Source organism: Pituophis catenifer, unplaced genomic scaffold, assembly GCF_029215685.1.
Source record: "Pituophis catenifer annectens isolate HBS135680 unplaced genomic scaffold, rPitCat1.0.hap2 SCAF_9, whole genome shotgun sequence".
Taxonomy (NCBI): Eukaryota; Metazoa; Chordata; class Lepidosauria; order Squamata; family Colubridae; genus Pituophis; species Pituophis catenifer.
In genome coordinates, this window is record NW_027256889.1 from 17,436,497 (window position 1) to 17,508,585 (window position 72,089).

The 72,089-nt window shown below is 41.7% G+C and overlaps 1 protein-coding gene across 1 annotated transcript; it reads left to right on the forward strand.

The window, feature by feature from the left end:
* The first annotated feature begins 6,385 nt into the window (after positions 1-6,385).
* On the forward strand, positions 6,386-44,946 carry LIN28A (lin-28 homolog A). Its single transcript, XM_070949811.1, has 4 exons — positions 6,386-6,416; positions 7,592-7,782; positions 40,044-40,228; positions 44,733-44,946. Exons 1-4 carry the CDS (start codon positions 6,386-6,388, stop codon positions 44,944-44,946), a joined length of 621 nt encoding a protein of 206 aa, XP_070805912.1.
* Positions 44,947-72,089: the final 27,143 nt, after the last annotated feature.

Sequence of the window (72,089 nt, forward strand, 5' to 3'; positions counted from 1 at the left end):
TAGTTTCTTTTTGCATGAAGACTGATGCAAAAAAATGAGTTAAGCAGCTCTGCTTTTTTTCTATTACTTGTTACTTCCTTGCCATATTCTCTCTTTAGTGGACTGACTGTTTCCTTCACTTTTTACTTGTTATTTATATGTTGAAAGATTTTTTATTATTATTATCTTTGACTTTTGTTGGAAGTCTTTGTTCATTCTGAGCCTTTGTTTTCTGACTTCATCTTTGCAGCTTCAGGCTATCTGCTGATATTCTGCCTTAGTTATGTGCCCTCATTCCATTTTTTGTCCTTGTCCTTCTTGTCTTTCAGTTTATCAGAGAGATGTTTGTGAAACCATGCTGGTTTCTTCTTGGATTTCTTGTTTTTCTTTTTCAGCAGTATTGTGTGGCCTGGGTTTTTATGATCATATTTTTCAGTTTCCCAGACTTATTGTTTTCCTCTTTAGGATTTTCATCCATGGAATCTTTCATAGGTTCTCTCTGAGTTTTTAAAATCAATTCTTTTAAAGTTTTAAGACAGTGGTTGGATTATGTTCTATTGCTTGTGTTTGCATTATATTTAATTCCAATATGATGTAGTCACTCTCATCCAAAATTCTGGCAACTTCAATTTCCTATATCACTTTTTCTCTGTTAGAAAGAATCGGGTCCAGTATAGCCTTTCCTCTACCTCCCTCCTCTACCTCTGGGATGACAAAATTGTCAACTAGGTTGGTTAGGAATCTGTTTGATCTCCCACTTGCTGCACAGTTAATCTCCCAGTTGATATCAGGGTAGTTAAAATCTCCCATTACTACTGTGGTATGTTTCCTACATACATTTTTTTAACTGATTAGCAAAAATTTTACCTATTTCTTCTGCTTGGTTGGGTGGCCTGTAGTATACAGCAATAGCAATATCATTCTTTTCTCCTTTTATATTGACCCATGTGCATTCTATGAGGTTTTCTTCAATTTCCCAGCCAGCCATGCTGCCTTGGGAATTCTGGGCGTTGAAGTCAAGTCTTAAAATTTGCAAGGTTGAACACCCCTGATCTAGACCTTAGATCTTGAGCTCTCCTTTTCCCTTAAAAATATTATCATATAGTGTCTATAAATGTCATATTTTACTCATGCTTTATATTAATCAATTGAAGCTTAAAAACAAAAGCAATGCATTCCATATAGAACTTTATGCACAGAAACCAAGGATTTTGGGTGGATTAACTTCTTGTAGATAATACATTCTTTTTTGAGCCTTTGCAAGATGTACCATGTATACATTTCCCATACACTTCATTGCATCACAAGCGAAAAGAACATGTACAGTTTATTTCAGAAAGCTGAAATTGTGCCGGAGATTGTTCCTTTCCATTTTCCAGAGCTAAATAATTTTACTAGTGTGGATGCAGGAATATTGAAAACAAAAGTCATGACTAAAGAAAAAAGCGAGTCTTAACAGAGTTTGTTGTGATTTCATTTTATTGTTCCAATTCCCCTCTCAGAACCCTGGACAGTGTGTAACCATGGTATATTTCAGCACCCTGGAGAGCACAAGAACATAATCGAGCGAGCAGATCAGCACCTTGGACAGAGCGTGAGATTTCAAGTGACTCCTTCATCTATTTTTCCCCCCATCCTTACTCAAAATGTAACACTGTTCGTTTTCTCACATACACACTCACACAAGCCAAGCTACAGAAAATATAGAAACTGGAATATAGAAACTGTGATTCTCTCTACATTGTTCACTGACCGTATTTAATGAAGTAGGATTTTTGAGTAGTGCATTACATTGTCAATCCCATTTAACACTGATTTTCTTAACTGCCAGCACTTGTATTATGTGAATTGCTTTTCAAAGAGAATGTCTTTCCCTTTAAATTCCCACAGCATCTTTTCTATTTTCAGAGTGAGCCCCAGTAAGAAAAAGTGAAGATTAAATAAACTCAAGCAAATAAGAATAAAATGTGAATGCAGAAACTTCCACATTGGGCAATGGCCCTTTTGGGTCCTTTGTTTAACTTTAACCATTAGTTATTGGTAGAGATGAGTAGCTTAGTCTAGCTTTTATCAAGCTCACCAGCACCTCTACTAACCAGCACTTCCAAAAGACTGGAGTCTATATGATGATTATTGAAACTGATAATAATCTGTGAGCTTTAATGAGAACAGAAGTAGGATGGTGCTAGAGAGCAAGCCATTTTAACTGTAATCTTCCTTATGTACAATGCTAATAGAAAAAAACAATTTTTCTTTAATAATGTCACCAGGTAGGCCAGTTCCATGTACATTCTTTGGGATGTAAATTCCACTGAGTTCAGTCAACATTTAGTGTTGACTGAGTTTAGTCAACATTGATGCCTACACAGACATTTAAATAGCTACAAGAAAGTCTAACATGAGGTTCTTTGTTAATAAGATAGCAAATAGAGTATGTGATTATAATAGAAGTCCATAAGTTTCTGTGTCCATATATATTATGTGAGAAGGAAGTCTCTCATAAGCTTCATTAAATGCAATGGCTATGTTAATGTTCGCTTGCATGTGATCAAATTTCTTCTGACCCATCTTGCAAATTTCTACAATTCTAACTGCAAGTATGCGTGTCCTTTTAAAAAAAGTGCTCTTCAAATTATTTAATATATGAATGTTACTCATATCAAGTTTCTAATAACATTAAATTCAGAAAAAAATTCTGAATGGAAATATATGTAATTGTGAGCAAGAGAGAGAGCAAAGAAAGGTTTTTATTTAAAAAATAAAAATGAAGTAAGAGCAGCATATATTTAGGCAGACTTCCAAGCAGTTGATTGATAAAGCATTTTGTAGAAATCAGCTCTAAAAATTATGCCGTCATTTTCAGAAACATAGTGAAAGATTAAAGAATGTTTCTGAAATAGATGCAACTGTATTATTTTGCTGAACAACAACACACATGTATGAAAACTTTATATACACACCCCTTAATCAATTTGCTTTTCCAAAAGCTCTGTTCTTTTGAGTACCGTGATGTATATAAACCGCAGATTTGTACTGGATTTGTAAACCAGCTGTGATTGGAATAGATGTTGAGTATTCTTTCTCTGAGTGCCTCTTCTTCAACTATCTTATGCAAATACCTAGATTTTGGGTGCCCGTACTAACATTATAAGAGTTTTATATTATAAGTTTATAGTCAGTATATCCAAGTCAATAATGGTCCTTCATTTCTTTGGCAAACACCAGTCTCTTTGCATGATGCTTTGTGTGCCCACTTAAGCACCCCCTCCCTAGGCTTGCTTTAGGCATCCAACATGCAAAGGGACTTATGCATATTGATAAATTATTTTTACCTCCAGTTCCGCTACCAGTATACGAGTAAAATTTAAAGAGAAGAGATGGGAGAGTGAATGGGAAAGTTTCTCAAGACGAAGCTGCTGTCCCTTTAAAGAGTTCAGCCTTGCTTCAGGGAAATAGCTGGCTGTTATTGTCCAGTTTGAACTGAGCACCGGAAATGGAGAGGCTATTTGCCCTCCCGAGTTCGTACTGGTCACTCCGGCCATTGTCCTCGGCCAGCCGTGAAATCTCCCCCAATCCCCCAAAAAGGAGGGGGAGGGGTTGAGAGGGAGGGAGGCGAAGTGGGAAGCTCCCCTTCCTTCTCCTTCTGCCCCCAGACCACAAGATGCCTCACAAAAATCAGGCATGACCTCTCCCCGCCCCATCTGCAACCCCTCCGCTGGCAGAGTCAAGATGGGGGGGGAGGGAAAGGCGGGGAAGATGATGAGGAAGAAGGAACTTTAGACCTTTGGCTCTTTTCCCCTCCAGGATCATCAAATGGGCCATTTCCGCTCAAAATATGTAACCCCAAATGTACATCAGTTGGGAAGGGGATAGGAGAGCGCAAATAGCTCCAGAGTTTTGGTGGGCTAAAGACAGAATCCCCTTCCTCAATTTGCGGCGGGGTGGTGGTGTTGGAAGGCAAGAAACCAAATCGTTTCAGATAAGAGCTACTCTAGGAGGAGAGACGTGAATTCCCCCCCCCCCCCAAATTCCCCAAGAATGTGTCCGCGCTTCTCTCCCGTCCCCCGTGCAGGCTTTTTCCTCTTCCTTCCCTTCCCTTTCATCGATCATCGCCTTTTGGTGCTCTGATCGCCTTTCTCATTTTAGCCGATTGTCTTTTAAGCAGCCACCGGGGGCCCCGCCCACTCCAGCCCATCAATCCTGCAGCTGCGGCGAGATAATATAGACATCAGGATACATCCACCAGCGCCCCTGCCTGCAAAGGAGCCTCAGTCCAGGAGGCTGCTCCGATCGCTTTGGCCACCTCTCCCCTCCCGCCCCAGGATTTGATTAAAACCGGATTGTGCCCTGCAAAGCCAAGATCTGTAATGAACGTAAACAAACTTGGTTAGCCCCGCCAAGGATTTTATTGAAGGGGGGGGGGGGAGCAAATACTGTGTCTTCTTTCGATAACTTTTCAAGTATTATTTTATAATCCCAGTTGATTTTTTTTTAAAAAAAAATAAAGACCAGCCTCTTCCTTGTAAAGCAGGAGTCTTTGCGATTACACCGCTTCAGAGTGCATATTAAAATGTAATTAATAATTTCAAAGTTTTCACTGAAGACCTTAGACCTTTCATTCGCTCGATCTAAATTATTTAAAAACGTTCTCCCATGGAGAGTAAAAGCTTAGGGGGGGAAAAATAATGGATCGGTTTCCCAATTACAGCCTTAAATCGCATCATATCCGACTTTTTCAGTTTCTGTTGTAGAGATTTTACGAAGTATATTCATAGTAAAAATATGTCTTGCTTACACATTTACACCTCGTCTTTATAGCACGAGGCAGAGAGAATTCATCTAATTTTTTAAATGATCGTTCTATTTGCAAAGAAAAAAAAATTGGGAGATTATTTTTCCTAAATGACCAAAGTAGGACTTTCAAGTTTTCAACCACAGCCTGGATTTACTTGGGATTCTCATCAATGAGCCCTTTGAAATATCTATCAATCATATATTCACATATAAAATATAAAATGCATGCATGCATACTCCCAAATTACTCTGTCTTCCCTCTGCCCCGGGAATACATCGGGATAAATCAGGGATCATTCTAATTTACCTACTAAAGAAAATATAGGGAATTTTATTTTTTTTAAAAAGCACCCGCGATCTTATTTCTCTCCCGAAATAATGGAGGATGACAAAATAGGGAAATTGGGGGACAAGCCTGCCCTTCTTCCTCCTCCTCCTTCCATTCCCAAAACCAACCAGAAGAGATTCCCAAAAAAGAATGGCGGGCCCGGCAATCAAGCCCACTCATCTAAAGAAAGAGGCTTAACTTGCTCTAAAAGTAGAAAGGAATGGAGAAAGAAGGAAGGAAGGAGGGGCTTCTCTTTTTAAACAGGTCGTTTAGGATCAAGCTGATTCGATCCTAACCCAACGGGCTAGGCGAGGGCAATGGGCGCCTGTGTCTCTCTGGATGTCAATCATGAGAAGCTCCCGGTCTCTTGGCAATAGCAGAAAGTAGTCCGGATAGGATAGGATAGGGAGAAGGCGCTCCTTACCTCCCACGGCAGGTAAACCCGCCCCTCTCCTCCAATTCCCCAAAATCGGGGTGGCGGTGGTAAAAATACCGCCCCCAACTTGGAATGGCCAAAATTGATGGGTGCGATCGTCACGTAGGAAAAGTGTGTGTGTAAGAGTGTGTGTGTGCGCGCGCCCACCCGCTACGCACGGCCAGCTTCCCCCCCTCCCCCCGTGAACCCGAACCCAACAGAACCCCCGATCGTGACCGCCCGGGGGGCTCCAGGGACCTCCCATTCCTGTTCCCCAAAGGCAGCAAGATGGATAACGTGTGAAAACGAAAGTTGAGGGGATGCGGGGGGAGGGGGGGAAAGAATGTTGGGTTAGTGTGCGTTTTGGTTTTTTTAAAAAAAGTTTTGACACTAACCAGGATTCTTCTCTTCTCCCCCCCCCCCCCTTTTCCCGGCTCCAGCCTGCCGGATGGGAGGCAGAAGGTTACATTTTTTGGTTTCCAGAGAGAGAGAGACAAGAGCGCAGAGATTGGGGGAGGGGGGGAGAGGAGGCGGGCAGGGGGGAGATCTCGCAAGGTTTGGCGTTGGGGGAGTTCTATTGTCTCTCCGAAATTTGGGAAGCCATAGGAGGCCTCGCGCCCTCCCACCGCTATTGTTGCCGCGAAGATGTAGCAAACCTTGGGGCTGGCTCTTTTTTTTGTTTTTTTCGTCCCTCCTCTTGTTTAGAATCTTCCCCCACCCCTTCCCTGTCCTCTTCCCCCCCTCCCCTCCCCTCCCTCTATTTTTTGGGGGCTGGGGAACTGCGGTGACACCCTCTCCGAAGCAAGGCTGGCAGAGAGGAGGGGAAGCGGCTCCTGCTAAGAGTCCACCATTTCCATCAGGGGTGCAGAATGGGGTCTGTTTCTAACCAGCAGTTTGCAGGTTAAGTGAAATTTTTCCTATCCCATTTTTTTTCTCCTCTTGTATAAAATGTAGGCCTTTCTCCCTCGCCTTCTCTTTCGGCTTCTTTCACTTTTCCTTCACCTCTGTCCATCCTAGCTTGGATAAAAAAAAATAATAATTCTGCGCCCAAGAGAGATTTCTGGTTTCTTCTAATATTGAACCTGCCCCTTTCGCGTTTTTAAAAGACTTACCCTTTTCTACCTCGGCTCCTTACTTTAATTTTCTTTTTGTGACTTTTTATTTTTTTGAGGGGGGGGGCAGTACATCCTCTTCCTTGGCTCTTGCCATGTGCTTTTTCTTTTAGGTGGTGGATGAGAGAGCTTGAAAACTTTTTGCCGCATTTGGCAACTGAAGATTTATTATTATTATTTTTTTAAAAAAGAGAGGGATTGGGTTATTATTTTGTTTTTGTTTTTTTTAAAAAAGGCGCACGTAGAGATTTCCAAATGGTTTCGGGAGGAAAAACGTTGCCCTTTCTGGCTTGCATTGTTTTTTTCCCCTTGCATTTTGCATTCTGGCATTTGACTTCTTCAACAAGCCTTTCCAAACTTTTCAAAAGGAGAATTTCCAAACGCCCCAGGACAAGAGCATTCTGGGGTTTTTTGTTTTTTCCTCCTTTCCATCCCCTAAAAATATCCACTTCTCTCTCCTCCACCCCCCACCCCCAATCTCTAATGTTGCAAAGTTCGGAAGGAAAATGCAACAAATATATATTTAATATGTTGCCACCTTCTGGAATTTGGACCACCGAAGGGAGTTGCCGATATTTCCGTTCCCCCCCCCCCGGCAGCCCAAATTCCCGGGATTGTATCTTGTTTAGGGATTCCCCCCCCATTCCACGCCCCCGGGTCTACCATGCAGGGACGATGAAAGGGTGGGCTCTCCCCCTGCGCGTATCCTCAAAAGAACCCGAGTCAGGATGCCTCGGCTGGGCTGGGAATTCCAAGCTGCTCTCCGGGCAATCGCGGAATGGCGGGGGCGAAGGTGTTGTGGGGCTAACCAAAAGACAAGCCGGTCTCTTTCCCCCCCCCCCAAACCCCCCCACACACCCCAGGGCGTCTCGTGGCTGGGCGCCCCCACCTCGCCCGCCCCGGCAATCGGAAAGCCAGGGGCGCAGACTCGCCTCGACTGATGAACCGCGTGTATGCTTCTAGGTGGCTGCGCCAAGGCGGGCGAGGAAGAGCCCAGCGGCGACTCGCCCAGGCCGGACGAGGAAAGCCAACCGCTGTTGCATGGCGCCGGGATCTGTAAATGGTTCAACGTGCGGATGGGCTTCGGCTTCCTCTCCATGACCACCAAGGAAGGCATCGCCCTCGATTCCCCCGTGGACGTTTTCGTGCATCAGGTAAGCGGGGTTGAAGGGGGGGTGGAATCCGGGAGCGGGGTCGGAAAGCTCGGCTCGGCAAGGTGGAAGGTGGTTGGTGGGAGCTCGGGAGACAGCTTGGGGCCTAAGCACCCGGCCAGCGTGGGGCCTTCGGGGCTGGGCGCAGCCTGGGAGAGAGTTGGCCGTCTAAGGCGCAAAGTTTTGGGAATTGCGCCTTGGGGGCGGATCGGTAAAAACAGCGCGGGAGGCTTTTGCAGAAAGCGAGGCTCCGCGCGGAGCTCTGTCGGTTTGCCCCCCTTCCTCATTATAGAAGGAAAGTCTCTGCCTTTCTCTCCTTTGCCCCCCACAACCCCCCAAAAGAAAAAAGCAAAAAAAAAAAAAAAAGCCTCCGCGGACCACGCTTTGGTGCCTGCGCGAATTCGGCTCCCACGCGCGGTTTTTGCTTTTTAAGGTGCACGTGTGGGCCTTTTGCGCTCTTCCCCTCTCTCTCTCTCCGCACCCTGCCCGGGCTTCTTGTCCTCTCCCGAAGGCAGGAAGGAAGGACCAGTTCCTGGGCTCCTTTGCTTTCCCCGTCACGGTTTTAGGGTTCAAGGGTTAGGTTGCTGTAAAGCGATAGCGGCTTAATTTCAATTTGTAAAAAAAACTCCCACCCTCCCTTCCCCCATCCCCACCCCAAAAAATGGCCCGCTTGGGACTTTGCCTTTAAAAATGGGAAGGGGAGCCGGAAGAGCTGTGGCGTTAAAAGTAAGCCAGCGTGGTCACTAATCACGATTGCAGTGATGGGAGGGCGGAAGAAGCCGTTGTAAAAAAAAAAAAAATCTCCACAGGGAAACTACAGAGTGTAAAATCTTCCTTTCGCAAATGAAGAGGGAAAAACATAGGAAGAAAAGGCTTTGATTCGCCTTGGAAATCAAGGAAATCATTCGCCTTGATTTCCATGGGGTAGAGAGAGACAAGGAAGAGGGTTCCATGTTGGCAGCACAGAACTAAAGTGTCATCACTAAATATATAATAATCAGATAGCTTGTTAACTTGTTAGAGTGGTATATTTGCTTTAGCATGGCAATTCAAACCACATTAGGTTGGCTTGTACCACAGCCATATATGTCACAAATCATGGTTTAAAAGAACAAATGCTGTGCTCACACAATCCACTAAGCTAAAAGCAAACTAACTGGGTTTATGTAACATTACTTTACACACTCTCCAAAACAGAGTTGGTGAAGCTGCCTAAAGGAGCTAAGTATGGGACCTCAAAGTGGGTAGAAGACTACTGGTCCTTCAAATGTTGCTGGACTGAACCTCCCAGGAGTCCCAGCCAGCATGATGGGGGAATGCTGGGAATTGTAGTTCAGCATCTGGAAGGCCATCCTTTCCTCACTCGTGAAAGGAATAGCATTAAAGCTTTTGTGCAATGTTATAATAATACATTTTACTAAGAAAGGCCTTGCTGGCACAATATTTCTTGGCTTTGCAATCATCCAGTAAGGCTTAACAGTTCCTATGCCACTGATGTCAGGATGATCTGTCTCTGATTAATAAGAGGTGATTGACATGCTTCCAAATGTTGTTTGAAGCCATAGCAGTGTAGTCTATTTCACTATTTGGGAGCAATTGCTTTCCAGATGTGTGTGTGTGTGTGAGCATCCTGTACATATCTAAGATTCAGGTACCTCTGTAATTTTGACATTAATAGATCAGTACCAAGAATCTTTGGATAAGCAGGTAGTACATTTTTGTGGGTGAAAGCTTAATAACCAACATTATCAGGCTGAATACTCTCAGGTACTGTGTTATCATCTCCTAAATTCTGAGAATTCAGGGAAAGCCTGCCCTAGGCCTAGGGGATTATTTAAAACCGTAGGAGTTACCAAAATTAAGGTGGCCTTTAATTAGATCCTGCAAGGCTGTTATGTTATTAATACAATTTTATTAACAACTTCCAGAGGAAACAGTGACCCAAAATGGGTATCGTATGGATGGTACAAGGGAAATTGAGTGTCAATAGGTACAGGATTTTTTTGTTTTACAACAGAAGTGTAACAAAATTGTGGATTTAAAACCAGAAGTTGCAATGGGGAGAATTTCACAGATGATTTTAAGGATAAGGGAATTTCATGGGAGACAGGCATAACTGATTAGAATCCATTTCAAGTTGATCACCTTCCCTGCTTAGGTTTTTGATATCACCAAGATGGTTTTTAGGTATCAGAATGAAATGGAACTTCCTGTTCAAAGATAGTCTTCTAGAATCTAGATCCTTGTAGGAATGCCACACAATATACTAACTATGTCCATGAGTGTCAGAGGGGTTGGCCACAGTTGGGAATGGAGAGGAGATAGGTAAATGTTATTAAATGAGTGAAATAAATATTTGTGTCCCATAGGCGAGGAAAGAGAAATTTACATTAACAAAATTCCTTCATGTTGAATTTGAAATACAAGGTACTTTTGTTTTCTTTACCCAAAGTTCATATCAGCTGACAATAAAATGGCTGCATTTTATATTTCACCCCAAAAGGGAGGGAACATTGTTTCTTTGCCCCACTTGCAGCCCAAATTTTTATAGTACAGTACTTAATAGAGCCTTCCTGGATGATGCTGGCTTTGAATACAGGGGGTCTTCTCTTGGAGTATTTCTGTACTGTAAGCCTTTCCTCTTTCCCCACATTTTAACACTGACCAACTGGTTTTTTTAGTCTCAAAAATCAAGCTTCCCATTTTCTCATTCCTGTTTTCCAAATCCCCCTCCCCATTCAGCCTAATGAATAATCCTAGTGAACTCAAAAGCTTGCTCATTATTTTGGCTGATCCTGTTAAGAGCTATCAGCCAGCTGTGGATTTTACTTTTTCTCTCACTGTACCACATGTCTTCTTTTGCTTCTCAAAGGTAAATAATTAATCTGAAAAGTAGCACCTTTTGAATTAATTTCCTTGTAAGGACAGGATAGCCACATTCCTCATTAGGCAGTTTTCTTCACTTTAATCATGTTTGTTCTTACCAGATCAGATAAAATAGTGCCGCAGTTTCTGGCTGGTACTTATTTTCTTTGGGGCCATGCCATTCTTGATGGTATTATGCTATCATCCACGTGAAACCTCTTGCTGTTTACAGAGGAAAGATAAGCAAAAAGAAGTTCTGATTGCAGATGGTCTTGTTTATACGGGTTAAGAAACGATGGTAAAACTCCAATTCTGTAATAGTAGATTTGAATTTAGTGCTACAAGGTCCAAATTACAATAAATGTGAATGCATGCTCCTTCTGATTCAGATGGAGAACCGAATATTGAGATTTGATCATGAGTAAACTTTTTGAAACAAAACAGCTGTTCAGAAGAAAGCCTAATTTAAGACAAAATAATTACACTGTAACAACTAATTGGAAGAAGCTTCAAGATTAATCTTTGCTTGGAAACACCTTTCCTGGTCCTAATTTACTTGAGCAGTACTGAAGTGTGTATAATGCTATCTTTGGGTAGAGATGCAGCCTTTGTGCAACAATCCTCAAATATATAGACTCAGAAGAAAAGCCCCATTAATTTTATTGAGGAATAGTTGGGTGGCCAAACTACAGACAAGATTATTCAGAAGAAGAGGTATAGGTGTTGACTTAGAAGCAAACCACTGTCCTCAATAGATTGGAATTCATAGCAGATATCGCAAGGCTGTAATCTTACACATATTTACCTTGCTAAATTGAAAGCACTTTACTTTGAGGAATGCATATAGGGTTGCCTTTTCAATGGTGCTAGTTTGTATGGCTAAATGCAGACACTCCTATTTTTTTATGGGAAACACAGAAATGATGAGTGTGGGTTTGATAAGGCTGTGGGGTTTTGAATGGAGGCTTGTGTGTTCATGATTTCATGATTCACATTTGCTGGCTTTTTGATATGAATTGTATTTTATAATGTCTCTTCATTATTGAACAAGAGAGGTAAAAGGGAACTCCAAACCACTTATTTTCAATTCTTACATTAAGTTGGTTGACCCATGTACAATTCATACACACACACACACACACACACACACACACACACACACACACACATTAACACACATAGCTGTTTTGGATAATTCTTTGGAATTTTCAGGAAGTTTCATTCACACCCAGGCACACAATAAATCTACAAAATGCATGGATGCAACTCCCAATTTCTGTATTTTATTGACCCTCCACTGCTTCTCTGGGAATGATTTCCCTAGGTAAAGGCCTAGATGAGTTGATGGAAAAGCCTGAAGGGAATAAACCTGGAATGCTGATTCCCCTGTTTTCTTTGGAGAGAGATGCATGGAGGGACATTGGCTTTGTTTTAACTACCTTGTCTGTTGCTTGGAATGTGGCTGAAATTTAGAGCTTTGGGAGATCTTTGAAACCCATCCCCATCACTTGGAAGGCAAAACAAACATTTTGGATTGATTTTGCATCTGATTTCAAGCACTGATAATAGTCTGCTACAAAAAAAATTGAAGGATTCTGGATATTTTTGTAATGATTTTGCTATACTCCCACCTATTATAGAAAAATGAACACAACTGTTTATAATTTGTTTGAAATATGCATGTTTGGGGCACCCTTAACATCAAGCTACTATTTCCTTCTTAAGATTGACTTTAATCTGCAAAACTCCAGGCTGGTTGTTTTTTAAACTTTCACTGTTCTTCCTTTCCCCATTTTGTTGTTGTTGTAAGAATTGCCTGGAAGAATTCTGGAGATCTTAAAAGCTTAACATCCTATTGTACCTTTCTTGTTGGCCCTAATAAGGGAATAGCCCAGCTGTTGATTCTGATTCTTCTTAGATCAACACCCTCTTCCTTGTTTCTATATTCTTTAATATCCAGACATGCTTTTCTGGACACTGTGTTCTACTGTGCTGTCAAAATCTTGGGGAGCTTCTTAAGACTTATGCATTCTTTTATTTCAGTGCCTAGTATTTTAGATTTCACAAATGTATGGCATAATGATTATAAGGACAGGTAGACCCAGATGATACATCTGATGAATGCTGATTAGACTGAGTTCAGATATAAGGGACCAGCTTTTCCTTCAGTTAAAGAATCACAATCTTAGGTCCCAGGGCCACAGAAGGTCTTTAAAAAGCTTTGAATGTTTCTCCCCCAAAACTGACTACCAAAGTTTAGTGTGACAGAAGGGGAAACCATGAACAATGTGTATGAGGGTGCTATTTAATATTTTACCAGCTTACTTTTAGGAAGGCTGCCTCTAGCATATTATTGTACATATCATTATCAAAATCAGTCATAGCATGTTGCCAAAATCAACTATGACTTTTGGCCCAGAGAAGTTGCATCCCTTGAGGTATGAAAAAAAACCTAAAGTTTTTTTGCCTTTGGTGGCAGGTGCTGTGGAATAGGCAGTAAAAACAAAGGGAATTGCTTTATTTCCCCCTCAAGTTGACAAAGTTACACATCTCCGCTTTAGGTGATGGAAAGTACCCAAATGGCTGAAGGATTTTTAAGGATGTTTAAGGTTTCCTGGAAAGTTGCAGATGATCTAAACAACGTTGAACGAAGTATTTTAGTATAAAGTGTCATTTGAATTTCACATTCATAACCCATACTTCTAGGATGATACATTTTCAATAATTCTGTAAAGAAAATGTAAGTTAGGTTATTATAGCTCCATCAACAACAAATGAGCTTCACAGTTGATCATGGATATTCCCAGCTTTAGAACAATAGAGGAAATTATTCCTAACATCAGTTTGTTTTTAAGCAACTTTTATGACACTAGGGAAGATGAAAATTACAGCGAAGCCTCATTCCAAAATCACCAGAAAAGATGGTGATGCAGACTTTTTTTTTTAACCTGGTCTTTATAGAGATTTCCAGATCCTACGGCATTAATTCTATATCAAGATGCAGGAAGAAGCATCTGAAAAAGGAAGTAGAAATGGCTGATGTTGGAGAGGATGGAATTGTCTTTGTTCCTGATGGGGAAATCCATAAAGTCTTGAGAATAAGCATTCTGTAGCTTGTTGGACTAGAGATTAATCTATGGCAGTCCACACTGGTGATTGATAGCATTGTCATTACTCTGTTGATACATCGCTGACATGGGCAGGCTTCGGAAGGAAATGGTTGGAAACTGTTATGAACTGTAATTGTGGATATCCTGTACCTGTAGAAGAAAACATATAATTGATCAAAAGTGATTCCTTTTTCCTTAGCCAACACAAGAAAATAATACAACTTGAGCAACATTGGTTCTTGCTCTGTTTTCAGTTTGTGCTTTGGTTGAGAGCAAATGACCAAAAGCTGTTTCTTCTGAGTTTTTAAAAATATTACCATCTTGAATCTTTGAGTGGTGGCAGATTGGTTGACATATATCAGTTTTCTCAAGTGCTATTCAACAATTGCAAATATAAAACTTTAGAGGGCATGCCTTACCTCTAATTTCCCTTTGCTGATGGGGAAAAAATGAGGCACAATTATAGTTCTAATTATACTTTTTAACCTAATTTTCATTAAAACTAATACCCAAACCAGAAGAAAATAAAACCTATAAAACCATATGAATTTATTAAAATCTAATACACACAAAATCACAAACGTTAAAGCTGTGGCATCATTCATGACAACATGAGCAGAACAAATCTAAAATATGACACAGCGTAAGTTCAGTCAGCCTGGACAAGCAGGTAGGTCTAAAATTGATTCTGAAAGCTCAGCATCATTTTATGCAGATGTTTTCTGACAGAATGCCATAATCCGAGCACCTATTTAAATCATGGTACCTATTAAAATCATGGTATTCTACTGGATGGTATTCTACTGGATGGTATTAGTTCCCTAGTCATAGTGATCTGCAGAAAGCAGTGTGAACTTATTTATCAACTTATTTATCAACAGTATGAACTTATTTATCAATCAGCAAATTTATCAACTAGGCCACAAAAATCCAAATGGCCATTAGATGGCAGCAAAGAAGAGCATATTCTGTGCCGTCACCTATTGGTCATCTGAATTTTTTTAGAGCCCAGATATGCTAGTCTACTCCGTATAATTAATTAGCTTTGTTAAGGAATGGGGTAAGTAATGAGTAGCAAAAGGGAGCTTTATATCTCTTTTCAGAGGATCAATAGGTAACTTTAAGATTGGAAGCAGAAGAACTTCCATTTCAGACGTTACTGTAAGTATGACCTATGATATTTGGCAGACTGCAGGATGGAGCCACTAAATTGGAGCATTTATGTGTCCTTGGGATTGAGAAATTCCAGCTCAAATAAATTCCTAGAAGTATTAAAGAGAAAGATATTGGAAGTGCTTTGACCTCTACACTGCGGTGTCAAATGCATTTTAACATGTCACTATTTTATTTTTGTTACTTCCCAAATTGTTTGCCCATATTGCATGGTGTAGGAAGGCATTGATGGGCCAGAATGGGAACTGGACATGAGTTAACAGATGACCACTGTTCAGAAACCATCACAGGAAAAGAACACAAATCTGGCTTCTTTATCTATGCATTGTGTCCTCAAAAAAACAGATGGGGGAATTTCTTTAATTGCATGAGGGTCAGAGATAACCTTCTTCTGGTCATTTACATATGTGAATGATAACCCACAGGAAGTAACTGTGGAAGAAAGAAGGGAATTGGCCTCTTTAGATCTATTAAATCACTTTATTACAGGAACCAGCTTTGAATAGCCTGTCCCAGCAGGGGGTTAGTTTCCATCTCTCTTTTTCCCCCCCTCCTCTTTCCAACCATCCGTTCCCAGTTGACTCATCTGATAACAAAGCAATCAAAATTTCGGGCAAAATGGAGAACATATTGACTTGTCTTTTGTTTCCTCACCTGGCTTTGCAATCTGAACAGATAACATCCAATGGTCATGTATGTGAAAGGCCGCTTTTAGATCATCACCAGAGCTTCCATTATGCTATTGGCAGCCATTTTGCTTCGTGTGGTTTGCATTCCTGCTAAATCTGGTTTACTTGGTGTTTTGGTTAACAGTTGTGTTGAATTGTTTTTGGAGTTTCTGTTTGGGGGGAAATCTTTTTTGCTTGCATATTTTTTTTTTTTTTTTTTTTTGCTGATCAATGGATCCATGAGGCTCAGGAGCAAAGAGATAACAGCCTCAGGCAATGATTTCTCCCTTCCCCCAGCCTAATTCAAGCAATTAGCAATGTGTGTGGGGGTGGAATTTCTCCGTCTTCCCCTGTAACTGGAAAGGCCCTTTTGTTGCACTGAAGAAATTGATCTGATCCGGGTGTGCTTGTTTGCTCTCCAACTTAGTAGATCTAATCAAGACATTTTTTTTTGTGCTCATTCCTCTTATGAATTGAGAAAAGGATGAAAATAATTCAGGGGTTTCTTTTTCCTTTATTAGTTAATGTACAATATATTCACATTGGGAACCACTCAATCACGAAAACTGGTAACACAGAGAAACCCCTCCTGCCTGTATGAATCAGCTTTTGCACATTAATTTTGACAGCACTAAACCAATCAGGTGGAACAAGTATAGTTCATTTCACACATCCTGTCCAACTCCCATGTTTCAGTCAAGTAAGGACAATTATCTCGGTCAGCTTGTCTCGAGGTCTCCCTTCTTCCAACTGCAGTCAGACCTCAGATTTGCAGGATTTGAGATTGTTTATTAGAATTACGAAACCTGAATGAACATTATACAGGAACTTAATTCTGCTTTACTTAACATGTCAGGCTAAACCATTATGTAAGGTTTTTGTTGGCCAAGTATGCAAATCTAGTTATTGTTTATTCAACATACCTCAGTTAAAATAAACTTAGAATACTATAATTACTTATATGCGATGCAGGCAGCCCAAGTTGAATCCAAGTAAGGGTATGGCTAGCTGATGAGAGCTAAATAGCTTGAAATAGATCTATACTAGTCTCCCTTTATTTCTTTATCAGCGAAATATAAATTTGGTATAAAATGGTTTGTCGTGAATGCGACTGCTTGAGGGCTCCTGGATTGGAGCTGAAAGGTGAAAGGGATGCAGTATGCTCCCTCCCACATGCTGGGGTAGACCAGGTGTCTCAATAGAAAAACACTTTATGTATGTATGTATGTATGTATGTATGTATCATCTTTTTTTGAGCTCAAGGAAGCTTATATGGGACCTCCCTTTATTTAATCCCCAGAACAACAATCTTGTGAGGTAGGTTGGGCTGAATGAAAGTGATTGGCCCAATTCATTTCTGTGGCTGAGAATAGACTTGTACCTAAATTTCCCCTATCCTAATCCAGCAACTGCTACACACTGGTGTCTGAATGCATACAACCTACCCTTTGCTAAAAGACAAACAATATTTTGGGTGAAAAAGAATCAGAAGAGCTACCCCTCCTTTCCAAAATCCTTTAAGGACTAAGAATGAGTAGTACATATGAAATATGGAATAATGTTTGGGAAGGAAATGGGGAATTGAAAAGAGTTGGAGGCAAGGGGAAGTGAGAGAGGAAAATGCTGTACTTGAAAGGAGGGTCTCTAGCAGTGTTTCTCTACCTCAAAACCTTAAGATGTGTGGGCTTCAATTCCCAGAATTTTGGAAACCGGCTGGAGAATTCTGGGAGTTGAAATTCAGATATTTTGAAATGACTGAGGTTGAGAAACGTTGTTCTACAGCATTTTGACTTCAATCTAGCATCCTAGAGATAATCCCCCTATACCAGGGGTCTCCAACCTTAGCAACTTTAAGCCTGGAGGACTTCAATTCCCAGAATTCCTCAGCCAGCTTTGCTTTGCTGGCTGAGGAATTCTGGGAGTTGAAGTCCTCCAGGTTTAAAGTTGCCAAGGTTGGAGACCCCTGCCCTACGTCACCTTTAAATCTTCATAACAATACTGTGAAATAAGTTAGGGTAAATTATGGTAGCTGGCTTTTGATGACTTAAGGACAAGCTTCACCCATCACTATTATTTTTGTTACCAGATTCAGCCCTCCTTTTTTTTGGGACACTCATGATCCCACCAAGTCATAAACGAAATAAAGTACCGTATTTGTCGGAGTAAAAGACGCACCTTTTTCCTCCAAAAAAGAGGGTGAAAATCTGGGTGCGTTTTATACTCCGAATGTAGCCCCGCCCAGCTTCTCAGAGGTTTCAGTGGCTGAAAAAAGCATCAGAAACGAAGCTTCAGAAAAAAAGCCTCCAAACAGAGCTTCAGAAAAGAAGCTCCCAAACAGCTTCAGAGGCTTTTTTTCTGAAGCTCTGTTTCAGAGACTTTCAGAGGCAGAAAAGAAAGTTTTTTCTGAAATGGAGTTTCAGAAGTTTCAGAGGCAGGAAAAAAAAAAGCAAGGCACAGAGCTCAGAACCAAGGAACCTGTTGCTAAAATTCACCTCTGGGAACAGCTGATTGGGGGTATTCCGGGAGGCCGATCCACCTGCCAATCAGCCTTTTTCTTATTTTCCTCCCCAAAAACTAAGGTGCGTCTTATACTCCACTGTATCTTATACTCCGAAAAATACAGTAGACCTAAGACCCCAGACCCTCCCCTAGCCCTGGTTGCAGTTTTAAATAGTTAGTATGCTGTGTGAATCTTAACAGTAGAGACTTCGAATTCAAAAATCACCATGGAGTTCATTTAAGATTTCATCTCAATTGAAATCTTTCATCTCAATTGTCTCTTTAAAAACTCTTAATCTCCCACCCCTTTATGGAACTTTTCTGTCTGATTGGTGTTGCAGCCCAGCACCTCCAAATGATGGCAAACCGGACAGGGCTGCTTTAATAATTAGGCCCCACCATCTAGGACTTCTTAAAGGATGACTGAGGCACTCGCAAGTTAAACGTCTTGCATTAGGAATGAAGCTACACATCAGATGAAAAAGAGGCAGTCAATCGGAGAGAAAGGTCTTCTTTGCTGGCCAGCCTTTGCCTTCAGGGTGAATGTGTGCACTCAGGTCTCTTAAGGGCAAATGGAGCCAGGCGGCACCTTTTCTTGAAAGGGCACTGCGGGAAGAAAATGCTGAGATAATCAGGCCATTGTCTGCAAGCCACTTCTCTCTCTGGGATTGCTAAATTCCTGGGAAAGGCCACCGTCTTACTTGGGAAGAATTCATTTGAGGATGGATTTGCCTTGGAGACATTCGGTTGCTTGGGTGTTTTTTTTCTTCTTCTTCCTTTTTTCTTGATCTGGAACTGCTTCCAGTTCAAAAGAGCAAAAGTTTAACCAATCCTACAGAAACCCAAAAATCCAGAAATGAATTGTCGGTAGATGCCACAGAATTCAATATTAAGAAACCTAGAACTGGGTAGTTTAAATGAATAGGAGACGTCTAAAATGCAGTCTTCTCATCCAGCCCTGTCAAAATCGATGTCCTTCTTTTCACTGGGGATGATTGGAGTTGCTGTTCCATCTGGACAGTCCCAAGTTAAAAGAGGATAGTTATTAATTTCTCGAGAACGTTTCTTGCTTTCTTTAAGGCTTCATTCCTTTTTCATTCAGCTAGGATGGAGCATTACAAAAAGTAATTTGGGAAGTGCAGGTGAATTCTTGGATCCTGGCTAAATGTTGGGGAGAACGCTTGAAAAATAGCTAAGAGCACTGTGCTGAATTAAGGTACTGTTGTTGTGGTTATTTTGAAAACCAGGCACACAAGTAAAGAGTTTGGAAGTAGGCCTAGTCAATCTGGCCCAGTCAACTTCTCCCACCAGAACCTCCAGATCTATAAATGGCATCTTCCAGAATGCTCAGTAATGGTCAAGCGATTTGGAGAATTCTGGAAGTTGAAGTTATTGGAATTTTACAACATAATCCCAAACTCATCTTGGAAACCTCTAGGAAGAAAATATCACCAGCTCAAATGCTGGTGAAATCCAGCAGGTTCTGACAGGTTCTGGAGAATGAGTAGCGGAAATGTTGAGTAGTTCAGAGAACTGGCAAATGCCACCTTTGGCTGGCCCCAGAATAGGGTGGGAATGGAGATTTTTCCATGCCCACCAAGCCATGCCCACAGAACCGGTAGTAAAAAATTTTGGATTTCACCACTGCACCAGCTCAATAGTAATTTCATATTGAACAATTCTTGCTTGCTGATAATGTTAAGCTGAAATCTATAGTATCTTGTCTTTTTGTTCAGATTGGGTAGCAATAGTCCAAAAGATAAATAAAATAATATGAACACATAAAATACAATCAAAATATACACATGCTTCTTTCCTAGAGCTTCCCAGAGGAGAAATGGAAGCATTATTAAACTTGGGGAGATTCCTATGCTGATTCCTCTGAAATTTTTTCCAGCTATGTATACAATCGGTATCTTCCAGTCTGTTGGTCTTTATGCATTTAAATAGCATATCATATCAATAGAGCTATCCTTCAATGAAACTTGTGTGCAGCAAAACATGGCTGTCAAAATCTGGATTGGCATTTTTCAGATGTGAGCATATCATGCAGATTTTAAAAGGAATTTCTTGGCTGCTTATTAGTTCTAAACCTGGTTAAACCCCCTAAATGGTTCAGGAGCCAATCCTAATATATTGTGCTGCTTTTGCTTTTGAGATCCTTGCTGAAAGCCTTCAGTCATTTCAAAGAGGAGGAAAGGGTGCTGTAGAATCTTTGAAAACCAATCATTCTCTTTGAACTATCATTCCTACTGCAACTTCTAGCCTTAACTGCCATATAATGAGTGTACATGACTCCCTGTGAAACATGGAATAGTAACTGTACTCTCCTTGAACCAAATCGTGGCTACAGAGTTATATGCTGCAATGGATTAGCCAGATTTTTCCATCACAAAGATTTCCCATAGCTAAAATTACTGGCGGATATTGTTTAATAATGAGACAAGAGCCACATCTCTACCTGATCTGATCCTTTGGTGTATGTACATGTTTTACATTCCATCTGGGAAACACTTGATTCAATAGAAAAGAATATTTGTAACTCAGGGTTACACTGTGAGGTCCTTGGGGCCAGTGGTGAAATCCAAAAATTTTTACTACTGGTTCTGTAGGCATGGCTTGGTGGGCATGGCAGGGGAAGGATACTGCAAAATCTGTATTCCCACCCCACTCCAGGGGAAGGATATTGCAAAATCCCCATTCCCTCCCCACTCCTGGGGCCAGCCAGAGGCGGCATTTGCTGGTTCTCCAAACTGCTCAAAATTTCCGCCACTGGTTCTCCAGAACCTGTCAGAACCTATTGGATTTCACCCCTGCTTGGTGCTCTCTGGGTTTGCTGAGTTTGGTTTAAGTAAACCGTACTCCCTTCTAGCACTGATGATGTTACCAAGTTGGGTAATGAAATGTCTGCAAGAAAACCAAACTTTTGAGAGCACCAGGGACCTCACAAAGCTTGATTTAGTTTACTTGTGTGAACCTAGCTTAGGCTGCAATTGTATATTTAATGAAGCTTACTCCTATGTAAGTATATGTAGCACTCTACATTATCAGTGTATCAGTCTGGTGAACAAAGATACTATGTAAATTTCTTTAACTATGCAAGAATGTCCCTGTCACCTTGAACAATTCTGTGAATGCCCCCCCCCCCCAAATGAAGGGGCAATTAACAATGTCAGATATTTGTCCTGCCATCTTAAATCCACCTACAAGACAACGGATACAGACTTTGGTAAAAACTAAAACTGGCTCTGTCACAAATTGCTTGTGTTTTGATCTGATAGATGGAAAAATGCCACATCGGATCTGCTTAGCCTATTATTTATTCATTTTTTACTACAATAGAGTTTTACATGAATGTCTCTATAAAATAACTACGCTCTAATGATCTGCAAGAAAATGTGAGGATTAGCCCTGTCTGCCTCTTACATTTTATTTCATTCTGACCTCATTTAATATAGATAAACTTCTCCTGTAGGATAAAGTTGTATACATCTGAAGAAGGGGGTAGTAATCTTCCAAATAAAATCCAATTTAACATTTACAGCAGTTCTTGGCGGATTTGTGACCTGCATTTTTTTTTAAAACGAGATAAAAGAGCTAGCAACTAAAGCCATTTTAAACCATTAACAAATTCTTAAAATTTTGAAATATCTAGGTCAAATCTTAAATTGTAACAGAAGAGGACCAGATGGACCTCCAGCCATATTATTTTATATTATAAGGCCCTGTTATGGAAAAAGTGTTAGGCTAGAATCCATTTAAGTCTTTAGGTGCTGCAAGGAACATGATTGATTTTTTAAAAAATTGTGATAGGGTCTGCTAGGAACTAGAAAAACTTCAGTTCATTTTCAGAAATACAGGAAGCTGACTTGGTTATTTGCTTGATGACATTAGCATTTCACATCTTTTGCTCTTAATAACATTGGCATCCCATGCTGTTTTAAAATACTTTGCACCCTGTAGCAATTGCGGGATCTATGGCTAAAAGCAATGTTTGGGATGTTCTCAATTGGTTTATCAATCTTATGATAGACATCTCACCACCAAATAGTTACTTTCTGGTTTTACATCTGGACTGTGTGAGTATCTTAAAGGTTATTGGGGAAGGCAGGTTTCCCAAACATGGGGTGGAGAGATGGTGAGATAAAGATGGCTATAGACTTCTTGACACAAGTCTTAAAAATTATGGCCTTGGAACTGAAGAACTAGTACAATCTAGATCAGGGGTCACCAACCTTTTGGACCTCAGGGACCACTAAATTCATAATTTTAAATCCCTTGGACTACTAATATGATCTGCCTAATGACCAGCTGGGTGGGTGTGGCTAGGTGGACATGTGACTGGGTGGGTGTGGCCAACTTGATGTCACTCACATCAAGGGGCGCCTCGCCGGCCTCTACTCACCGCTCCCCTTCCAGCCACTCCTCCCCTCCCCGCCCGGCCTCCTTAGGGCCCCAACAGGAATCAGTTGTTGGAGCTAAGCAGCCACCACGAGAAAGAGTTGGCAAAACAGCTGGCTCAGTTCAAATTGGATCTGACCGAGAAGGAAGCTCAGCAGAAGCACCTCACTGAGGACTGCGAGCATAGGCTTTCCAAACAGAGGGAAGACCTGTGGGAGTGCAAGGCCAGGTACTGGCGCCTGGATGCTCAGCTGGCTGAGATGGTCACCCAGTTCCAGGCCATGATGCAGTCCCACTGGAACGAGGCCCTCCGGCGTTTCGCCACCAGCGGCACTTCCCTCCAGCCCCACACCAGGAGGCTGAAGCAGACCCTAAGTCGGAATTTCTGCCCCCCCCCAATCCTCACAAAAAGACCCCGGAGGGGAAGACTCCATGCAGCAACACAAACATTCATTGCATGTATCTGGCCCAGGAGTCGTAGATTGAGGACCCCTGATTTAGTGCAATATAAAAAATGCAAATAATTTTTCTGTGGACCACCAAAATTTTCTTGCGGACCACCAGTGGTCCATGGACCACCAGTTGGTGACCGCTGATCTAGATAATAAAGTCCAATTAAGCCTTGGTTTTGTGAAATGGGCTTGTTTTCTGGAAAAATAATGTTTTATTTTTGAATTATGACACAATGGTATGTCTTTTGTGGCTATGGTGAGATCCCCTGGCTTTGACAGCCCAGTCTGTTAAATAAGGCTGACATAGTTTGTATAACATTATTTGTTTACTAAGCACAGTTATTTGGATTTGCACATTGCATTAAAATGGAATATGGTGGAATCTATGTTTCCTTAATAGCTTGTTAGAAATTTGAAATAGAGACAATAGAACAAAGGCAGTTGTAGATCTGAATGATCATTCTACATCAAATCCTCTTTTGAGAAACATGTTTATGTGATGAAAGTTAAATATCAGATCCAACATTTTGTGAGCAATTCTGTAATTTGAGCCTGTCCCTGACAGTCTGTGAAAGGATGGCTCTAAAAGTTAATAAATTGTACAAGACTATGACTTGTTTCCAGCTTACTGTATTTGTGAAGGAAAGTATAATGACTGGATTCACACAATCAAATCCAAACTAACCCAGTGTTTCTCAACCTTGGAAACTTGAAGATGGGTGGACTTCAACTCCCAGAATCCCCCAGCCAGCGCTGCTGGCTGGGGGATTCTGGGAGTTGAAGTCCACCCATCTTCAAGCTACCAAGGTTGAGAAACACTGAACTAACCACATTATACTTTAACCTGCGATAAGTACTGAGCAGTAGCACATATGCTGCTTCGGACTTTTCAAGGGTGGAATGCAAATTTCGTTTAATTAATTGATATAAAGTTTGGGCTTGCTGATTAAATAGGTTTGCTGTAGAAATGCCTACGATATAGTACTATGTAAAAGTAAAAACTATATCTTGTTTCTACTATGCTAAAAAGAGTTGGGAGTCAATGTTTTTCTGCCCCCTACACTTTCCTTTCTTCCCTTTTCCTGCCTCTACTTTCCCACTATTTTCATTTTTCCTTTGTATTTTATATTCTAATCAACTACTGAAATTCTTGGGAAAAAAGAGAATGACAACTATAGAAATTAAACAAACAAACAAGCTTTCATCAGAACAATAAAACTTTATTCCCATTCAGTAATATATTTGGGAGGGAAGGAGGGAGAGGGAGAGAATGGGAATGATACTCACCATTCAGGAATATAAATTACATCTTTGGTATAACATTTGTATGCATGATTTATTCTGGATTCTGATTCCTAGCCCATTTCTATGAATTTAAAGAATATGTAAAAAGAGATGCTGTTTTCCCTCTGTCTACTGAAAGAACCAAAAATCATTTCATGCCAGGCTAGCTAGAATAAAAACAAAGATATTGCCATTTTGCTCCTATGGGTTAAAACAAATTCTACCTTAGAAAAGGTGATAGAGGAAATGCAGTGAAAAATGTTCAGTCCAAATTACAAATCAATCAATCAAATTTGGCACTCTGCCCAACCTTGATATTCCTAATAAATAGGAAACTCTTGAGAACAGAGAAAGAAATTAACTATTAAATCAAGAATGTGTCCTATGGTTTCACCCCTGTGTTACAACAGAACCTTTTAGCTGGCCCAGGAATTAGCAGCCCATCACTATCACTCATCGGTGTCCTTAGGCCAAAACAGTAACCTGGGTTGATAATTAATGGTTATTAATCCATTTTCTGACTATGTAGGATACACTGAACCATAAACAAAGTAAACAAGCTGAGTTTGCATATCAGGCCAAGGCATTAAAAATGCAAAAACTGAAAACAGCTAGCTAAGTATATGGTGTGAGCACAGCATTTTCAGAATCTAGTTGTTTTCCTAAAAGGAGGATCTATATGCCAATCCCCGCTTCTATATTTACTCTAGTGTTGATGTGGACATTTTGGACAAAGAACAATAGCAGAGAGTTGGGTAATTATTTAGGTAACCAGTGGGCAACTGTCTCTGAAAGCAACTTCTTAGGCGCTTATTAAACATTATTTTTTCCAATAAAGTACTGTACTTTGAACGTGGCAGATAGAATGGCCAAGATTTGCAGGCATGTTTACTACCTGCTTGTAAGTTAGCCAGGCTAATTTATAGGCAAGAAAGAAATTAGAATCTGGAATATATCCGAAATTTACATGACTGTTTGGCTTGAAATAGAGGCGGTTGTGACTGTCTTGTGGGTGAAGACTGCATTTAACACTTAGGTGATGCTGAAGGACGACAGCAGAATACTACCATTGTGCAAAACGAATTGAATTTTACTTGCGGGATTTTTTTAAGGGGAGTTTGGTTGGCCATCTCCTCCTTTCTTCCTCATCAGCAGAATTAGCTAAAAAATATATCTTGCTGCCTACACTGCATGCAGCTGCCTGTTTTCAGTAGCAGCCATCAGCGTGCTTCCAAGGGATACCCACCCCCCCAAAAAACCCCAAGCTTGAGGGCTGGGAATGCCCAGCTCCGACCTTGGGTGTATGTTGGTATTGTGGGAATAAGCATTCCCAGAGAATCAATGAATAAAGATGGAGGTGAACATTTATATATCCTTCTTTGGAACTGGTGAGGAAAAGGAAGCTGTGCTTTTGGCTTGTTCACATTTCAGCAGGATTGTGATGGATTGCTTATTTACAATCTCCAGTGGCAGAATTTATGGTGGGAAGGTTATTTTCTGCTGTGGCCACTTATATGTTTGCCACGATGGCAGAATATTGCATTTGGATGTTGTGTTTGTTTAGCCCCCTCCTCCTTTTTAACAAAGGGAGCTCCTCTGAGATTCATAGAGGCAGCAACAGAGAACAATAAGGGTTACCAGCCAATATCATTCTGTTTGTTCAGATCTGAAAACAGCTGATGGGTGACTCTTTTCCCAACGCTTAATGACTCTACGCTTTCTGCTTTGGGTGTTGGTGCTACCCTCCCCTGGGGTCCCTGTGCATTTAGGGTACTGTCAGCCAGTGCAACTGCAGCAGGAGGACCTTGCTTGCATTGTAAAAGTTAAATGCTGCAAATGCATCAGCACTGCTGGGATAGGGCGTTTGTATTTTAGGATTAAAACCCTGTTTATAAAATTGGGACTGAAATCCCCACCAAACGTGTTGTTGTTGTTGTTGTACTGGCGTGGTCAGATGGATTCTTAAACAGGATGGCCCTTCTGCTTCTATGGGGACAGATCCGTGAGGGCTCTGGACTCCCCTCCACTAAAGGTTCAGAGCTTCAGGAATGCCTCCCCTCCTCCCCATGTATAGGGACAATTTTTGTCTTCTCCTCCTTTTCCTTTTCTTTTTTCCTTCTCCTTCCCCTTTCTTTCTTTCTTTCTTTCTTTCTTTCTTTCTTTCTTTCTTTCTTTCTTTCTTTCTTTCTTTCGAGATGGCCTGGGAATTTTCCTGCTTTGTGTGTGGTGTGCCGGGATGAGGGGCTTTGGGCCTCTTCCTTTCAGATGCAAGGGGGCTATTTGACTAATTCAATGGGGCTTCAGTTTGATTACCTATCTGATAACAGAGGAATTCGAACAATGTGTTTTGGGAAGGAGGGGGGGAGGGTTTGGGATGTTCTGAAGACCACCAGCTTCTTTTGCAGGTCACTTCAAAAGACCCAGGGCAAGAGGGAGGGAGGGAGGGCCGGGAGGGGGAAGGAGCCTTCCTTGCAATTTTCTCTCCCTTGTTCCCCAAGGGAAGACAAGATTGCTTTTGGGGGTGGGGGGGGTTGACCAACCTCTCAAGCACTCCTCAAAATAAACAGCAGTATTTCACATTTCACTCAGCTAAGAGGGAGGCGGGCGCTGGTGTAAGCGGGTGGCGGATGATGTTAACTCCTCCCAATTATCTATATTTATCAGAGATATATTGGTGTCAAACCTCAATGTAAATGGCTATTTGGGAGATACTTCGTGGAAAAAAAAGTCCGTCTGTAGAATCTCCCGTGGGTTTTGAGCTGGATTGTCTCTGCCTCTTCACACATAAAAAGTTTGTCTCTTCCAAATATATTACCCAGATTTAGATCATTGGGGTAGACCCAGACTGTGAAACCAGCAGCCGGTAGAACTTTCTCATTTGTGGGTCTCCCTGTTTTGAAACCCCCCCCTCCCCAGGGAACGTTTTTGCCAGATCCTACATAGCTAAAATGGAAGCAACGGGCAGCTGACATGAGGAGGAAGCCAGAGCTCTGAGGTCACACTAAAACCTGTTGAAGGCTCCATTTTGGTCCAAAGAGTTGTAGGATTATTTCTGTTGTTTTTACAGGTGGTCCTTGATTTACGGCCACAGTTGAGCCCGAAATTTCCGTTGCTAAGCAAGGCAGTTTTTAAGTGAGTTGTGCCCCATTTTACGACCTTTTTGCCACAGTTAAGCAAAATCACTGTGGTTGTTAAGCAAATCACGCAGTCATTAAGCGAATCTGCCTTTCCTCGCTGACTTTGCTTGTCCAAAGCCTGCTGGGAAGGTTATGAATGATTATCACATGACCACCACTCCCCCAGGACATCACGACAGATTGCTGAGGACTACCAGCAATTGTCTGCTTTTATGCCTGATGGTTTTACTTTTGATTATTATATTGAATTGTTTTTGTTGCCAGTTATTTTTGAACACCCCTTTGCGCTCTTTTATGAAAAAAAAAGCACAGTGATCATGGTGGGTGTGACTTGTTTATAAAGATACTTTGGGGAAGATCTTGAGAAGCTTCTTAAGGTTTTCTGAGAAGGAACATTCTTTGTAGTGGACAAGATGAGTAACTTAAAAATAGTACCAGCTTTGTTTAACTTTTCTAGGTCTGTGTTTCTCAAGCTTGGCAACTCTTACGATGTCTGGACTTCAATTCCCAAAATTCCCCAGTCAGTATGTTGGCAGCGTTCCATGCGCCTTTGGCGTTTAGTCATACCGTCCACATGACCACAGAGACATCTTCGGACAGCGCTGGCTCTTCAGCTTTGAAACAGAGATGAGCACCGCCCCCTAGAGTCAGGAACGACTAGCACATATGTGCGAGGGGAACCTTTACCTTTACCTTTTAGGTTGTGTGAGTCCAGCTTTTTGTAGAAATGGAAGCCAGTTTTGGCAGAAAGGCAGGGTAATGACCTGCTAAAAAGGATTTACCAAGACAATACTCTCCTGGTATGAAATGCAGCTCTAATGGATGAAGAAAGTTTAGTCTTTGGAAGGCACCCTGTGGGAAACTTTTCTTCCTCTGTGATTAAAAGCAAATTGATTTACATTGCAGGAGGTGTGGAGCAATATGGCGGAGAAGACCAGACTATCTTTTTGAATTATTTTGAGATTAGAGATCTAGAGGTCTATTAAGCTTGGTGGAGAATTCACAAACCAATTTGCTTTTTCCCACACTTGTGCACATGCATTCACACACATGAATATATCTACCAAAATTGTTCAGCAACCAATTTGATAGATGTACTATATATATATATATGGCAAGAATCAAATCAGTGGGTGAATTCTCATCCAGGCATACTCCAGGGTACTCCAGGGGAACGTGGTTGTCTTAAAGGAGCATTTGAATGAATGTTAGCCAACTTCAGCTGATTTTGAAAAAGCTAGGAAACTTAGATTGGAAGCTGAAAAACATCCTGGAAGATTGTAATAACAAGAAAAACTAAAGAAGCATATGCATGAGATTATTAGGAGCCGGTATGAATATAGTATATTATCATCTTCCCAGCCAGCAGATAAAACACTCACAGGGGTGAAATCCAGCAGGTTCTGACAGGTTCTGGAGAACCGGTAGTGGAAATTTGAGTAGTTTGGAGAACCGGCAAATACCACCTCTGGCTGGCCTCAGAGTGAGGTGGGAATGGGGATTTTGTAGTATCCTTCCCCTGCCACGCCCACCAAGCCACACCATGCCCACCAAGCCACGCCCACAGAACCGGTAGTAAAATAAATTCAGATTTCACCACTGGTGTGCAGTAATAGTATGCGTGCAAGGCAAGCAACATTGATGTGTGAATGGTGGTGGTGTTTGCAGACAAAGGCATATCTGTTTTCTACCACAAAATATTACACAACAATTTTTCACAGCTTTCCCCAAACTGGTACCCTTCCCATGAGTGGACTGGAAATAGTGTTATCCCAATATACCTAGAACAAGGGGTCAGCAATCCGCAGCTCTGGAGCCGCATGTGGCTCTTTCATCCCTCTGCTGTGGCTCCCTATCGCCAGTCGGCTCCACAATTGATAGGGCTTTCAGTTAGGACAGGTAGAAGAAAAAGGACGCCACACTAGGGGGAGACACTATGTGGGGGAACTGGACTTCCAGTCGGCAGAGGAAAAAAGGATGCTACGCTAGGAGGAGACTCTATGGTGGGGAAACAGGACTTCCGGTCGGCTCCACAATTGAATGGGGGGCTTCCGGTTAGGACCTTTGTGGCTCTTTGAGTGTTTAAGGTTGCTGATCACTGACCTAGAAGGTACAAGTGTAGGAAAAACTTACTGTGCTAGCTAAAACAATGAGAGTCATAATTATTTGCAACCTTGATTCAAAGGTTTTCTTATTTTCTTTGTGTTGGATGGTGGGTCCCTGGCACTATTATTTAGTCAAAATTGTAAGGAGAGAGGTTTGCAGCATTCTTAGATGTACCCACCTCTATTTAAATGGGAGGGGGTGTTAAATGGCCCCATCAAGATATCATACTCGAAAGAGGCTTGGAGGGGAATTAGGAAATGGAGTAGAGAATCCAAATCCTGAACCAAAACCAAAATATTTTGCACTGCAAAATACTTAGAATACTAGATAGGACGAATTAGATAATAAATAGGGAGCCAAATTTAAATGTGATTACTCTTAGGCGTCAAAAATATCCATTTGACAGCCTGTTTTTCTGGTTTGATCCTGCATAGTTCCTAACCCTTTCAGATGTGTTGCATCTGCAATTCCTGGAATTCTTAAGCAGCTTTCCAAATATTGGGAATATCAGAGAGTGACTATCTCCATATTAGCTATGTGCCACTATAAGGGAAACCTTCCTTCCTTCTAGATGAATGAGGTTCCAGGTGTGGTGAAGCAGCTGTGGCAACTGAACGATGTGTTCCATTGGGTTTGAAAATCATTTTAATTGAATCTTGCGGATTGACATCAAAGAGGGATTGTGCAGTGCCACAAGCATCGGGGGATAGAGTTGTCGATCTTTACCGAGATGATGAATATTCAAGATTTAAAAGTGTTAAAGCTTTACCTAGTTCATGTTTAGGCTCACATATTCTTTATATATATATATATATATATATATATATATATATATATGTATGTATGTATGTATGTATGTATGTATGTATGTATGTATATAGAATGAGAGAGAGGGTCTTGCCTAAATAAACTGATTAGCTGATGCACCAAGGTCAGCGGGCTGGTAATTATTTCAAAAGCAGGAGTCACAGGATTTGCTCTTTTCTTTTACATCATGTAAATAACCCCGCAAACCCATCACTTTTGAGTTAGAGCAAAACTCTCCAAACTTGGCAACTGTAAGACTTGTGGACTTCAGCTTCCAGAATTCCTCAGCCAACCACGAGGAATTCTGGGAGTTGAAAGTCCACAAGTCTTAAAATTGCCAAATTTGGAGGTCCCTGAGTTAGAGCAAAGTGGAAGGCTCAGAAACTACACATGCCAGGGCTTTTTGCAACCCCCCCCCCCCCCAGGGGCGAAATCTAAAATTTGTTACTACCGGTTCTGTGGGCGTGACTTGGTGGGGGGGGTAATGTGACTGGGTGGGCATGGCCAACTTTTTTTTTTTTTTTTTTTTACTTTTAAAAGCATTTTTTCTACAACCTGAAGAGGTTGCAGAAAAAATGCTTTTAAAAGCCTCTGACGATCAGGCAACTCAACTGGGATCGTCAGAGGCTTTTAAAAGCATTTTTTCTTGCAACCTCTTTAGGTTGTAGAAAAAATGATTTTAAAAGTAAAAAAAAAAAGCCTCTGATGATCGCACGGCTCAGGTGGGCATGGGGCGATCTGGTCTGAACCAGGAGCATTTCGCTCCTGTCCTCCCCCCCAAAATGGAATGAAGAGCTAGCTAGAGAAGAGGTTGTTTAGCCCTTCCCCATTTATTCTCCGCCCCATTTCTCCTGCCTTTTTCCAGCTAGGAGTTGCAATTGTCCCTATCATGGGGAAAAGTGTTTTTGCGGAGTGGGTGATAGAAGAAAAGAGGAAAGCAGACGCTTTCCACACCTTCAGTTGTGACTAATCTCTAGCCTGGCCTTGGCAAACTACACAACAATAGCTGGGATTATGCAATATCCTACATGAGGCCAAAATGGGGTTGATAGTTGGTGATTTAGTATGTTTTGTATTGATGTAGCCATTATCTTAGCAGGCTGTGCGAACCAGGCCATTACATTAAACTTTTTAGGTTTAGGGGTTATATATTATGTGACTGCAGCAAGTGTGTTCTGTTAACCCAGATTTAATAGGTTGTAAAAAACAAGACAATATGCACATGTCAAAACTGGAATGCCACGATCTAAGTGATGGCCCACTCAAGTCTCTCGCCCATAGCTCATCCTACCTCACAGAGGAGTTATGTGGATAGTATGGGAAGAAAGAGGGGTACATACAGGTAGCCCTTGACTTAACAGCCATTCCTTTAGTGGTCATTTGAACTTACAATGGCGCTGGGAAAAGTGACTTATGATCCCCATGATCCTGTGATCAAAATTTGGGCACTTGGCAACTGACTTGTGTTTATGCGACCTTCCCAGCCAGCCCCTGATAAGCAAAATGAATGTGGGAGAGCCAGATTTGCTTAGCAACTGCATCATTCACTTAACAACTGGCAAAAAGGTGATAAAAGGGACAATTGACTTAACAATGGCCTTGCTCCATAATAGAAATTTGAAGCTCAAATTTGGTTGTAAGTCGAGAATTACCTGCATGCAGCCCTGAATTCATGAAGGAAAGGAAGAGTATAAATCTAATTGATGAATTGTTCGGTATTGTTTTAATGTTACTTACAAAGAAGGCCTGTGAACACTCCAGGGCAATAACAATTGGAGTAGCTAGAAGCCTAGCAAATGAAGTGAAATAAAATGAATGTAATTTTTTGCTTTGTCTCTGGAAGGGTGTACTGAGCACCAAATAATTGACAGGGGCAAGACAAGTAGAATGGGGTAGGATAACATCTAAACTAAATCCAGTTTAATTCAGATTGAATTACAATTAACATGATTACTCCTCTACTGTCTTAGCATGGCATGTTTACCCAGGTCATTTAAAAATCTAATGTCTGGTTGTACAACACTTAAGCTTGATTATTGTTGACTTTGGGACTGACATTCTGGTATGAATCCGGTTTGTTTAATGAGTCTGGTTCATGTATGGCTGAAATGCAGAAGGGTGAACTCAGGTGACTGGGTTATGTAATTCACAAAATATTTCTCCCCTTCTCCCCAAGACAAATTCCTTGTGTGTCCAATCACACTTGGCCAATAAAAATTCTATTCTATTCTATTCTATTCTATTCTATTCTATTCTATTCTATTCTATTCTATTCTATTCTATTCTATTCTATTCTATTCTATTCTATCCTATCCTATCCTATCCTATCCTATCCTATCCTATTCTATTCCTCCCCTCACTACGATCGGCTTCATTAAAAGTTACAGCTTTGGTGGGAAATTTTAAAAGGGTGCATGATGGCAGTTTGGAAATTATTTTTTATCTCTTTACCAAATTTTTAAAACCACTTAACAGAGGGACTCTGGGCAGTGAGCAGATTATGGCCATTGCAGTTGAGGGCATCCATTTGGGGAAATGCCAAACTAGTGTAGTGCAGTGCTACACAACTGCTTTTCAGTATTCTTAAATATGGCATTGGACACCCTTGAGCCCCAGGGAAGTGCCATCATCTGACCTGTGTTACCGAACAACTCGTGAATGAGGGGTTTGCTCCATTCATTAAAGAAAGGGGGGAAAAAAGAATGAAAGAAAAGGCTGGCTCTTCTCTCCTGCGCGGCAGATGGCCTGCAGACCCAGAAGGGACAGCCTGAACCGGCTTGAAAATGGCTCAGGACAGAGCAGCAGGGACAGATTATTAATTCTGCTATTCCACTCCCTCCCTCCCCCCTCCCAAAAGGATTAGGGATATACATAGAGCTCATTTTAATAGTCAGTGAGTGTTTGAGAGGGTAAATTGCTCTGCTGGTAGGAGATCATTATACGAGTTCGTGGCAGCCAAACCAGTGGAAACTTGCCACAAAACAACCCAAATTAAGTATATAGTGGCATCAAATGTTGGGAATGACGATCCCTTTCACTGGGATTTTGACCCGCAATTGCGAACTGACTTCAGGGTGTTATAAACTTTTGGGGAAATGAAGCATTTCGTTCGAGCTCTGAACTTGGTTCTCATCCTCAGCACTGTTTTTTTAAATTGGGAGCAAGTCTTTGTTCCTTGCACTTTTGAATACCGTCACATGTTATATTCCAAAAGTGTCACAACTGGCTAGGTTCATCCAAGGTACTAAATCATAGAAGTTTAGTTTAGTTTTAGTTTTATTGAATTTTTATACCGCCTTACTCCCGAAGGACTCAGGGCGGTGAACAGCCATAAAATAAAAACAATATAAATACAAAATTTAAAATAGAATAAAACGAATTAAATAATTTGGCTGAATTTAAAACCCCAATACTTTAAAACCAAATTTAAAATTTCCATTTAAAAAGGGGAAAGACTTAGGTCGGGCCAGCCTGATGAAATAAGAAAGTCTTGAGCGCGCGACGGAAGGTACGCAGATCCGAGATCCTCCGTATCTCTGGGGGGGAGCTCGTTCCAGATAGTAGGTGCCCCCACAGAGAAGGCTCTCCCCCTGGGGGCTGCCAGTCGACATTGTTTGGCTGACGGCACCCGGAGGAGTCCCTCTCTATGGGAGCGTACTTGTCGGTGGGAGGCTATTGGTGGTAGCAGGCGGTCTTGCTACCACCATACCAATAGAAGTATGATTTACAGGCTACCACAGTCAAGTTTGTATAATAGGCCAAGTTAAAACAAAGTCATATCATGTTGTAGTGCATTTCTTCTAGTGAAAATATATAAGATGTGCTGGGGTGTTTGTTTGTTTTTAGGAAAACTTTTTTTATAAAAAAAACAGCTCTTCCACCAGACCTTTTGGATATTTTAATTTTTTTCCCCCTGATGTAGCGTCTCTGGGTTATTTGTTTGTTTCTTTATTATTTAGTACAGTTCAGGGATGCCCAACTTTTAAGATGTGTAGACTTCAACTCCCAGAATTCCCCAGCCGGCACATTTCTTAAACTTTACCGAAGTTGGACACCCCTGTTTTAGTAGAACCGTTGAAGATAATTGTGGTTGGCAAATCTCCTGGTTTAATTCAACTTTCTACAAAGAGAATGACCCTTGGTTAAAACACAGCCCTGAGAGCAAAATGTTTTCAAACTGTGGACTATCTACTTCTTTTAAAACAAGAGCTGGATTTATATATGGATCTGGGCATGCCAAGCATATGGTTTCTATTAAACTATGTGCTTTACTCCCTGGGGTAAGGTGTGATCTGGAATAATGTAAGATAATTTGCATAACTGGGTGGTGCTATACATAATATTGGGGGAGGAAAGAACTGCAGTTTTAATGGAGGATTATATAAAGTGTGCATGGTTATGTTATGTACTGTACATAGGGATCCCCCTAACTTTTTTCAGGGGGTTGGTTATACGGAGGGGGGGGTATCCTACATGGAAGTTTGTTTATTTATTTATTTGTTTGTTCAACTTGTATGCCGCCTTTCTCTGAAGACTCAAGGCGGCTTACAATGCATTTAAAAACCATATATAAAAACATTAAACATTAAAACATTAAAAACAATTAAAACCCATTCACATCATTCATGGCCGGATCTCGCCAGATAGCAACAGCGAGATCAAGTTACTTTATTATTATTTATTATCTTATGAATTTGTTAACTGATACAAGTCAGCTGAAGTTACTTTTTTTTTTCTTTTTGCTTGTCAACTCTTACAATTGCGAAGATCAATTCCAGGAAAAATCATTTGTCATTTTTTGTCGCTATACATTGGTCATTATCTCTACCTCAGAAATGTTGGAAAAGACGTAGCAGCTATTTTATTTTTTTATTTATTTTGTAAATGTATATTAACTGCTTATCTACTAGTGTAGTAGGGTAGTGAATAACAACAAAAGCATAACACAGGAATTCATTATATCGGTGATGAAATTTGTATGAGAAACGAGCTCACGATTTATCGTTTCACTTTTCATACTTGACCAGCACAAAAATATACATAAATAAATATTTCTTTGTAAAAGTTGAGATGAAGTGGTTGAAGAATTTAGAAATGAAGTTTATTCATTTTCGGGTCCAGTATTCCTAATAAAAACAATTCAGGTTTCAAATCTATTTTGGCAAAAGGACCCGAAAATGAATAAAAACCTTCAATACATTATATTGCACATACTTACCGCAGCAAGAATCACATTCACAAAAAATTGGAAACAAAAAAATATACCGTCATATGAAACTGTAATTAGGAAAATTCTAAAATGCGCAGAGATGGATAAAATGACTATGGAGTTGAAAGAAAGAGAGGATTCGGACTATTATGAAATATGGAATAAAATGTACACTTGGCTCGAAAAGAGAAATCAGAACAAGAAATGTTTAACTTAATACTGATGAAACTTAAAGTAACTGAACAACATTAAATAAAGAGAGGTAAATATAAACGAACATAAATGTATAGATAAGAACAAATGAATATTATAATATGTGTGTGTGTGTGTGTGTGTGTGTGTGTATAGGAGTAATGCGATTATTCTACTATTGAGTAGTAAATAGAAATGATAGAATAGAGAACTACAAAAGCAAAGTACGTAAGTTGATACAAAATGCTGTAAAATTACCATTAATGTTATATAATGTTCAGTACGTTATGTTTTGACATGTTTTGTTTTTATATATGTGCGATTGTTTTTTGTGTTGTTCTTAAAGACAAACTGTTTAATAAAAATTATTTTTTAAAAAAATAGAAATGAAGTTTAGGAAAAAGCTTCCCAAAATGGGTGAAGTGAGGGGAAAAAGGCCTCAGAGCTCCTGAGGCTACAGAACAAGGCAGAACAATAATTGATCTATTCTTATAGTTGAGAATGAATTAGGAAAAGTGTTAGGAGAGGGTCTTTAGAGACCTGATCTGTGGTTCAAACAAATAAAGGGGTTCAAAGGAGGCTTCCAATCAAGCTGATTAAAGTTTTAATTGGTTAGAGTCTGTGGACATCCATACTGTTTCTGATTGTGCTGGGTTTTGCAGATGTGTTTAACATCGAATCAGAATTAACTCCCTGAGTAATTAACATAAGGCTAAGAGAATGACCTTATTGACTGTTTTAATAAAATCTGAATAAAGATGCCATGCAGTGCTTTTGAAAGCAAAAAAAAAACCCCACCACCACAACTTTCCAGAAACACAGGGACATCTAGGTAGCACTGGTCTGCAACTCTTGACATCAGATATTTTCCAGGATTGTGCTGAAGCAGCAGAGGGAAAAAAATGCAGCATAGAACATAGAATCATACTAGGACTGGAAGGGACCTCGGAGGTCATCTAGTCCAACCCCTGCTCAATGCAGGAGACCATATACCAGTGATGGCTAACCTTTTTGCCGTCGCGTGCCAAAAGCGGGGGGAGTGCGGGGGGTCATGCACGCGTGTGCCCACGCCCATAATTCAATGTCCCCTGTGCCCCACTCACCCACGCATGTGTGTGCGACCCCCCCCACTCTCCCCCCATTTTTGGCATGCAACAGCAAAAAGATTACCGGTGGGACTGGTAGGCCCGTTTTTCGCTCTCCCCAGGCTCCAGAGGCTTCTTGGAGCCTGGGGAGGGCGAAAACGGCTGCAACACACTACTGGCTCATACGTAAGTGGTAGTCCACCAGGAAACCTAGATCTATCTCACAGTTACTACTGTTGATCCAGGTATCTCCTATTCTATACTTATGGATTTGGTTTTTCCTCCCTAGATGCTGGTCCTTACTTTTCTCGCCATTGTTGAACTGTATCTTGTTGAATAGGGCTCGATACACAACTTCTGTCAAGATCCTTCTGGATCCTGAGTATCAAGTGTTGGCTGCTTGTGAAGGAGTTGCTGACAGTTCTCCATGGGTACCCCCTTGTGTTTCAAAGCCTTTTTGCGTTGAATCCAAAGCTGATAACCTAGAGGGGCTTTGAGGGGAATATAAAGAGGGGAGATAAGGATCACAGTGGGGAGGTGATGACAGAAACTGACCAAATAGTACTGGGACTACTGTGGGTTTCCTTTGGCGACTGGGGTCAGTTCGGTGGGGTAGACAGATCTCCAGGGATTTGTTGTGATCCAGGCCCATGTAGTTGATATTAAATGCAAAACAGTTCCAAAAAACAAACAGATTTTATTAAAACAGCTGAGAATTAACTTATTCTCAGCGTATTCTAAATTAATCTCTCCCAGGGGGAGAGCCTTCTCTATGGGGGTACCCGCCCTCTGGAACGAGCTACCTCCAGGAATATGACTGATCCCGGACCTCCGGACCTTCCGTCGAGCTTTGAAGACCTTCCTATTTCAGCAAGCTGGGCTGGCTTAAAATTTTAATGGGTTATTTTAAGGGTAATGGGTTTTAACTTTTGGGAAGCCAATTCGATTTAATTCTGTTTTTAAATTATTTTTAAATTTTATATTGTATGTATTTTAATTTTGGCTGTTCACTGCCCTGAGTCCTTCGGGAGAAGGGTGGTATATAAATATATATATATATATGTAGGTCTTTGGTTATTCGGGTCTTCTCCCACGTAAAATTGGAAGTGTCTTGGCGACGTTTCGACGAAGTCTCATTCGTCATCTTCAGGCTGCTGTTCTCGGCTTCGTGCTTCCAGGAGCAATCCAGGAGCAATCCTTGCTCCTGGAAGCACGAAGCATATATATATATATAAGACTGGTGTTTTGAGGATTTTGCTTTTCGGTTGTTTTCTGGCAAAGAGGCCAAGAGCTGTTGCTGGTCTTTTAAGCCTTATGGGAGGGGCTAATCATCTCCTGGCCCTACTCCCGAGTCATCCTCTGCTTTAGCTGCTCCTGCCTTCTGGCAGCTCTTCTCATGCGTGCACTAGGAACAGGCTCCTGTACCTCTGCCTCTCTACTGTCAGCCTCTGGAGGCTCCGGAGTCCGCACATCATTCCCTGATGGCCCTGGCCCCATCTCTGCCTCTGACGCAGAGCCCTCATCCGGGCCTTCCCCAGCCTCCAGGACTGGCCCATGTTCTTCCTCAGCCTCATCGCTATCTGCAGGCTGCCGGCGGACCACAACAGGATTATAATCTCTCACCCTCTATGAAAACTGAAAAGATTTTAATTGCAGTCCTGTAAGTAATTTTGTAGGGTTAAGCTACATTGAGCTTCTTTCCAATGTTGATCAGACTGTTACTAGAATATTGCATCCATCTTGGGGCACCACATTTTAGGGAAGACATTGACAAAGTGGAACATGTCTACAGAAGAACAGCCAAGCTGATAAGGGGTCCTGGAAGGGAGAACTTCAGAGGAATGGTGAGAGGTGTTGGGTATGTTTAGCCAGGAGAAGCGAAGACTGCAGGAAGGTTAGGTCAGTGTCTTTAAATATCTGAAAAGCTGTTAATGTAGATGATAGGGGGGAATTTCTGAAGAGTTGATGCAGAAACACAACAAATAATGTGTTTAAATTAAAAGGAAATAGACTTTGGTTGGCTGTCAGGAACAATTGCTTATAACACAAGTGTTCAGCAATGGATTCCTCAGCGATGGTCTCTGTTTCACTGGAGCTGCTTAATCAGAGTCAGGATAGTCATCTGTTATTAGTGCTGTAGTGGATTCCTTCATTTTAGAGAGGTTGGGCTGAATCAGTATTTCTCAGCCCTAAAACTTGAAGATGTGTGGACTTTAACTCCCAGAATTCCCCAGGCAGACACTTGGTGGAGGGGAATTCTAGCAACTGAAGTCCAATATCTTCAAGTCACCAAAACATTGGGTTAGATATATGGTCCACCCCCTTTAATTATATTATTTAATAACCTATAATGCAATGGCAGCTGCTTTTCAACAGGCATGTATCGGATTGGGCTACCAACTTGACCCCTGAACACAGGTATAAGGATGCATTTGTAGCATGGGGAGAAATTTCTGAATTGATGTTATTACATTTTGAGGAAGATAGGTTTTTGTTCGTGACAGTGTGGAATGGAATGGACTATTCTTGGTCTGTTTCAATTTGCTTTCAGAGAATGTTTTGAAACAGAAAATGATGATTCTGAAGAAATTCAGTGAGGTGTATACACAGTTATATATTGTTCTCGTAACTGATTGTGTACAGTTATATTAGAAGACTGTTGTTTTGAGGGTCTTTCAAAGTTCTGTTGTTCCCTACATTTTCAACTAGCTCAAAATAGCCCTTAGAGTGTTCTGAGTTCAAAATTAAGCATTCTGTGATCAGATGTATTAATGAAAATATATCAATAAATATAGAATAGAATAGAATAGATTTTTTTTATTGGCCAAGTGTGATTGGACTCACACGGAACTTGTCGGTACATATGCTCTCAGTGTACATAACAGAAAAGATACCTTCATCAAGAATCATAAGGTACAACACTTAATGATAGTCATAGGGAACAAAATAAGAATTTGTTAATAACACAGTGAACATGAAAATACATAAAAGTAAGTAGTTCAGCATGCCAACTGTGTTCCTTTCTGGGCAGAGAAAGCTTTGTAACTTGTATTTTATGTCCAGTCCATGATAAATGGAGTGGCCTTTTCAAGTGGTCCAAAACTTTAGTTAGTTAAATCAAACATCTATTGCAGATTTGTGGGTGAGTATGCATATCACATTCACTTAAAATGCACGATTGATTTTACCTGAACATTCTCTGCCTTGCTTGTCAGTATTTTATAATTTCCTCTTTGTTGGCTAAACGGCTCTTCCCGCTCTTTTTCTGGGCTGCAGAGCAAGCTCCACATGGAAGGTTTCCGCAGCTTGAAAGAAGGAGAAGCAGTCGAATTCACTTTCAAGAAATCCTCTAAAGGTTTGGAGTCCATCCGAGTCACTGGCCCTGGAGGAGTTTTCTGCATTGGCAGCGAAAGGAGACCGAAAGGAAAAAGCCTTCAGAAACGCAGGTCGAAAGGAGATCGGTAAGACTTAGTTCAGGGACTTGTTCCGTGAGTCCGGAAACCTCTCAATTTACAACAAAATTTCAAAGCTTGAAAATGCAATGGATATTCTGTGTATTGGGAGTATAGAAATAGAGAAATCGGTTTTGTGAGAGTGAGGTTTTTGGGGTTTTTTTGCTGGAAAAAGAAACAACAATCAACTTAAATTAAGTTTGGAACTCTTTTCCACATAACCTATAAAAGATGTATGATTTTTTCCCCTTTCTTTTCAGTAGTTCGGCATATTATGCAAATCCAGGCATTCTTTATTTATTTCATTATTTTGATTCTGTCTCACCCATAGCTAGCTCATTCAAGATAGCTAATAACAATGAAACCTTGCTTGGCTTTCGAAAGTTTCCAATAATGTTCATTTTTCACCATCATCACGAGAGCTAGAAATTTGCTGGTAAGAAGAAATATTGACATCTGACATTCTCACCAAGATAATGATGATAATAATAAGATAATGAACCAGTTGGTCTAATGGTTAAAGTTCTGGTCTAGGAACCAGGAGGCCGTGAGTTCTAGTCCCTCCTTAACCATGAAAGCTGACTGGGTGATCTCGGATTAGTTGATCTCTCTCAATCCAACTCACCCCACATGATTGTTGTGAGAAAAATAATAAGGAAGAATCATTAGGTATGTTCACAGTAACCTTATTATGAAAATAAAGGTGGGATAAAAATCAAATAAATAAGTATTCAGTTGCCAGATGTCTTCTGGCATGATGGGAATGGCAAATAGGCATGCCAGTGCAGGCCTGGAAGAAGAGATAGAATAGAATAGAATAGAATTCTTTATTGGCCAAGTGTGATTGGACACAAAAGGAATTTGTCTTGGTGCATATGCTTATGCTTAAAGATAAAATGCATTTGTCAAGAATCATAAGGTACAGCACTTAATGATAGTCATAGGGAACAAAAAAGCAATCAAACACATTAGGAAACAGTCAATATAAATTGTAAGGATACCAGCAACAAGGTTACAGTCATAGAGTCATAAGTGGGGGGAGATGGGTGATAGGAACGATTAGAAGATTAATAGTAATGCAGACTCAGTAACTAGTTCGACAGTGTTGAGGGAATTATTTGTTTAGCAAATGTTTAGCAGATGTTTGTAATAATAGAAAATACTTGTAGCTCGGGTTTTAGATTTTGGCAGTGGTTTGCTCTCCAAGCTTGTTTTAATTTAGTTTCTGAAGGTTTCATTACCAGACTACATAACTTCATCAGCCGGATTTTCTTGTCCTATTGTGTGCCTTGTACTGGCACACAAGATAAATGTCTTGTGTGCCAGTGTGGTCAGTGGGTTGTGTGTGATTGGTTGTTCATTTGGAGCTATATTTAAATTCTGAGCAGCTGATTGGTTCTCTTGTTAATTGGTCGTTTGAATCGTCTGGTTTCTTAGAGATGTCTGTTTTAAAGGAGTGGCAGATAGTGCTCTGGATGTGTTGCCCTGCCCTCTGGAACCCTTTTCATTTTCAGATCCAGCATAATAGCAATAGCGCTTAGACTTCATAATGCTTTACACCATTCTTTAAGCAGTTTACAGAGTCAGCTTATTGCCCCCCCAACAATCTGGGTCCTCATTTGACTGACCTCGGAAGGACGGAAGGCTGAGTCAACCTTGAACCGGTCAGGATCGAACTGTTAGCAGTCCAGAATACTGCATTCTAACCACTGCTCCATCACGGCTCTAATATATGCGGCTATGCACACGTGCCTACACAAAGACCACCAACTTGCTTAAATTAGTTGCCTTTAATTCAGCTTCGCCCAATCTGGTGCTTCTCTGGAGGTGTTTTGACTATATGTCCCATCATTCCCAGCCAGTTTTTTATCCTCCTTTGGTGGAGGCTTGGCCAGCAGTTGTCTCCTCCTTCCGCATAAGTTGCTTCCTTTTGGCTTTTAAGTGAATGGCAGATGCAGATTCCTAGGGCAACAAAGGAAAAGGTCAGAGTTCTCTCCCTCTCCCTCCCTCCCTCCCTCCCTCCCTCTCTCTCTCTCTCTCTCTCTCTCTCTCTCTCTCTCTCTCTCTCTCTCTCTCTCACACACACACACACACACACACACATACACACATACACACACACACACACACACACACACACACACACACACACACACCAGCTGAATAGAAATAGACCAACCCGTTACCATTCATGTGCTTGCAGGATGGCTCATCCCTTGGAAGAGAACTTCAGGGAGACTCCCCACAGCAAGTACATGGAAAAAATATATATTTTATAACACTTGTCCCCAGCCTTCCAGATATTCTAAATATCATAGTGGCTGTGGGAGTTGCATTCTTAACACATCTGGAAGGCACCAGATTATCTTACACTGGCTGTATTCCTACAATTGTTAACCGGCTGTTACAGATCTAACAATTTGGCATAGCATAATAAGAGGTTAAGTTTAGGCCTTTTTGCTAGCAGCTTGCATGAACTCGGCCCATTTGCTCATTTAATAGTTTAGTGCAGCGGTCACCAACTGGTGGTCCATGAGAAAATTTTGGTGGTCCGCAAGAAAAATTTTCTGCATTTTTTATATTGCACTAAATCAGGGGTCCTCAAACTATGGCCCCTGGGCCGGATACGTGCAATGAACGCTTGTGTTGCTGCAGAAAGTCTCCCCCTTTGGGGTCTTTCTGTGTGGGTCGGAGTGGGGCGGAAATTCCGACTTGGGGTCTGCTTCAGCTTCCTGGTGTGAGTCTTTGGGCAAAGGCTGGAGGGAAGCGCTGCTGGTGGCGAAGAACCGGAGGGCCTTGTTCCAGTGGGACTGCATCATGGCCTGGAACTGGTTGACCATCTCAACCCGCTGAGCCTCCAGGCGCCGGTACCTGGCCTTGCACTCCTGCAGGTCTTCCCTCTGCTTGGAAAGCTTATGCTCATAGTCCAGCTGTTTTGCCAACTCTTTGTCATGGTGGCTTCTTAGCTCCAACAACTGCTTCCTGTTGGGGCCCTAAGGAGCCTGGGCGAGCAGGCGAGGAGTGGTTAGGAGGGGAGGGGTGAGTAGAGGCCGGTGAGGTGCCCCTCAACATGACATCAACTTGGCCATGCCCATCCAGTCACATGACCATCTGGCCACGCCCACCCACCCAGCCAGTCATTAGGCAGATCATATTAGTGGTCTGCGGGATTTAAAATTATGAATTTAGTGGTCCCTGAAGTCCAAAAGATTGGGGACCCTTGGTTTAGTGTGTGCACAAACCCATGAGATGGGATGAGCCTTACTGACTGAAGCACAAGCCTTTAGGCTACACCAGGGGTCTGCAACCTTAAACACTCAAAGAGCCATTTGGACCCGTTTCCCACAGAAAAGAAAACACCGGGAGCCACAAAACCCTTCCCATGCCTGACTATTTCTTGAGCGGCCACAAAACTAGCATATGTAGTTGAATTAAACGTTCTGTTTTCTTCTGAAACTTTTCTTTTCTTGGATTTATCCATGGTTGGCCTACCAGAGTAATAAATTGCATGCCAGCGGGTGTCGCATATTGGCGGTTGTGAGGCATATTTTGAGTGACGGCGCCGCAGCAGAGGGGTGAAAGAGCCACATGCGGCTCCAGAGCCGCAGGTTGCTGACCCCTGGCCTTGGTTGATTCAGGGTCGTCTCTTCTTCCTGGCCCTCTAATATCTTAAACGGGCACCAGACTATTTAAGAATCCACTTCTTTTACTAACATAATACAGTTGGGAGGATGGATGCATGGAACAGCGGTGCTTTTATTGCTGAATTATAGCCCACTTGCTGAGGAATGTCCCAACACGCCTGAAGGCCAACAAAAATCTCTCCCGCTTGTCTGGTTGGGAAACCAGATGTTCTTAACATGTTTTCAGATAACATTTTCCCATCAGTTGCAAGCTTGCAAAACCAAAACCGAAAGTTTATGATAGGCATAGTCCAAAACATCTGGACATGGGCAGGAGACTGCCGCATGTATTATCTTTGCTTTTCCACAATTGTTGAAAAAAAAAAAGTCTTTATTAATAGGAATAGGGGGGGTTCCCCCTAGTGGTTGAAAAAGACTTATGCATTCTTTTAATTCATCCAATTTTTGAAGATCTATCTCTGGAAAAGTTGCTGGATCTCCCTTTATTACTCTCCTTTGAGGGAGCAATTGGTTCATTGAAGCAGAGTGTGTGTGAGAGAGAGAGAGAGAGGGGGGGGAGGGAGGGACAGAGAGAGAGAGAATCTGAAAAATGATGGGAGTGTTGTTGATATTTCTTTGACTTCCCGGTCTAGCCTATAGCTATGAGGTTTCCTGGCAAGGCCCTGATTCAGTGTAATCAGATTGGTTTTGTTTAGGTTTTACTGATATCAGCCAAGGTCACCAGGGCTCTGCTACCTAGGTTTAACACAGAATGATATAATTCTCCTCCTTTGCTTTGGCTAGGTTGTGGAGATACACACAGCTACAGCTTTCCTGGAATAACCCTCCTGCTTTCTCCTCCATCTTGTTTTCCTCTTTTTTTCCCCCAGATGCTACAACTGTGGTGGCCTGGATCATCATGCCAAAGAATGCAAGCTCCCTCCTCAGCCTAAGAAATGCCACTTCTGCCAAAGCATCGCCCACATGGTGGCCAACTGCCCGATCAAAACGCAGCAGTCGCCCAGTTCTCAGGGAAAACCCACATACTTCCGGGAGGAGGAAGAAATGCACAGCTCACCCTTTCTTCCTGAAACCAGAGAATGATCTCTGGAAATCCGTAGGAAATCTGCCCAGTTGACCGGCTTCAGGGCATCAAGTCAGCCAAAATGGGAGCAGAGAACAGCATAGGCTCCAAGCTATGGGTGAACAAGCACTGGGCAGGAGAGCAGCAGCTTTTATCTTTAGCAAAGGCAAAAACTTGAGTGGAAGTGGGGGGGGACCCTTTTTCTCCTTTTAGTGGGTGTGGAATCTGAGGAATCAAGATCAAGAAAATGCAAAAACCAAAAACTGAAGTTATGGATCTCAGGATGCGTTTGTACTTGAGTTAAGTGTGTGTGTGTGTCTGTCTGTCTGTGTGTGTGTATGTCATTTCCACACATCGACAAGAGCATTGGAATACAAATAAGATAACTGGCAGGGCCCCCTCTCTAAGACAATCTGAGGCTCAAGGAAGTCCCACCTTAGAAGTCTGTAGTGAAACCGACTCCCCAAACTGCCTGCTCCCTGCTCTCTTAACAGAAAATAACTGAATCCCCTCCTTTTTCATATCTGACCTGGGATTCTTTTGTTGTTAGGGAAAAGTAAGAGCCACATGCTTTTAGATGTTTATGGGACCTGAAGGAGCATTGGCAGGCGCAGGAGTCCAATTTCTGCCAAAACAAACCTGAAGGATTAGATCTGTTTACTGTAGCTACTGTGCCATGCAGTAATATAGCCATGCTCCTTCCTGCATGTGCTTGTTTGGCTAATTCTGATGTTTAACACACACACACACACACACACACACACACACACACACACACACACTACAAACACATAGACACAGAAATGCAAATTTGGCATATATCAAATATTGCCATCCATGCGACCTACATATTTTTCATTCTCTAAATAGAGTACAAGTCTTCTAAGTTTAAAGATGTGTTTACTTTGTCCAGCCCACTCATCAGATAAAAACCGCTGCTCCTTTGCCCAGTTTAACTTCTGTAGCTCTGCCTTTAATTTATTTTGTTCCCGCGGACAGCTGGACTTGCCGTGTGAAAAGCCGGAGGGAGGGTGGGTAGACCCTCTCTGCTCTGAAGCCGTGATGTGAAAATCTGCACTACGATGTGCGTGAATGACGTATCTTTGGGTTTGTTTATTTTGTTATTTTGCTTTTCCTTGGGGGGAGGGGAGGGGAAATGTTCCCTTGTTTTAAAAGTATAAATATTCTGTTTTGTATTTTTGTATATTTTAAACTTTTAAGAGGAAAAAAAAAAAGGAAGGAAAAAAAAAACCGACACGATTCTGCAATTTATTCTCAGGTATTCTCACACATCTCAGGGATGGAAGAATCTTGGCAGCTCTGGGGCTGAATGGATCAGCGTTTAACAGCACAAAGAATAAGAAAGCCTCTGTTTAAAAAAAAAATTTTTTTAGCTTTAACAATCTCTGTGTGTGATGAGTGCATTGATGTTTCTAAATGCTGTATTTTAGTAGATTTCTTCTTTTCCCTTTTTTGGATATAAGTGAAGGTAAAAGGATTTGTGGCACAGTTCAGAGGAAAGTCTCCACGTAGAGATACTTCTGCGGGGCTTCCCCCCAAAGTTGCATAAGCTAAAGGCTTCTCCGAGGACTGCCCGTGGACCAACAAGCCAAAGGGAAGGATAGCCCTCAGCTGTGCATAATATTGGTGATGCAATTTGTACCCTAGGATAGTTTTGGTGCCTGATAGGATCTCCTCCTCTGCTCCACCTATCCTTGAGCCTTTTGACATTGACCATTTCTGCATCTCATCTCTAGCAGAATTCCTTGTTCATGCATTTTAGAGTCAAGACCCATATTATCCTTTCCTTTCAGTTTGATGTAATGTTCAGATTCTGAAAGTCTAAGAAGCTGAGATAGGAAAGGGGAGAATCTGCAAATTGGTCAGAAAACTTTGACACCTCTTGAAAGTAGAGAAATGTACTTGCTGTGTCAGGCACATCAGCAGACACTTCCACTCATCCTGGTCAGGATGTCTCATATTCCAAGCCCCATGAATTATTTGAAATAGACAAAAAAAATAAAAATAAAATCCATCTCTCCTTTCCATATTTTTGTCAGGAAAAGAAAAGAGAAATTATATTTCATTTGCTGCCTTCTCACTCTTGCCCCAAACCCATAGTTTAAGGATGTCACTTCACTCTGCTGAATAGTAGGACTTGCCTGCTGGAGGTGATATTGCAAGCAGGACGGGAGCTGCAAAGATGGAGAGTTAGGTTGGTTAGGCAGCAAGTGAGAGCATGTAACACTGCAGATGTTGATAAATCATAGCTGTATTAGCTATGCTGGCTGGGACACTGAATTGTATTTTGGAGCACCCAAGTTCCCAGTTTTCTTCTCTGCTCATCTTAGGAAGTTGTGTAGGATCTGCTGTTTGATATCAAAGTAAATAGTTTTCTTGCAGCTGCTAAGGAGTGAATTTAGTACGCTGCACTCTTAAAAACATTTAAGTGGAGCAGCGAAAACTAAAGGTGTTTTGGGGACTTACAGAACTGAGCAATACAATTCAAGAGATGCCGAACAACTTAAAAACTTCCATATAATTCCTCCCCTGACTCACCCATCACAGAAATCATGGCAGTGACATGGTGAGAAATATGCAGGTGGTTAATTTTGATAACGTTGCTGTGAAGAAACTACTGTATCTACCTCAGGATCATTTTTGATGACAATAGGCATCAAATACAATAGAACCCATTAGGGAAGTTACTTTGCTCTAGATTGGTCAAAGAACGAATGCTTCCCTAGGCTGTGCCCAAAATTTAGATTGTGGCACCTTGTAGTTTTGTATCTGCTTTTTATTAAGAAGAAAAAGAAGGAGAAGTGACACTTGTTCCTCTTTCTAGATGTTTAGTCTGTGTAAATATCTCATGTAAAGTTGTCCGATTTCTTCCCAATTTCTCCTTGGATTATTGTTTACAAACTTAAGAAAAATAGCCAAAGCAGGGGGTTGTATTTGCACCAGAGAAATGGGGGTAGGATTCCCTCTTTGTACTTTATTGCAATTCTGCCAAGTGAGAGCTGGTGAAGCCCCCTCTCCCCATCTCTCTTGTAACTGCTGAGATCATTGGATTTCTGGATAACGGTGATTTATCTGTAAGAGCAATGAATGGAACGGAAAAATCATGTTTTGAAACTCATTGTAGTGAGGTTGGATAGCATCGGCGGTAACTTTTCGTTGCTCTTTTTTCAAAAAATGGGAAGGTGTGAGATTTTGGACGTTGAAAGAAATGTCTTTGGCTTGGTCTTCTTACAAATAAATTGCTGTCTGGCACAAGGAATGAGAATACAATTTGGAGAGTGGTGGACACTATGCATAAAGAGTAAATGGTGTGAATGGCAGGCAGGGTAAAGCCATGTCCGCGCTCAGGGTCATTGTGGTGTGAGGGAATTTGAATGTACTAGGGCTTGGGTAGGTGGGTGGGTGGGTAACCATTTCTTGCATGGCTCCATGTTTGTGTCCTGCAAGACAAAACGAATGTAACTCCATGTTTACTGCTAGTAACCAAAGCTTGTTTTGTGTTAAACTCTTGAATTTTAATTAAGTGGATAGGTGGGTGGGAGGGAAGGGGTGGCAATAACATGGCGATTGTTGGGTTCTTTTGGGCGGGGGGGAATGTCTTGGCTGCAGGACTTTGTCCAAATAAGCAGCTTTCCTGCTGATTTATGTCTTGCAGTGACATCGGAAATCCCCAACACTGCATCTCTCTCTCTCCCCGTTCCCATTTTTATACCAATTATGGAAAATGTTGGAAATGAATAAAGTTGATGGATAACCATGTGCTGTGTCTCCCTTCTTTTCAGCAAACAAAATCTTCCTTTGGGTCAAGACAATGGGCCTTATTTATAGGGCCGTGATGGCAAATCTAAGGCACGCGTGCCAGAGGTGACATGTAGCGAGCGCTCTCTCTGATGGCATACCAGCCATCACCCCAGTTTAGCTCCACTGTTCATGTGCGCATGCGTCCCACTGGCCAGCTGGTCTTCGGGTCTCTACCGAGCATGCGCCGGGGGGGCGTGTGCAGGGGGCCGCATGCACAGGTGTGTGGCGTGTGGGGGGCGTGCACATGCATGGGGATGGGACGCATGCCCAGGGGTGCAAGCGCATTACATTTTGGAGGTTCGGGGGCATTCACGAGTGCGCACGCACACTTTGGGCACTCGGTCCAGAAAAGGTTAGCCATCACTTATAGGGTGGTGAACCTTTTAAACACCGAGTGCCAAAAAGATTGTGTGAAAACATTGCACCTGCACGCGCTCATTGAGGCTGCACTCTGGAAAAGCTGAACTTCCAGGTTCTAGCGCACATGAGCTCTGGTGGCTCAGCAGACTAATTAACATCCACTTACATCTGTTGCCTGCAATTACTGCAAGTTCAAATCTCACCAGGCTCAAGGTTGACTCAGCCTTCCATCCTTTCTAAGGTAGATAAAATGAGGACCCAGATTATGGGGGCAATAAAATGACTTTGTATAAATATACAAAAGTATGAAGGCTATTGCTTAAAGCATTGTAAGCTGTCCTGAGTCTCCAGAGAAGGGCGGCATATAAATCAAATTAAAAAAAAACGTGCCTGACGATCAGCTGGCTGGCATGCATGTGCCAACCAGTTTTTAGCACTGCTGCGTGTGTGCCGGGATCACGCTCTGGAAAAACTGAACTTCCAGGTTCTGGTGCGCATGCCAGCCGGCACACATGCACATACTGCTTTTCGGCACTGCCGCACATGCAAAGGTCAGCTGATTGTCACTCACACATGCGCGCCAGAAACCCGAAATACAAACAGGCATGGCTTCGGGTGCCACTTCGGGAACACGTGCCATAGGTTCGCCATCACGGTTATAGGGCATACGTAAATGGATAAGCTGGGATGGGAAGCTAAACGTCTCGTGCGAATTCCAAAATCAATTAATTTAGAAAATTTATATATATGCCCGGTCACCTTAAATACATACCTTGTATAGCCCACAACTAACCGTGAAATATGCATTTTTTAAAAACCCCAAAAATAAGCGTAATTATATCAACCAAGGCATGATAAAAGAATGCAATGTAAAAATTATTAAAAGACTTAGTTGCAAGCAATCTCTGATCATTCGGGAATTCAGTGAACTCCCTCCTGTATTCTCAGTTGACATCTGAGAAGATTACGGTAAATGACAAAAATCCTTATGGCATTTAAAGGCAGAAAAATATAGAAAGCCTTTCACTTGGCAGCCACCTAAGACTCAATTATCTTTGATATGTGGATACCAGTGGTGGGTTGCTACCAGTTCTCCCCGATTCGGGAGAGCCTGTAATGGAAATCTTCATAGGAGAATTGAATCTTCATTCAATTCGCTTTGAATTTCATTTGGGCTCTCCCCTCCCACCCACCCCCCCACCCCCCCACCCCCGTCCCCGCAATGCAAACCGGTGGTAAAACTGATTAGAACCCACCACTGGTCTATTCATACCAAAGATAATTTGATATGTATAGACTTCAACTCCCAGAATTCCCCAGCCATTGGTCTTGAGAGAAAATCCCGGCCTTTGAGGCTCTGAAGGCCTAACAAAATGGCTGCCAGACTCATCTGAGATTGTGTGATGTTAGCACAGGGATGGGGAACATTTTGGGCTTAGCATGTCAAAAAGTTCAGAAAATGCTTACCTTGACACTCTCTCTCACAAACACACAAAAGAAACAATTGTCTACTCTCCCCCCTCCCCCCCCCAAAAAAATCTAGGCCACCCTGAACAGCCGCACTTGGGATCACCACCAAGTCTGGGCCTAAAATAGAGGATCTGTTTTACTCTTAAATCCCAGTATGGGCAGCTGTAAAAGAAAGGAGGATGTCTTTAGCAGAGATAGGCTAGATCTGCTACCAAAATGACATTTGGGGGTGGGGAGGAAACATGGTTTAATTCCAAATCAAGAAAGCATGCACAAGCAACTCTTGACAGACACCTTCCTAATTTACATGAGTATAAGGGTGAGGGTGGAGATGGAATTATAAAGCACAGTTGAACTTGCAAAATTCTGTTTCTATAGCTAATGACACTCTAGTAACTTTTGAGTCTGCCTTTGGAATGGATTTCATGAATTGATCTATGTAATGAAGTGACAGCAGCAAAAACAGTTGAAATGTCATCTTGGTCTTAAAGGACCAGGTTAGCGTCCCTCCCCAAATAATAGCTCTAGAAGATGCAGGCAACCATCAGTGAGGCAGTAGAGCCTTTATTTACTCTTTAGGTATTCAGCTTCCTCCTGCAACTCTTTGTTTCTTGAACCCATAAGCTTTTCCCTTTGATTTTATCAGTACGTAACTCTACACCCTTTTCCTATTATCAGTTGTGCCCGGTGGCACTTACTACTACTACCCATTAGAAGCTCCCCACACTGGCTGTGTTTGAGGAACATAAAATTAGTTTTCTGGTGAGACTTCCAATGACGGAACAATTCAGCTGCTGGCCAGGATCCCAGAGTGACACACCTGGGAACTGTCAACAGATGTCACACCTTTGCAACCGGATCTTTTTCAGCAGCTGGGAAGCAAAGGAACGGAAGAAAAGCCTTCGCTACAGCAATGAAGCCATGAGGTTCACCTTGGTCAAACAGGCTGCGAGTGTGAAGCGTGGCAGCCTCAGCTCATTCATTTCTTTCCAATGACCTCAGGATGGGGAGCCAGGCACCCCTTTTACCCACATTTGCCTCACTGACTAAGAAGGTGGGCTTCAGGAGGCAGCCATCTGGCCTGGGGTCAAGAAGTGAACTTGGCCTCAAAGAACTTCATAACTCAAGAAATGAGGATAAAAACGGTCCCAGTTTGGTGGGAGAAACCGTCCATCACAACTACAGCATGGACAAAAGAAGGAAGGAAGACGGGAAGCAAAAAATCATTGAAGGGTGAGTGTCCAGGAAAGGCCCAGAGATGCCTCTACACAGAATTCTCTAGCCCACCTCCTATCTGTCAGACTACAAATCTTAATTCCCCAGTCAACATGGTCCAGGGATATGGGAATTATAATTCAACTTCTGAAAGGCAACAGGCTGGGGATACAGTTAGCTGGTTTGAGTGTATTTCTTTCCAGCGTTGTATTTGCAAAAGATTTTTAAATTAATGATTGAACTGACCCATTTCCTGGAACTGCAGTACAGATAGTCCATGATCAACAATTTGTTTAGTGATTGAAGTTTACAACTGCACTGAAAAAAGTGACTGTTTTTCACACTTATGACTTGTTACAGCATCCCCATGGTCACATGATTAAAATCCAGACACTTGGCAACCGACTCACATTTATGACGGCTGCAGTGTCCCGGAATCATGCGATCTCCTTTTGTAACCTTTTAACAAGTAAAGTCAATGGGGCAGGCAGATTCACTTAATGACTGTGACAAGAAAGGTCATTAAATGGGGCAAAACCTACTTAAGAAATGTCTTGCCTAACAGAAAATTTGGGCTCAATTGTTGTAAGTCAAGGACTACCTGTTTATATTACAAACTAATCTAATTTTATATGACATAAGTCACCAACATCTACCCCTCCACCCCACGGCATACATATCTCATGTCTAGTATGCCCTGCAGATGCAGCCTCTAGATTCTTAACTAATCTTGTTAAATGCAGTGTGTTTGTAAACATAACCTAGAAACTCATAATGGGACTACTAGTGCATCCTGATATTATTACTCTAATTGTGAAATGATGGGAGTGAAAAAAAAGTGGAATCTTCATATGCAAAATAGTCCCAAAGTAGTTCCAGGCATCCTTGGATAAAATGTGTAAACTTTTATTGAAATTTGAAACAGAAGAAAAACAAGTAAATGTATGATGAAGTGAGCTGAGCATTTTGGCTATAATACAGAGAAGGAATAATGGGAAAATATGTGGTTGAAAGGACTGAAATTTAGACTATATTATAACCTTAAACAGAATTTATAAAAATGGTGTACTGTGCTTCAAATTTATGTTGGAAATGTGTACAGCATTTTTCTCTTATCATGCGTGGTGGACATGAAAAAAAGCTAGAAAAATCTGGATTCAAATGCATTTACTGATTCAGAGGATTTTAGATATCAATATATAATTCAGATCAGACATCTTTCTTTTGGATTGATGGACAAACACTTGGAAAAAAGTAATGGAAATTTGTTTTTATGTATAATAACTGCTGTGAGATTTCTGTATGCACAGAGATGGAAACATTTGGCCCTACCACAATGGAGGAATGGTTGGTGAAGATAAGTTGCCCAATAACTTGAGTTATTGGAATTTGATTCCTGGCTTGACAGTTCTCAGACATTCAGGAATCCTAAAGTTCTGACTTTGGATGTGTTTATTGCCTGAATGCCACAGAAAGACAAAATTCTGATGGTCGTTCTTGAATACACAACACCTGAACTGTGGCTCTAAGTCAGGCATGGATTTGTTGATGAGCATTAAGCTCAAATCCTGTTTGTTTGATTGATTGAAAGTATTGACTCAGCCTTCCATGGGTAAATGGAGGACCCAGATTGTTGGGGGAAAGATGCTGACTCTGTAAACCGTTTAGAGAGGGCTGTAAAGCACTGTGAAGCAATATATAAGTCTAAGTGCTATTGCTATCAGGAGCCCTGGTGGCATAGTGGTTAGAATGCAGTATTGTAAGATAATTCTGCCCACTGCCAGCAGTTCGACTCTGATCAGCTCAAGGTTGATTCAGCCTTCTATCCTTCCGAGGTGGGTAAAATGAGGACCCAGATTGTTGGGGGCAATAGGCTGACTCTGTAAACTGCTTAGAGAGAGCTGTAAAGCACTATGAAGCAGTATATAAGTCTAAGGGCTATTGCTATTGCTATTCAAGCAACCTCTTATTTTATAAAAAAAATAGGAAATGCCATAATTAAAGCCCCCCTTTTGGTTAACACACTATTCCTTAGACTTGTATTGTTCTTCATTGCTTTCACTGTCCCCATCGTCTTGATGGTGAGGGGACATCATTGCTGTCATTTTCAATTGAAGAAATAATGCTTTATAATATAATAACTCACTGATATGGGAGGAGAAATTAGGAGTGGTGAAATTGAACTCTCTGCTGTCTATTTGGTCTCTGGTTTGCAGGCCTTATACTGACTACTCATTCTTTTTTAAAAAAACAAAATTATTTGTGTAATAAAAGAGTACTGCATATTTCAAACAATGCATGAACTGAGCACATATGTTTTCATACAAGTTTTTGGCAGCTTAATTTTTTCTTAAAAGAACATGCAGGGTTCCAATTCTGTGAAAGATGCTAATACACACATTGCTACTTTATCCTCAAGGAAAGTACAGGTAATCCTTGACTTACAGCCATTCGTTCAGTGACTGTTCCAATGACACTGAAAAAAATGACCTACTACCAGTACTTGCACTTACAACCAATGCAGAATCTGTATGGTCATGTGATCAAAATTTGGGTGCTTGGCAGTCAGTATGTATTTACAACAGTTACAGTATCCAATGGGATTGCCGTTTGCAACCTTCCCACTTGGCTTCTGGCAAGCAAAGTGAATGGGAGGAGGTTAACAGAGTTGGAAAGGACCTTGTAGGTCATCTAGTCCAACCCCCCGTCCAAGCAGGAGACCCTGAACCAGGGGTGAAATGGTCCCGGTTTGGACCGGATCGCCCGATCCCGGGTAGCGATAGTGGCGGGTGGTTCGGAGAACCGGTAGCAAAAATCCCTGCGCTTCCACCACCATGCCCAGCTGAGCCGTACGATCAGAGGCTTTTTTTTTTTAGCTTTTAAAAGCATTTTTTCTACAACCTCTTCCGACGGAAAAAAGTTTTTAAAAGTAAAAAAAAAAAGCCTCTGATGATCGCGCGGCTCAGCTGGGATCGTCAGAGGCTTTTCAAAGCATTTTTTTCTGCAACCTCTTGGCCGAAGAGGTGGTAAAAAAAATGTTTTGAAAAGTCTCTGACGATCCCAGCTGAGTTGCCTGATCGGCAAAGGCTTTTCAAAGCATTAGAAAAAATGCTTTGAAAAGTTAAAAAAAAAAAAAGTTGGCCATGCCCACCCAGTCACATTACACCCTCCCCACCAAGTCATGCCCACAGAACAGGTAGTAACAAATTTTACATTTCACCCCTGCCCTGAACCATTTCTGACAGATGGCAGTCTAGTCTCTTCTTAAAAGCTTCCAGTGATGAAGCTCCCACAACTTCTGAAGGCAACTTCTGTCCCATGGGTTGATCTCCCTGTCAGAAAATTTCTCATTATTTCTAGGTTGAATCTCTCCTTGATCCGTTTCCATCCATTATCCCTTGTCTGGCCTTCAGGTGCTTTGGAAAATAGCTTGACCCCCTCCTCTCTGTAGCAGCCCCTCAAATATCGGAACCCTGCTATCATGTCTCCCCTTCACTTGACTAGCTTTGCCCAGTTCCTGCAACTGTTCATCATATGTTTTAGCCACCAGTCCCCTAACAACTAACAACTGCATGATTCACTTAGCAGCTGCAATGATTCACTTAACAACCATGGTAAAAAGTCATAAAATTGGGAACGACTCACTTAACAACAGAAATTCTGGCCTCAAATGGTGGTCATAAGTCCAGAATTACCCATACTGCATTTCAAAGCAATGTGTGCAGTTCTTCTTTGAAACAAAGAAAGCTTGCACTTGAAAAAGTAAACAGACTCCTTTTAAAATCTAGGTTTAAATAATTGCCATCATCTTGCTTTTCAATTATGTAACCTCTGGAACATTTTTAGGCATCAATTTATTTTTCCAAACCGGTTTTCTGGAACAGTTTTCTTGTTATACGCCACTTGGTGGCTTCCAAATTTCAGCAGGGAATTGAAATTCAGGGACAAATTCATAATGGATGAAGGGAAGGAACAAAATAGTTCATTGAAGCCCCCTCCTCTCCACCTTAGTTGCTAACTCTGGCTCTAAACAAGCCTCATAGTTACTGAATAGCCAAAGTCTGATGACAAATGTTGATTTGATTCAGCATCCGTGACAAAGCGAATGTCGCCAGCGTGTCTGCAAGAGTTCAGCTACCTTTATTGCTCTCCTTCGCACTTTGAAAAATGCTAACAATGTGCCACTGGCCATGTTGCCAGGGCATTATGGGACTTGGAATCCGAGATGCCCAGAGGCTACTAAGTTCAGAAAAGTTGGCGTAAGCACTTTCAATTGTTTCAGGAAACAGGCAGCAGCTGAGTCACCGCATGGATCTTAGAGGGATCATCTTTCCGATTCTATTTTGGTTTCTACCCCAAGGCATTTTTTGGGGGGGTGCTGTTTTACTTCCCCTTTTGCCTGTGATCAGTCTTCCCTGCACTTCTCCTGGCTTCTGCAATCCTTTGGAATCCATTCGGTCACCTAACTCCAGTCTTGAGAATGTCAGAATTTTGCGCTCAAAATGTATTTAAATTATTTACAAGGATAGCTTGTCTATCCTGTTCAATTGTGGAGGATTCTCATTTGGCGCCTTAAAAGATGAAAGCGTGCGGTGAAAATGAAGAGAGCAAAATAAGCAGGAATTAAATGCGCACCCAGCCAACAGCAAATAATAACAACAGCAGAATTAATAGTATGACCTTATATCAGTCTTAAAATATATGTGCTGGAATGAGGAAATACAAAATGCTTTCTCTGCAGGAAATAGGGCTACTGCATACAGGTAGTCCTCGACTTACGACCACAATGGAGCCCAACGTTTCTACTGCTAAGTGAGACATTTGTTAAGTGAGTTCTGTCCCATTTTACAACCTTTCTTGCCACAGTTGTTAAGTGAATCAACTGCACTTGTTAAAATAGTACCACCGCTGTTAAGCGGATCCGGCTTCCCCATTGACTTTGCTTGTCAGAAGGTTGCAAAAGGGGATCAGATGACACCCCCCCACACGACACTGCAAGTGTCGTAAGTATGAGTCAATTGCTAAACATCTGAATTTTGATCACGTGACCAGAGAGATGCTGCAAGGATTGTAAGTGTGAAAAATGTTCATCAGTCACTTTCTTTTTAGGGCCATTGTAAATTTGTATGGTCACTAAATGAACTGTTGTAAGTCAAGGACTCCCTGTACTACTGAAAACTACCCCCTACCATGACATTTTGGTGTGGTAGCTAAGATACTGGACTAGAAGACTGAATTCTAGCTTTCCCTTTGGCATAAAAACTAGTGTACAGCTAGTTTTCAACTTAAAACCATGTGACTGTTCGAAATCATAATGGCACTGAAAAAAGGGGAGTTATGAACTGTTTTTTAGACAGGAGGGAGGGAGGGAGGGAGGAAGGAAAGGAAGGGAAGGAGGGAGGGAGGGAGAAAGAGGAGGGAGGAAAGGAAAGAAGGAAGGAGGGAGTGGGGAGGAGGGAGGAAGGGAAGGAAGGAGGGTGGGTGGGAGGAAGGAAGGAAGGAAGAAAGGAAGGAAGGAAGACTCGGAAGTTCTGGTAAAAACTGTAGTTCAGCAATAAGGATGGGAGGGAGGGAGGGAGGAAGGAAGGGAAGGAGGGAGGGAGAAAGGAAGGGAAGGAAGGGAAGGAGGGAGGGAGGAAGGAAGGAAGGGAAGGAGGGAGGGAGGGAGGGAGGGAGGGAGGGAGAAAGAGGAGGGAGGAAGTTAAGGAAGGGAGGGGGGAGGAGGGAGGAAGGGAAGGAAGGAAGGAGGGTGGGTGGGAGGAAGGAAGAAAGGAAGGAAGGAAGAAAGGAAGGAAGGAAGAAAGACTCAGGGGTTCTGATAAAAACTAGTTCAGTAATAAGGATGGGAGGGAGGGAGGGAGGGAGGAAGGAAGGGAAGGAGGGAGGGAGGAAGGAAGGGAAGGAGGGAGGGAGGGAAGGAGGGAGGAAGGAAGGAAGAAAGGGAAGGAGGGAGGGAGAAAGGAGGAAGGAAGGGAAGGAAGGAGGGAGAGTGGGAGGAAGGAAGGAAGGAAGGAAGAAAGGAAGAAAGGAAGACTCGGGAGTTCTGGTAAAAACTGTAGTTCAGCAATAAGGATGGGAGGGAGGGAGGGAGGGAGGAAGGAAGGAAGGAAGGAAGGAAGGAAGGAAGGAAGGAAGGAAGAAAGAAAGAAATACCTCCAGCCTTGCAAGATTCAGCGAATGTAACTTCACAATAAAGGCAGAGCTAGTTTTCTCAGCTGTGCTTCTTGTCTTGACTGCATCACAGGCTGAGTGGCTTCATCGTACTTTAATCGTAGCTTTATTTATCTTTTAGGATACCAGCTAGAGGGGAGAAAATACTACAGCGTTCGAGGCAGGAGCTCTTGGCTCTTGACTTATGACATACTGCAAAGCATACATAAACACACATGGACGAGAGAGAGTAAGCCACAATTGGCGGGGCTCATTACATATGCCCCTGAACCAGTGTGGCTGGGTTCATCAAGCCAAGCCAGCCACATTCATTCTTAGTCTACTCTACTGGTCGAGAGAGAGAGAGAGAGAGAGAGAGAGAGAGAGTGGGGAAAAAACTTGCCCTTGGCAATCTGAAGCAAAAATTAAGCCAGCTGATGCTGCCCAGAGCAACACAACCTACCATCCTTGCGCTGCATCCTCGCTGGAGCTATGTCTTTTAAGAGCGGGAACCCCAAATACTCGGAAAGGACCAGGTTGACGGTCTCTAACAGGAAGAGGTATTAAAGCAAAGATGAACCACTGAGCTAACAGCCGTTGCGATCTCTCTACTTTCCCTAAATTCAAGGCTTTATTTTAACCTTTTTTTCCTCCAGAGCAAGGGAGAAGGATGTGCGCTCTGCCCGTGGGAAGCGTGTTGCTGCAGAGTCCTCGGCCTTCAAGAAGCGGCAGAAGTCAACCTCAAAGGTCAGCCTTACTGCTTTCCAAGGCAGATTGCACTGGAAAAAAAAAAAATGTTTTCTTTGCAGGGAACTTTGGGAGGTGGAGGGTGGTTGGTATATCATTCCAGCATTGCATTTGTCAACTTCGGCAACTTGAAGACGGGAGGACTTCCTGTCCCAGAATTCCCCAGCCAACGTGCTGGTTGGGGGATTCTGGGAGTTGAAGTCCCGACAAATCTTAAAAGATGCTGAAAACTGAGGAACATTTCTCCAGGAGCTGCAGAGCACGCCAGTTTGTTTCTGACCTTCTCCCTGCCTGCCGGGATGCAATCTTTTAATTCTTACCTTTTAACAATCTTTTTACGATTTTTACATGTTTACAAATTTTAATGTTTTAGGCTTCGACTTTTTAGACCCCCTTAGGCACATGTTGAGTGGTTCTGTAGGTTTAGAAAAATTCATGGGTTACTTTCCCTGAACAAGAGTGCCCTCTACTGAGAGCAGAGTGTAACTGTAGGGAGCTGGGCCTTTGAACAATGTACAAGTACTTCCTTTTAATATATGCTGTGATAGTATCTTAACACACTGTTAGCAGGTGTTTATATTGATTATCCTGATCATAGTCAGGATGACCGGATCTCTCTTCTTTCAATGCACCTTTCATTCATTATCAAAGTTTTTCTCTGCTTCTCTGACCATTTGGCTGTCTGCAAACTTAACTGAAACATCGTAAAATCGAATATTTGCTACAGGCAGCCCCTGACTTAACCACCACAATTGAGCCCAACATTTCTGTTGCTAAACAAGACATTTGCTAAGTGAATTTTGTCCCATTTTATGACCTTTATTGCCACAGTTGTTAAGTGAATCACTGCAATTTTAAGTTAGTAATATGGTTGTTAAGTGAATCTGGCTTCCCCATTGACTGTGCTTGTCAGAAGGTCGCAAAAGGGAGTCACATGACCCCGGGCCACTGCAACTGTCATAAATAGGAACCAGTTGCCAAGCCTCTAAATTTTGACCATAGGGATGCTGCAATGGCCATACGTGTGAAAAAGGGCCATAAGTCACTTTTTCCAGTGCCGTTATAACTTTGAACAGTCACTAAATGAACTGCTGTAAGTTGAGGACTATCTGTACTTTTAAGAACATGGGACAGAAGTGAGCAAATCCACATTAAAGCAGAAACTGGTTTTTCAGATGCACCACTCGGCTTCGGGTTGTGATCCAGTAACTTCAAAAAGAGAATAGGAAGGGAAGACTGTCTGACTATAAGTGTTTTCACTATAAGATTCGGATGAAAGTTTTAATTTGAATGATTCAGAAGTCTTGCAAAGCCTGTCCTGCTTAACTTAAGAACAATCTGTGGGTATACAAGGAGTGGTGCTCAAAACCTCTTTGATGTATTCGATTAGCTCTTGCAAAGTTTGCAGAAATTATTGTGCTTTTCTTTAGCAACGTAAATGAGAAAACTTCATCCCAGCACTTCTAAAAGCAAAACGGGGGCTTTTGAGATATTCTTCCAACCAGGAGCAAACTCGGAGAAATTACAACAGAAAGTGAAAATCAAGAGATTTGCAGAAGAGTTGTTGCAAAATCTTTCAGGCGGAAAAAAAACGAGGTTGCATAAAAATATCCTAGGTTTTCAATACCCTAAAGAACCATTAAAAAGGGCGCATGGGGTTGCTTTGCTCTATCTGTGGCACTCTTGGTGGCACTGCCAGTGTCAGATGGAAGCGGAACCTGTTGGGGTGGTTACAGAGCCGCTGAGTTCTCTTCCTTCCTCCCAAAGCTGCAGAAGGGTGTGTTACTAACTAATTCAGCTCAAAGTCATTTTAATGAAGCTCTCAAAATGGTTAATAAATCTCCCTCCCCTACCCTCACCGCTCTGCTTTTGTTAGAGGGAAGTGCATAGGCCTAAAAAAACCTTGAGTGCTTGTCATTCCTGCCTTGGAGCCAGGCTTGCCAGCTTAGGGGAAAATCACCTGAGCCAAATGAAGTCTACCTCACAGCTCAGTGAAGGGGCATGTGTAGACGGAAATTGGCTCTGGATAGCGCTGAGAAAACATTCCTGTATAAAACGTGGGAGAGGCAGCGACACTCAGGGCAGATAATATGAGCTAGATCTATAAATATGTGTCTGTGTCGTATCTGACTGAACACTCCCTGAGTAAGGTGGGTCCTTCTGAGGGAAGACTTGGCAAGGGTTTTTATATAGTGAGCAGGTCCTCCTGCTTTGCATACAGCCTGTTGCGTATTCAGTTTTCTGCATCCTCTTAGAACAGGGGTGTCAAACCGAAGGCCTGGGGGCCAGATACGGCCCACCGGCTACTTAGATCTGACCCATGGGGCCACCCTGGAAACAGCAAAGAACTGATCCGCGGTGCTTCTGCCAGCGAAAACGGGCTCCCGAGCTCCATTTTTGGCTGCCACAGCCTCCTGCAACCCTCTGCCCGCGAAAACGGAGCTTGGGAGTCCGTTTTCGCTGGCAGAGCGGTCGGGCCGCCCCAGGTGCCCCCGACAGGAGTGACGTCGAGCTGGCTACACCCCCTCGCCCCCACCCCCCGAGGTCAAACACAACCCTGATGTGGCCCTCAATGAAATCGAGGTTAATGCCCCTGCTCTAGAAAGAACTTTGTTTCCTAGACAGTATAGATCAGCCTTTTTAGATCTGAGATAATCAGTGCTCTAGCAAAAGAGGGTGAACTTGGGTAGACGGGGTGCTGGTAGTAGATTACATTGTACCCCATAACTGCTTGGCCTCTAGAAAAACTGGGCTCCATGCAGTGGTGAAATGTAAAATTTGTTACTACCAGTTCTGTGGGCGTGGCTTGGTGGTGGTGGGGTAATGTGACTGGGTGGGCGTGGCCAACTTTTTTTTTTTTTTTTTACTTTTAAAAGTAGAGGTTTTTAAAAGCAGGTTGCAGGAAAAAAATGCTCTTAAAAGCCTCTGACGATCCCAGCTGAGCCGCGCGATCATCAGAGGCTTTTTTTTTTTACTTTTAAAAACATTTTTTCAGCTGAAGAGGTTGTAGAAAAAATACTTTTAAAAGTAAAAAAAAAACAGCCTCTGAAGATCGCGCGGCTCAGCTGGACATGGGGGAGGCAGGGATTTTTGCTACTGGTTCTCTGAACCACCTGCCGCCATAGCTACCGGATCGGGTGATCCGGTCCGAACCGGGAGCATTTCACTCCTGGCTCCATGTCAGCAAGGCCTTCATGGCTTCTGATTATGGCAAGTGAAGTCCAACATACTTTTGAAAGGAACTAGGCTACAGAAGGTTTCCCACAGTTATTTTACACCATATACTATATCCAATGAGATCGGCTGCCAAGCATATTATTGGCTGTCCAAACCCAGGGGCAGTTCCTTGCTCCCAACATCATCCTTGTCCATCTTCCCTTTTCCAATTTCTCCATCCTATTCCCGCCCCCGCCCCCCCGACAAATCTTTTTCACTTGTGTTTCTGAGATGATGCAATATTTTGAGCAATAAACTAATCTGGCGATCTGGATTCACCCAACACAGTCATACACAAAAAAGGTAAAATCAGGTTAAATGTATATTAAATATATGTATAGATTCTAAGTCATTCAGGTCATGACCTGGTTAAACGTAGCATATCTGAATGTAGTTATTAGGTTTCTAAGTATTTTGGTTAAGTGCATTGAATAGATACAGACTCCATTTCCACAAATTTCTTTTGGGCTGCTTTATTTCCCAAATTTTAATCTTCTAATGCAGAGGTGTCAAACTCGCAGGCCATGGGCCAGATGCGTCACACGCTGGCCACCCCCACCTCCGTTTTACCGAAGGGGGGGAAAGTTGCGATACGTCATGTGACGACAACGTGATGACACGAGTTTGACATCCCTGTTCTAATGCTTCTGTTGAAGGTATCTGAAATAATCATAACCTGTTACCCTCCATCCACATTTCTTCTTCATTTTTAAATTTATCTGGTCTATTCCACTGCTCTGTAGGATCGGAACTTTTCAACCAGAAGTAGCGGAAATTCTAAGTCACTCTTCAGAATGTCATTCAATTACCTGTAGTCCTTGACTTATGACCATAAATGAACCCAGAATTACAGTCATAAGTCATAGCAGTTGTTAAGTGGATCACCACATGACGTCTGTTTTTATGTTTTTTTTTGTAGTGGTCCATTAAGTGAATCTATTTTTAACAATGGGTGATTTGCCAGAAATTGGAAGCAAATGCAGGAAACTGGCAAAACCCACTGAAATTCAGAGTGGTCGTAAGTCAAACACCATGTAACCAGACCTGATTTTTCAACCATTTTTATAGTGGTCATTAAAACAAATCTCAGGATCATAAATCTGAATCCACTTTCGCAAATGGGTGGGTTGTTTTTTTTTTTTTTGGCCAGAAACTGGCCAAAATTACGCCATAAACTGTGGTCACATGAAGATGAGATGCCTCAGCTAGTTGCAAATGTAGTATTTCAATTCACTTCCAATGCAGTCAAGTTCATATAATATTTAAAAAATATTAACATCCTATTATTTAAAAAAAAAATCAAAGTACTGAAAATAAAAAGAAGTACTGTATTTTTTGGAGTATAAGATGCACCTTCCCCCCCCACCCCAAAAAGAGGGTGAAAATCTGGGTGCATCTTATTCTCTGAATGCCAGCTTCTCAAATTGAGGTTTCAGAGGCTGAAAAAAGCATCAGAAACAAAGCTTCAGAAAAGAAGCCCCCAAACAGAGCTTCAGAGGCTTTTTTTTCTGAAGTTCTGTTTCGGAGGCTTTCAGAGGCAAGAAAAGAAAGTTTTTTCTGAAACGGGGTTTCAGAAGTTTCAGAGGCAGAAAAAAAAGCCAAAAAAAGCAAGGCACAGAGCTCACAACCAAGGAACCTGTTGCTAAAATTCACATCTGGGAACAGCTGATTGGGGGTGTTCCTGGAGGCCATCCATCTGCCAATCAGCTTTTTTCTTATTTTCCTCCCCAAAATCTAAGGTGCGTCTTATACTCCGAAAAATACGGTAAATAATTGACACCATGTTACCTGGGTGGACTCAGCATCCATTCTGGAACCTCCAATCCTGCCATCACCTTCTCTTCCCCAACCCAGAAAAAAAAAACAGGAGCAAAGAAATGAAAGAGTGAGCTAGTGAGAGAGACTTTGGGGCCTCACTTGGTTCCTTCTTACAGATTTTCTGCTGGGTTTTCTCCCCTCTGCCCCTGCCAGCTGTCCCAAAGTGGCACCCAAAGTGGAACTGCAATGCATTGACATGCCCCATGAGCAATGCTGGGCCTGGTGGCTCAGCAGACTGATAGCATTGTGATTAACACCAGCTGTCTGCAATTACTGTAAATTCGAATCTCACCAGGCTCAAGGTTGACTCAGCCTTCCATCCTTTCTAAGGTAGGTAAATTGAGGACCCAGTTTGGGGGGGGCAATAAGCTGACTTTGTATAATATACAAAAGGATGAAGGCTATTGCTTAACGCATTGTAAGCCGCCCTGAGTCTCCGGAGAAGGGCGGCCATATAAATCAAATTAAAAAAATAAAAAAAAAATGAGCAAAATCCCACCTGCTTTTTCTGCAGGGGGTAAAAAGGACACACACACCCCCAGCACGATGGTATGACTAAGGGCTCCTAACCCAGACCCTGCCATGTTTGGGAGGCAGCTGGCTCACCTGGGGGCAGTTACAGTTACAGGTATGTGTGGCAGCTGAACTCTCCAAAGGTGTGTGTGGAATTGGAGCAAGAGGATGCTTATTATCTAGTTTCCTGCTACCTCAGCAGCTCCTCTGGGTAGGGCGCCCCTGAGCTGTTTTTCAGTCACTGGAGTTGGCCCTGAGGGTAGGCATGGCTGCTATCCAGGCATGCTTCATCTGCTGCAGGAGAAACCACCCACTTCCTGGCCTGGCAAAGGGGCCAAGGAGGATTATATAAAAGGAAGCAGAATAAAATTAGGGCAGCCATACATACGATAAATTCAGCTGCACGATAGCAGGTCTGCCCCGGGAACATTTTTACATAATTGGGTTTTTTTTTAATGCCATAGAACTTGAATTCGTGACAACTTTGACTTTAGCGTTAAGGCCCAGAAGTTAAGCTGTCAGTCCTCATGACTGGAATGTAACTTAGATAGGATGGCAGCCAGAGTGTTTAGAAGAGGTGGGGCTCCTGAGCCCAGAAGAGGGGCTTGGCCTCTTTTTCTGCCTTCCCTAATTTTCTACGCCCACTCAACCCATTTTATAATCTGTTTATGATTTAATTAAAATCCGTTCATTGTTGTTTCATACAAATAAATTCAACAAACAAACAAACAAACAAGCATAGAAATAAAATAAAAACTGGGCCAGTTTACAAACTAGTGTAAAAAAATACAGCAACAATCTATAAAATATTATAAAATTATTTTTAGGTCTGAGAAGTCCAGCTAAGCCACTTTTATTTCTAAATTTTAGGGAGGAAGAGAATGAAAAGTGGATAGGTGCTTGTAGTAGTTGTGTATATCCTTGAGTAAGGAGAAGTAGTTTAAGAACTGCCAAGGTTTAGCTTACCTTGTTGGGTAAATCTAGAAAATTATAGTTTGTGAAAGAAACTTTGATTCAACCAACCCTGGCTTAGTGTGGTCTATGTAGCCACGAAGATCTGGATAACTCATCTCATCCGTCTTAACAATTTGTGTATTTATACATACCTATCTCAGTGGCCCACTGAAATTATCTTATTGTATTTATTAAGTAACCTATGAGGCCGAGGGATATTAGTGACCTGTGAGTTTCATTGCTGGGTGCAGTGGTGTGTTGATAAATGTACAGGTAGTCCTCACTTAGCGATGGCAGTTGGGACTGTCAACCTGATCATTAAGTGAAGCAGCCACTAAATGAAATTGCGACAGTGTTTATAATCAGCTTTTCTTTTCTTTGCTGAACAGATCTGTGATGGATTGATCAGTTACTTTTTAAAGCATTGTTGTAACTGCAAATGGTCACTAAACAAGGCAATTGTAAAGGAGGACTCCCTGTATAACATCTGGCTCCGTTGCTGCATGAGCCACCAAACAGCTTAGCTCTGCTCTCAATCAGCTTGCAAAAATTCCTGAAAATTTAACAACTGGCTCTCACAAGCTGGTATGAACCAGTTTTAACGCACCTCTGGATGGGTAGGATGCTGCCCAGGTCCACTCAAACTATTTTCCTGTTACTCAGCTCCTCTAGTCGCACCTGCCACAATTTACATGCTAGCCAATACTATTTTTAATGTAAAGTTATAGTGACAGAATCTTGTAAATCTGAAAAAGCTTCTTTCCCCCTACCCCCCCCAAAAAACCCTTATCTTTGTGAGAACAAGGGAGGGTCTTGTCTGAGACAATTACACTTCTGTCCCAGACTCATATTTATCTGACTATTGTATTGGCTGTGGCTTTTTCTCCTGTGCCTCAAGGTTATTCCTTCTGCCCACTAAATCTCCATCTGGCCTTTATGAGCCTACTCATCTGACCCAAGAAACAGGCCTTGGAAGCATTCGAATTGCACTTCCCTTTATGAAGTCTGGACTAAATTATATGAATGGTTAGACAAGAGGAAGAATGCCAAGAAGAAGGTGTAGTGAATGTCTAGAAATATATATGTCAATGTATGCTGAACTTATGTGTATGATATAGGTTTATTGGATATGTATATAGTTGTTTAGGAGGAATTATGTAGTATGTTTGACATCTAATGAAGTAAGATATATGTAAATTTATGTATAGATTGAGTAATATATTATTTATTATTTTGAATTAGAAGGAAATGTTAGAAACCGGAGATGTCAAACCATGTCCATTACTTTTTAAATTTGAATTATTAATAAAAACCATTTTTTTTTAAAAAAAGAATTGCACTTCCCTTCTCAACCTTCTCCCTTCCATTCTACAGACCCGCTCACTTAGCTCCTCGGAGCCCAGTCTCTGGAAGAACAGCCTCTTCAACAAGTTCAGAAATTTTGCTTGGCACAAGCGCCGCAGCAGCCATTTTGAGCTCTCAAATTGTGTTGATTACGCAGCATGTGATCCTTGGTCTTTGGGGCGGCTTCAGAGACCTGCTGTTGGCAGCTGTGTGGATATGAAGAGTAGACCTGATGTCTGCCCTCAACCTCAAGGATCTGGGAAAGATAAATTCCCATCTCAACCAAGTGAAATGGATTCTGTGTGGTCAGACTTGGTCCCATCCACATCCTTAGACGCTCTGCATTTCTGGGTAGATAAGTCCTTCTCCATCAGCCATTCTTCTCTGGACTGCCCAACAGCATCCAAAATAGAAGAAGAAGAAACTAGTGAAGCTCCCAAGTCTTTCTCTGAAAATATATTAGAAGTTCATTTAAAATCAGAAACGTCTCTGCTTTCTATTGTGAGGAATTCAGAAAACCTGAGTGACAGCACTGGGCCCAGAAAGTCTGGACATTTTGGCAAAGGAACAAGACTTAAGAGTGTCATGGCAGGCCCACATGTCCAGTGGCCTCCAAGAGTAGTGGAGGATGCAAAAATCACCCCAACCAAGAATCCTTCAATAATTCGCTACGAGATTATGATCACAATGACTAAGTCAGAAGAAGAAGCCGTGGAAGCCAAACCCACAGCCGGCTGTGGTGAGCAAAGCTCGCCTTGCCACTCATCTGGGAAGGCAGCACTTTCTCTGGGGGTTGCTGAATTAGAGAAAACAGAGGGACAACGTCACCAGAAACCTGCCAGACCGGCTTCTCGGTTGTCAGCGTGCAAGGAATTCCAAAACTGCAACAGGTTGCATGGGGTGGAAACCTGTCAGGTGTGCAGCTTGATAGCAACTCCTGCCACTAAGAGCCTGGCAGTTCCGCGGGGACTGGAGAGCAGCCCAAGGGAAGGAGCGCAGCGGAACGGTGCCGATCCAGGGCATTCACAGAATGGCACCTCGGTGGAAGGGAAAGGCAATATAGCATTGGAGACCTCAGCCAATAGGTACGTGGGGAACAGGGTTGGGAAGCCAGGCGTCACAGCAGGTGTGTTCTCTGAACCAGCCTTGAACTGCTCAGAAGGACTCGGGAGACATGCCTCGGCAAAGAAAAAGAGAAAGCTGGAGGGGCATTTTTCTCCTTCTCCGTCCGCTAAACTTTGGGAGGTCCTGGATGCCTATTGGGATAGTTTATCCCACAACACCTCAGGTGGGGCGTTTTAACTCTTAACCTGTCAGCAATCTTTGGTAGGGCACTGAATGAAGCAGTTATCAGAGAAAAGAAAAGATGGAGAAGGGAGGTGTGAACAGGTTTGGGGGTTAGTCCAGGGTTCAGGATTTGTGCAGAATGCAAAGAGAGAGAGAGAGAGAGACAAAGTAAGGAATCAATCCCCATCCTGTTTGCTGCAGTCCTTGGGACCTGATTTTTGGGAGGAAAGCTTGGGTTTGATTAGAAGGGGATTATGGAAACTGTACTTCAACATCATCAGAGGTGCTAGGGTGTAGAGGCAGGGATGGGTTCTACTTTCCTTTACTACCGGTTCGCAACAGGACCGCATGTGCAGAAACTTCCTGACGATGTTCGGGTCGGTAGACGGAGCCTCCTGCTGGTTTTACTACCAGTTCTTGCGAACTGGTCCGAACCGGGGGCAACCCACCACTGGATAGAGGGCTGGCCAGCATTATTGGCAGTTATTTAAATGGCTGAATAGCTGAGGGAAGAGGAAGGAATGCCATGGCACTGGTGCCTTTTTCTCTATAAAAAGTTTGAACCCAGCTTCCTTCCATAAAGCTGAGTGGCAAAGGAAATCCCATCGAGTCTGGAGAAGATTATTCCTTTGCAAGATTGCACAGGATTATAATTAGTGGGTCTGCAAATGACTGATGCGTTTCCTCATTTTTCAGAGCCTTTGGATATTGCAAAGGGCTGGGAAAGAAACTAATGACTTGGGCTGTTGATGAGGACTGAGATTTTTTTTTTTTTTAATTCAGCAATTGCCTGGCCTTCCTGAGTTGGGACCCACATATGCATTGCTCAAAATAAGGAGAAAAAGGAATGGCAGTTTGCAAGATGGTTGCACAAGTTAATTTATAGGTAGAGATGTACCTATATTAATGTATAGGTAGAAATTTGGAAATAATGACTATAATTTATATAGAAATTAAAGGTATTTCAATAAAGCTTTGGCCAGGTGACAATTCCTGCATGCAGTTGTGAATGGGTGATTTCAAAGCCCTTCAGCATTCATCTCAACCCCCTTCCCCCCATTTAAGATGGATGTAGGATGGGCAGTACTTTATAATTTATTAGCTGTTTGGGAGGCTGTGAAGGCCATCTTGTGCGTGATGCTTGGCTGCCTTATAAAACAGAACTAATTCCTGAACAAGGTTGGTCTTTTGCTTAAGTGGGTTTCTAATTGTCTATGTGTGTACTATTTGTGAAACCTTTATGTGTGAGAGGTTTCCTATTGTTTGCCACCTGGACCTAGGAAGTGGGTGGCAAATAAGTAATAAGTAGACTCCCATAAATGAGGAACACCTTCAAATCAGTGGTGAAATGTAAAATTTGTTACTATCGGTTCTATGGGCGTGGCTTGGTGGGGGTGGTAATGTGACGGTGGGTGTGGCCAACTTTTTTTTTACTTTTACAACCATTTTTTCTACAGCTTCTTCAGCTGAAGAGGTTGTAGAAAATAATGTGTTGCAATATTTTCAGGATCAGACTCAATAAAGATAATAGAAGTTATAGGTTTAAATATAATTCTCTTTAATCATAATAGGCATTCTATATTCACTGAATATTCAAGATAGAAGCAAGGAAAATGGGGAGGATGGCTCCTTTTATATACAAGGGGCGGAGCCAGGAATGGGAGTGGTAAAATATGAATACATTAAAGCTCAAGTAATAAGTTAACCCCTGATGTTCCATATATACATTATTTACACATTAGAGAATAAGGCATTTACATCTGACAAATCCCCCTCTAAATGCCGGTTCGTTATACAACACCAGTTACATTCAGATTCAGGACAATATAATACATATAATTTAGAAGTTAAATATTTGTGTTGTTTAGAAGGTAAGGGTTTTGTTAATATGTCAGCTAATTGTTCAGAAGTATCACAATGTATTGCTTTGATGAATCCGTCTTGAGATAGTTGTCTCACGTGCTTAAATTTTATATCAATATGCCTGGACCTTTGTCCAATTGCATCGGATCTAGAAATTTCAATGGCCGCTTTATTATCTTCATGCATAATAAATGGTAAAGTAGGTTTCTTCCAAACATCTGTGATCAAATCATTGAACCATACAAGGTTATTTGCAGCTTTAGACAAGCAAACATATTCTGCTTCTGTGGTAGAGGTGGCTACCAGTTCTTGTTTACCAGTATACCAGTAAACTGGACAATCGTTCAATAGAAAAACATAACCAGAGGTACTCTTTCTGCATGATGTATCACCAGCCCAATCTGCATCAGCATAACAAGTAATTTTTGGTTCTTTGTCATTATTGGGTTCCAATATTAAACAAAAATCTAATGTACTTTTCAGATATCTTAAAATTCTTTTGACAGCTTCCCAATGATACAAGGTTGGTTTGCTAACATATCTTGACAATAAATTGAGAGGTAATGCAATATCTGGCCTAGTCCAATTAGATATATAAAGGAGTGAACCTATAACTGATCTGTAAAATGTGTTGTCTTTAAACTCAGGGGAAGATTCATCATTGTTTCTAAGAAAATCAGTTTGCATAGGTGTGTCACATGTTTTGGCATTATTTAAGTTACATTTGTTTAGGAGTTCAATGATTTTATCTTTTTGAGTAAGTTTGAATCCCCTTTTTGTTTTGTTAATTTGTACACCAAGGTATTTATTCACTCTACCTAGTGATTTCAATGAGAAGTGTTCGTTTAACTTATTTACAAAGATTTCCCTGCTCTCTTTATGCTTTCCAATATATAAAATATCATCCACATAAATTAATACAAATTCAATATGATCATTACTCTTTTTTACAAAGAAACAGTTATCAGCAGTGGTGGCGTTGAAATCCATGGTCTTTAGTACTTTTACCAAACAATCGTACCATCTTTTGCCAGATTGCTTCAATCCGTACAGACTCTTATTTAGTAACCAAATTTCGTTCTTATTAGTGTATTGACTGTGTGGTGCTCTTACATATATTTCCTTATCTAATTTTGCATGTAAGTATGCAGTCTGTATGTCATATTGAAACACGTCTAGATTGAGTGCAGATGCTACTACAAGAGCTGTTTTGACACTCTCTGTTCTCACTGTGGGTGAATATGTGTCAGTATAGTCTTCTGGATATTTTTGTGCATAACCTTGTGCAACTAGTCTGGCCTTGTATAAGGTATTACCTCCTTCTAAATTCTTAATTTTATAAATCCACCTGGTACCTATAATTGTTTTATCCTTAGGTGCGATCGCAGGTGTGAATACATTTAATCCTTGTAAACTTTTCATTTCTTTTTCCATAGCTAGTTCCCATTTTTCTCTTTCTTCACGGGGAAGTTTCAATACTTCCTCATATGTATTAGGTGTTATTTGTTCTCCATCCATATGCATAATATAATCTTTGTATTTATTTGGTATTTGGTTTCTATTATTTCTAATATTTCTTTCAGGTTTGCTATGGTTGTCATGCAAATATCTGGCTTCCTTTTTTGTTAATGTGTCTGTCTTTATTTTATGCTGACTATTTGTCCAAGTTTTGGTTTTGTTCTTACTTTTGTTAATATTTTGATTTTCTGTTGTTCCTTCCTCGCAAGATATATTATCTTTGCTTTTATTAGGAAAAATTTCATTAAGGTGCAACTTAGACCAATTGGCCTGCTCATGAAACACAGCTGTTCTGGATACTATAAATTTGTTATTATTATCGATGAATCTGTACCCTTTGGTTCCAGTTTCGTATCCCATGAATCTTAATCTCCTGGATACGTTTTCTCCCTTTCTCCTCAATTGTTTAGGTATGTGCACGTCTGCAGTAACTCCAAATATGTGCATGTGTGCTAATTTAGGTTTTCTATTGTACATCACCTCATATGGTGTCTTATTCACAATACTGGACCATGTTCTATTTTGAGTGTAATTTGAATAATGTAAGGCTTCTGACCAAAATTGTTTGCCTAAACCAGCATCCTCTAATGTGCATCTAATCATGGTTTGTAGTGTGGAGTTCTTTCTCTCTGCAATCCCATTTTGAAAGGCAGAAAATGGATTGGACGTGAAATGTAGCATCCCTCTATCCTTTAACCATTGGGAGAATTCTTTAGACATGAATTCACATCCCCTATCTGTCATAATTTGTTTTATTCTGATATTATGTTGTGTTTCTATGCGTTTGTAGAATTCCTTAAATTTCTGAAAGGTTTCATCTTTGTGCTTTAATGTGTAAACAAAACCATAGCGACTGTAATCATCCACTATTGTTAGGAAGTAACGT

What these genes read in the sequence shown, in the direction of transcription:
- LIN28A (XM_070949811.1), top strand. Translation starts at nt 6,386, where the DNA reads ATGGGGTCTGTTTCTAACCAGCAGTTTGCAG. An exon ending in TTCTAACCAGCAGTTTGCAG is followed by an intron (nt 6,417 to 7,591) that starts GTTAAGTGAAAT and finishes GTATGCTTCTAG; the next exon opens with GTGGCTGCGCCAAGGCGGGC. An exon ending in TGGACGTTTTCGTGCATCAG is followed by an intron (nt 7,783 to 40,043) that starts GTAAGCGGGGTT and finishes TCTGGGCTGCAG; the next exon opens with AGCAAGCTCCACATGGAAGG.